We start from the raw sequence: 72089 nt of genomic DNA, 5'->3' as shown, positions 1-72089 counted from the left end.
ATTACCTGTTCCGTCGATCCTCCAGGAGGGGACGGGAGCCATGGGGGCAGCTCCGCCAACACCACACCGCCAACAGAACACCGCCGCGCAGAATCACAGGACGTGATTAGCTCGGCGGTGTTCTGTTGGCGTGGCGGTGGAGGTGGAGCAACCTCCACTTCCCCGCCGCCCACAAGTATGGCTGTTGGCGGCTCTCCGTCGGAAGAACGACAGAGGGCAGCCAACGGTCATAATACGCCGCACGGCAAACCGCAACTACTGGCGGTCTTCCGCACGGCGGTCCCTCGGCGGTCTTCTTAAAAGACCGCCGAGGTTGTAATGACCACCTTAGTGTTTTCTTACACTCCCAGCGACCCTCTACACACTACACTAGGCCTGGGGTGCCTAAGTGGTTCGCATTCCACTTTCTTAGTATATGGTTTGTGTTGCCCCTAGGCCTATTGTCTCCTATTGCATCCTACTGTATTCTACAGTGTTTGCACTACTTTTCTAACTGTTTACTTAACTGATTTTTGTTTGTGTGTATATTTTTTGTATTTTACTTACCTCCTGAGGGAGTATATCCTCTGAGATATTTTTGGCACATTGTCACTAAAATAAAGTACCTTTATTTTTAGTAACTCTGAGTATTATGATTTTTATGATATAGTGCTATATGATATAAGTGGTATAGTAGGAGCTTTGCATGTCTCCTAGTTCAGCCTAAGCTGCTCTGCTATAGCTACCTCTATCAGCCTAAGCTGCTAGAACACTACTAATCTACTAATAAGGGATAACTGGACCTGGCATAAGGTGTAAGTACCATCAGGTACCCACAATAAGCCAGGCCAGCCTCCTCCATTGGTGGTGCAGCTGTGGGATATGTACTTGTAACTGATTTACCACTTTGTCATTGGTGCTTTTCATAAGAAAAACATATACCAAATACTTAAAAATATACACAGTTAACCTAAACAGTTTAACTTTCTTTCTATAAACTTTCTAAAAAGTTTCTGAAAAGTTTAGAAAAGTTTAGAAAAGTTTAGAAAAGTTTGAAAACGTTTTTCTCTTTTCTTTAAAAGTTCTAAACGTTTTTTCTCTCTGTCCTAAACCCTTTCTAAAAACATGTCTGCAGTAGAACCTACTCCCACTGTTGTCCAGGCAACCTATGGTAGTTTAAACTTTAAAAGTTTGAGGGGTCTCTGCATAGAAAGAGGTTTAAGCATTGGTAAGAACCCTTCCAAAGATCTTCTCCTTAGCCTTCTCCTAGAAAGTGACCAGAACCAGTCTGGCCCATCCCAGGATCAGGAGGTAGAGGAGGGGGGTACCCAGCAAGACTCAGAGGAGTCCCCTGAGGATGCTGGAGAGGGTTCATCCAAGGACCTGCCAGCTAACAGGCCACCTAGTGATACTGGTAGTGGGAGGGAGTCCCACACTAGTAGGGTGTCCAACTCTGCCAATTCCCACATTTCCTCTGTGTCTCAGAATTCCCAAGCCTCCCACCCTGAGGATAACACTATGGAAAGGGAACTCAGAAAGCTGAAGTTGAAAGAGGACAGACTGAAGCTAAGACAGCAGCAGCTGGCCTTAGACAGGGAATCTCTAGATGTAGAGAGGGAAAGGCAGAGGTTGGGGTTAGTATCCCATGGTTGCAGCAGCAGTGTTTTTGATAGCAATCCTGTAAGAGAACAAGATTCCAGAAACCTGCATAAGATAGTCCCCCCCCCCTACAAGGAGGGGGATGACATTAACAAGTGGTTTGCTGCACATGAGAGGGCTTGTATGGTACAGTTGGTCCCTCAAAGGCAGTGACCTGCTATATTGTGGCTATCTTTCACTGGTAAGGGTAGGGATAGGTTCCTTACTGTCAGAGAAAGTGATGCTAATAATTACAAAGTTTTGAAGGTTGCACTCTCAGATCTGACCTCTCCCCAGGAATTGGGAAAGAAGGCAGACAAATGGGTCAGAACAAGAGTGAACAGAAAAGTTCATTCAGGGGCTGACAAGGATGGCAAGAAGAAGGATGGTAAGTCTTCTGACAAGGGTGGGGACAAAGATAAAAAACATTCTGAGTCTTCATCAGGCCCACAAAAATCTTCTGGGGGTGGTGGGTCCAAATCCCACAATCAAAAGAAGCCATGGTGTTATTTATGTAAACGTAAAGGCCATTGGGCAACTGATTCCACCTGCCCAAAGAAAAACACCAAGGCTCTCACTACCACAACCCCAACTGCAACCTCTAGTGCCCCTAGTAATAGCAGTGGTGGTGGGAAGTCTACTACAAATAGCCAATCAAAGGGTGTAGCTGGGCTCACCATTGGTAGTGTAGTTGGGGTTGGTCTTGTTAGGGAGACCACATAGGCTGTTTTAGTCTCTGATGGTGGTATTGACTTTTGCCTCTTGGTTGCTTGTCCCCTTAATATGGGTAGGTACAAGCAACTTCCCCTATTAAATGGTGTTGAGGTTGAGGCCTACAGGGTTACAGGAGCCAGTGTCACCATTGTGATTGAGAAACTGGTTTACCCTGATCAACACCTACTTGGTCAGCAGTACCAAGTGACTGATGCTCATAATAATACTCTTAGCCACCCCATGGCTGTTGTGAATCTCAACTGGGGAGGGGTTACTGGTCCAAAGAAAGCTGTGGTAGCCACTGAATTACCTGTAGATTGCTTACTAGGCAATGATTTGGAAACATCAGCTTGGGCTGAAGTGGAGTTGGAGGCTCATGCAGCAATGCTAGGCATTCCAGTGCATATCTTTGCTTTGACAAGGGCTCAGGCGAAGAAGCAGAGAGGACAGGGAAACTTGGATCCTGAAACAATGGACCAAGTGCTCCCAAATGCTAGGGGTAGAAAGGGTAAATCCTTGCCCACTATCCCTCCCTCTCCAGATGATTCCCCTTGTGAGGAAGAGGAATCCTCTCCCTGTACAGAACCTACACCAGAAGAGCTGGCAGCAGACACTGCTGAGCTTTTGGGTGCAGGTGGGCCTGGTAGGGAAGAGCTGAGTGTGGCACAGCAGACCTGTCCATCAATAGAGGGTTTGAGACAGCAAGCTGTCAAACAGTAGAATGGGGATGTCACTGATAGCCATAAGGTGTATTGGGAAGACAACCTCCTGTATACTGAGTCAAGGGACCCTAAATCTGGAGCTGCCAGGAGATTGGTTATCCCTTTGCAGTATAAGGAGTTTCCTCTAACCTTGGCACATGACATTCCTTTGGCTGGGCATTTGGGTCAGAGTAAAACTTGGGACAGGCTTGTTCCATCGTTTCACTGGCCTCATATGTCAGAGGATACCAAAGAGTTTTGTCGCTCTTGTGTGCCCTGCCAAGCCAGTGGCAAGACTGGTGGCACGCCTAAGGCCCCCTTAATTCCACTTCCTGTGGTTGGGGTGCCCTTTGAAAGGGTAGGGGTTGACATATTTGGTCCCCTTGACCCTCCAACAGCTTCAGGCAATAGGTTTATCCTGGTGGTAGTGGACCATACCACCAGGTATCCTGAAGCAATTCCCTTAAGGACCAATGCAGCTCCTGCAGTGGGAAAGGGCCTCCTGGGAATCTTTCCGAGGGTGGGCTTCCCTCAGGAAGTGGTGTCAGACAGAGATAGTAACTTCATGTCTGCATACCTCAAAGCTATGTGGAAGGAGTGTAGGGTAACCTACAAGTTCACTACTCCTTATCATCCACAAACAAATGGTCTGGTTGAGAGGTTTAATAAAACTCTCAAAGGTATGATTATGGGACTCCCTGAAAAACTCAGAAGGAGATGGGATGTCCTGTTGCCATGCCTCCTTTTTGCTTACAGGGAGGTACCCCAAAAAGGAGTAGGCTTTAGCCCCTTTGAACTCCTCTTTGGGCACCCTGTGAGAGGTCCCCTTGCATTTGTGAAGGAGGGTTGGGAACAACCTTTAAAAGCTCCAAAACAAGACATTGTGGACTGTGTACTTGGCCTAAGATCCAGAATGGCTGAGTACATGAAAAAGGACAGTAAAAACCTTCAGGCTGGCCAAGAGCTCCAAATGCAATGGCATAACCAGAAGGCTGTCCTGACTCAGTACCACCCAGGACAGAAGGTGTGGGTATTGGAGCCTGTGGCCCTAAGAACACTCCAGGACAAATGGAGTGGACCCCATCTCATTGTTGAGAAAAAGGGTGAGGGTACCTACTTGGTAGACCTGGGCACTGCCAGGAGTCCCCATAGGGTGCTCCATGTCAATCGCCTAAAACCCTACTATGACAGGGCTGACTTAATCCTGCTCATGGCAGCTGACCAGGGACAGGAAGAAGAGAGTGACCCTCTCCCTGATCTCTTCTCCACCACTGAAACTGATGGCTTAGTGGAGGGAGTGGTGCTTGCAGATTGCATTACTGCTGAGCAGAAGGACAACTGTGTAAATCTTCTAGGCCAATTGTCCGACCTCTTCTCACTGATACCAGGTACCACTACCTGGTGTGAGCACACAATCAACACTGGAGACAGTTGACCTGTCAAAAGTAAGATTTATAGGCAACCTGACCATGTCAGGGATTGCATAAAACAAGAGGTACAGAAAATGCTGGACTTGGGAGTGATTGAGCCTTCAGAAAGCCCATGGGCTAGCCCAGTGGTGCTTGTCCCAAATCCTCACAGTAAGGATGGTAAAAGAGAAATGAGGTGTTGTGTTGACTACAGAGGTCTCAATCAAGTAACCAAAACTGATGCTCACCGTATACCCAGGGCAGATGAGCTAATTGATACACTGGCTTCTGCCAAGTATCTAAGCACTTTTGATTTAACTGCAGGGTATTGGCAGATTAAATTATCAGAAGATGCTAAACCTAAAACTGCATTTTCCACCATTGGAGGGCACTATCAGTTCACTGTGATGCCCTTTGGTTTGAAGAATGCACCTGCCACTTTTCAGAGGTTGGTGAACACAGTCCTGCAAGGTTTGGAAGCTTTTAGTGCAGCATATCTAGATGATATAGCTGTCTTTAGCTCCACCTGGGATGAGCACCTGGTCCACCTATGGAAAGTTTTGGAGGCCCTGCAAAAGGCAGACCTCACTATCAAGGCTTCAAAGTGCCAGATAAGGCAGGGGAAAGTGGTTTATCTGAGCCACCTGGTAGGTGGGGAACAGATTGCACCACTACAGGGGAAGATCCAGACCATTATGGAAGGGGCTCCCCCTACAACTCAAACCCAAGTGAGAGCCTTTTTAGGCCTCACATGGTACTATAGGAGGTTCATTAACCCCTTAGCTGCCAGGCCTTTTCCCCCTCCTGTGCCGAGCCTTTTTTTGGCTATTTGGGGCAGTTCGCGCTTAGGCCCTCATAACTTTTTGTCCACATACGCTAGCCAAGCCAAATTTGCCTCCTTTTTTTCCAACATCCTAGGGATTCTAGAGGTACCCAGACTTTGTGGGTTCCCCAGAAGGAGGCCAAGAAATTAGCCAAAATACAGTGAAAATTTCGTTTTTTTCAAAAAAATGGGAAAAAGGGGCTGTAGAAGAAGGCTTGTGGTTTTTTCCCCTGAAAAGGGCATCAACAAAGGGTTTGCGGTGCTAAAATCACCAGCTTCCCAGCTTTCAGGAACAGGCAGACTTGAATCAGAAAACCCAATTTTTCAAAACAATTTTGGCATTTTACTGGGACATACCCCATTTTTACGATTTTTTGTGCTTTCAGCCTCCTTCCAGTCAGTGACAGAAATGGGCATGAAACCAACGCTGGATCCCAGAAACTGCAACATTTCTGAAACGTAGACAAAATTCTGAATTCAGCAAGCAAGGGGTAATTTGTGTAGATCCTATAAGGGTTTCCTACAGAAAATAACAACTGAAAAAGAAAAATATTGAAATTGAGGTGAAAAAAACATCAATTTTTCTCTAAGTTTTTCCTGCAATGTCGGATTTTCGAAAGCAATATACTGTTATGTCTGCTGGACTCTTCTGGTTGCGGGGATATATAGGGCTTGTAGGTTCATCAAGAACTCTAGGTACCCAGAGCCAATAAATGACCTGCACCCTGCAGTGGGTTTTCATTCTATACCGGGTATACAGCAATTCATTTGCTGAAATGTAAAGAGTAAAAAATAGCTATCAAGAAACCTTTGTATTTCCAAAATGGGCACAAGATAAGGTGTTGAGAAGCAGTGGTTATTTGCACATCTCTGAATTCCGGGGTGCCCATACTAGCATGTGAATTACAGGGCACTTCTCAAATAGACGTCTTTTTTACACACTGTCTTACATTTGGAAGGGAAAAATGTAGAGAAAGACAAGGGGCAATAACACTTGTTTTGCTATTCTATGTTCCCCCAAGTCTCCCAATAAAAATGATACCTCACTTGTGTGGGTAGGCCTAGCGCCCGCGACAGGATATGCCCCAAAACGCAACGTGGACACATCACAGAAAACAGAGCTGTTTTTTGCAAAGTGTCTACCTGTAGATTTTGGCCTCTAGCTCAGCCGGCACTTAGGGAAACCTACCAAACCTGTGCATTTTTGAAAACTAGAGACCTAGGGGAATCCAAGATGGGGTGACTTGTGGGGCTCTGACCAGGTTCTGTTACCCAGAATCCTTTGCAAACCTAAAATTTATCTAAAAAAACATATTTTCCTCACATTTCGGTGAAAGAAAGTTCTGGAATCTGAGAGGAGCCACAAATTTCCTTCCACCCAGCGTTCCCCCAAGTCTCCCGATAAAAAAGATACCTCACTTGTGTGGGTAGGCCTAGCGCCCGCGACAGGATATGCCCCAAAACGCAACGTGGACACATCACAGAAAACAGAGCTGTTTTTTGCAAAGTGCCTACCTGTAGATTTTGGCCTCTAGCTCAGCCGGCACCTAGGGAAACCTACCAAACCTGTGCATTTTTTAAAACTAGAGACCTAGGGGAATCCAAGATGGGGTGACTTGTGGGGCTCTGACCAGGTTCTGTTACCCAGAATCCTTTGCAAACCTCAAACTTTAGCTAAAAAAACATATTTTCCTCACATTTCGGTGACAGAAAGTTCTGGAATCTGAGAGGAGCCACAAATTTCCTTCCACCCAGCGTTCCCCCAAGTCTCCCGATAAAAATGATACCTCACTTGTGTGGGTAGGCCTAGCGGCCGCTACAGAAGACACCCCAAAACACAACATGGACACATCCCATTTTTTGAAAGAAAACAGAGCTGTTTTTTGCAAAGTGCCTACCTGTAGATTTTGGCCTCTAGCTCAGCTGGCACCTAGGGAAACTAACCAAACCTGTGCATTTTTGAAAACTAGAGACCTAGGGGAATCCAAGATGGGGTGACTTGTGGGGCTCTGACCAGGTTCTGTTACCCAGAATACTTTGCAAACCTCAAAATTTGGCTAAAAAAACACGTTTTCCTCACATTTCGGTGACAGAAAGTTCTGGAATCTGAGAGGAGCCACAAATTTCCTTCCACCTAGCGTTCCCCCAAGTCTCCCAATAAAAATGATACCTCACTTGTGTGGGTAGGCCTAGCGCCCGCGACAGGAAATAGCCCAAAACACAATGTGGACACACCAAATTTTTTCATAGAAAACAGTGCCTACCTGTGGATTTTGGCCTCTAGCTCAGCTGGACCCAGGGGGGGCAGAAAAGGCCTAAAATAAATTTGCCCCCCCACCCACCCCCGGATAGCGACCCTTGCCTACAAGGTTGCTCCCCTTGCGTGACGGCGCAAAAAAAAGATCCCTGGTGCCTAGTGGTTTCTGCCCCCCTTGGGGGCAGATTGACCTAAAATCGGCCGATCTGTCCCCAAAGCGGGCAGAAATGGCCTAAATACAATTTGCCCCTCCAGGGGAGCGACCCTTGTCCAAGGGGTCGCTCCCCATCTGTAAGACAAAAAAAACAAAAAATCCCTGGTGCCTAGTGGTTTCTGCCCCCCTTGGGGGCAGATCAGCCTAATCAAAATAGGCTGATCTCCCTCCCAGGGGGCAGAAATGGCCTAAATATAATTTGCCCCCTAGGGGAGCGACCCTTGCCTAAGGGGTTGCTCCCCACGTAAAAAAAAAAGAAAACATAACAAAAAGAAAAAAAATGATCCCTGGTGCCTAGAGGTTTCTGACCCCCCTGGGGGCAGATCGGCCTAATAATAGGCCGATCTGCCCCTGGGGGGGGGCAGAAAAGACCTTCCCCAAAAAATGCCCCCCCTGGGAGCGACCCTTGCCCAAGGGGTCGCTCCCTTTTGTCAGTTTCAGACAAAAAAAAAATCCCTGGTGTCTAGTGGGGTTTCAAAAGCCGGATTGCAAGCAATCCGGCTTTTGAAACCCTGGGAGAGACTTCAAAGGGAAGGAAATACATTTCCTTCCCTTTGAAGCCTCTCCGGGCCTCCCCCATGAGATTGAAAGAGAAATGCTTTGCATTTCTCTTTCAATCGCGCTGGAAGCCAGACCCCGTGACAAATCAGCGCTGACTTGGGGGGGTGGGGGGGAACCCCACGGAGGGAGCGCTAGTGCTCCCTCTGGGCTCGGTGACCAGGACGTAATGGTTACGTCCTGGGCACAGCAGCACTGTGCCTCAGGACGTAACCATTACGTTCTGGGCACAGAACGGGTTAAGAACTATGGCTCCATTGCAGCTCCTCTTAATGACCTCACTAGTAAGAAGATGCCTAAAAAGGTATTGTGGACTGGTAGCTGTCAAAAGGCTTTTGATTAAAATCGTTAACACACAACTGACCCGCCACCTCGAAGACAACAACATCCTCGACCCCTCCCAGTACGGATTCAGACGGGACCACAGCACCGAGACTGCCCTTCTCGCTGCCACAGATGACATCAAAAGCCAACTCGACAATGGCGAAACATCAGCCCTCATCCTCCTAGACCCGTCTGCCGCCTTCGACACGGTCTGCCACCACACTCTGAAAATCTGCCTCCAAGAAGCTGGGATCCAAGGGAAAGCCCTCGACTGGACCACATCCTTCCTCTCTGGCAGAACCCAGAGAGTCCGCCTCCCTCCCTTCCAATCTGAAGCCACCAACATCATCTGCGGCGTACCTCAGGGTTCATCCCTCAGCCTGACGCTGTTCAATATCTACATGGCCCCCCTCGCACAAGTGGCCCGCCAACACAACCTCAACATCATCTCCTACGCCGACGACACCCAACTCATCCTCTCCCTCACCAAGGACCCACACACCACCAAAACCAACCTTCACGAGGGTATGAAGGCCATCGCCAACTGGATGAGAGGCAGCCGTCTAAAACTGAACTTGGAAAAGACGGAGGTCCTCATCCTAGGGCCCACCCCCTCCGCCTGGGATGACTCGTTGTGGCCAACCTCGCTGGGTGCCCCACCAGCACCAACCGACCACGCACGCAACCTTGGCTTTATCCTCAACTCTTCCCTCTTCATGTCAAAACAGGTCAACGCCATCTCCTCCTCCTGCTACAACACCCTCCGCATGCTCCGCAGGATCTACAAGTGGATCCCGACCGAAACAAGAAAAACAGTGACACAGGCCCACGTCAGCAGCAGGCTTGACTACGGCAACGTACTCTACGCAGGCATCCCATCCAAGTACCTGCACCGCCTCCAACGCATCCAAAACGCCTCAGCTCGACTAATCCTCAACATACACCGCCGCAACCACATCACCCCCCACCTCAGAAACCTTCACTGGGTCCCCGTCGACAAGATGATCACCTTCAAGCTCCTCACCCACGCACACAAAGCACTCCACAACACCAGGCCAGCCTACCTGAACAGCATACTCAGCTTCTACACCCTGACCCGACAACTCCGCTCCTCCAACCTCGCCCTCACCGCCATCCCCCGTATCGAGCGAATATCCTCCGGCAGCAGATCCTTCTCCTACCTCGCCGCCAAGACCTGGAACACCCTCCCGACCAACCTAAGAAAGACCCAAGACCTGCTCACCTTCAGAACACACCTCAAGACCTGGGTCTTCGAGCAGTAGCAGCACCCCCCCGCCCCCAGCTCCTTGAGACCCTCGCGGGTATGTAGTGCACTTTACAAGTATTATGATTGATTGATTGATTAATTGATGAGCTCAAACAGGCCATGTGCTCTGCTCCTGTCCTAAAAAGCCATTGCTACTCCAAGAAGTTCATAGTCCAGACTGATGCTTCTGAATTAGGGGTTGGGGCAGTGCTATCACAGCTTAACACTGAGGACCAGGATCAACCTGTTGCTTTCATCAGCAGGAGGTTGACCCCTAGAGAAAAGCATTAGTCTGCTATAGAGAGGGATGCCTTTGCTGTGGTCTGGGCACTGAAAAAGTTGAGAACATACCTGTTTGGTACTCACTTTATTGTTCAGACAGACCACAAACCTCTTTTATGACCTAAACAAATGACAGGTGAAAACCCTAAATTGTTGAGGTGGTCCATACCCCTACAGGGAATGGACTATACAGTGGAATATAGACCTGGGAGTACCCACTCCAATGCAGATGGACTCTCCAGATATTTCCACTTAGACAATGAAGACTCATCTGGGCAAGGTTAGCCTTATTGTCTCTCGTTTTGGGGGGTGGGGGAAGTTGTGTAGGAAAGTACCATCTTGCCTGGCATGTTACCCCCATTTTTACTTGTGTGTCAGGTTTTTTTTTGCCTGTCTCACTGGGATCCTGCTAGCCAGGGCCCCAGTGCTCATAGTTTGTGGCCTGAATGTGTTGCTTGTGTGGCGCCTAACTGTGTCACTGAGGCTCTGCTAACCAGAACCTCAGTGCTTATGCTCTCTCTGTCTTTAAAATTGTCACTGCAGGCTAGTGACCATTTTACCAATTATGATTGGCACACTGGAACACCATTATATTTCCCTAGTATATGGTACCTAGGTACCCAGGGTTTTGGGGTTCCAGGAGATCCCTATGGGCTGCAGCATTTCTTTTGCCACCCATAGGGAGCTCAGACAATTCTTACACAGGACTGCAACTGCAGCCTGAGTGAAATAATGTACACGTTATTTCACAGCCATTTTACACTGCACTTAAGTAACTTAGAAGTCACCTATATGTGTAACCCTCACCTAGTGAGGGTTAGGTGCAAAGTTACTAAGTGTGAGGGCACCCTGGCACTAGCCAAGGGGCCCCCACATTGTCCAGGGCAATTTCCCCTGACTTTGTGAGTGTGAGGACACCATTACACTCGTGCACTACATATAGGTCAATACCTATATGTAGTTTCACAATGGTAACTCCGAATATAGCCATGTGACATGTCTAAGATCATGGAACTGTCCCCCCTTGCCAAAGCTGGTACTGGGGTGCCAAACCCATGCACCCACAGGGCTCCAGCATGGACCCCGGGTACTGCCAAACTAGCTTTCTGGGGTTTTCACTGCAGCTACCGCTGCTGCCAATCCACAGACAGGGTTCTGCCCTCCTGGGGTCTTGGCAGCACAGTCCCAGGAAGGCAGAACAAAGGATTTCCTCTGAGAAAGGGTGTTAGACCCTTTCCCTTTGGAAATAGGTGTTAAGGGCTGGAATGCATCCAAGAGCTGTCTGAGCCTCGGGTTACAGCACGGGGAACACAGGTCCGAATGAAAGTTGGGATGCACTGGAAATAAAGTGCCTGTGTTCAATATTGAGGTCCACTATGTGGGGTGCTTTATGGCCTAGGGCTGTAATTACTAGGTCTGTCAGAGTTCGCAGAGTAATGCTCCGCGGAGCTCCGCGAAGTGCCCCAAAAACTCTGCTGCGCTATGCAGAGTTCCGCAAGCGGCGGAGTGCGTTAGGTCGCTCCGTTCGCGCTGATTTTTAGCACCAGGTGTCCCACACTGAAAAATCAGTGCAAATGGCTTCCTGCGCAGCACAAGAGAGCGCTGCTTCTTTTCTGCTGCTCGGGTTGATTGTCTACTGAAATAGGCGCTGCCGCAATGCAAACTGAAGCTTTGCAACCATCTGCGACTGCTCCCATTGAGAAATCTCACCGGAAGGTGATCTTGAGTAAGATTTTCCTTGCTTGCGCTCGATAACTCACCGTTGACGAGTGCAAGCATGGAAATGCTCCGCTCCACTACGCAGAGTTTTTCGGAACTCCACGTTCTAAGCGGAGTGGGAAAATCTCCGCGAGTGGAGTTCACCGCCCACCTCTAGTAATTACCAGATGATTAAGTCACCAAAGACAATTAACAATTCCAAGAATGCATTAGGTTATTAAATGAAAACTCAGAACCGGACAACTTGGTGTTTGTAGACATGGTCATCTATTATGTTAGGCTATGATGACTAGCATATGGTGAGAGGAGGGTAGATGTAACAGCTTTCACTTGAACACAGGGGCGTACTGGACCCCCTGCTTTAGCAGATACAGCGAGGGGGGACTTCTTGATGGGTCTCTTATGTCTGCATCTCGGAAGACTAAGGCTCATAAATAACGTCAAAGGATGGAGGGTTGGTTGGCTGAGTGAGTAAAACGTCAAACAGGTGGATAGGTGTGTGAGTGAAAGGGTGGATGATTAGATGGATGAAAGAATGAGTGAAAAGATGGATGTAAGGACAGATGAGTGAAAGAATTAATGAATGAGTGAAAGTATGAATGGATGAATGGAAGGGAAGATGAATGGATGAAAGGATGAATAGAGGGATGAGTGAAAGGGTAAATGGATGATGGGAAAGGGTGGATGGGTCAAATGAAAAAGTGGATAGATGGACGGAATGAAAGGGTGGATAGATGGATGAGGGAGAGAATGTATGGATGGATGGAAGGGTGGATGCTGGGGTGTTGTGAACCCCCAAAATTAGAAAGTGGAGTTCTTGATGGGCCTCTTCCGTCTGTAACAGGGCAGAGAAATAGGAGTGAGTGAGTGGATGGATGGATGTGTGAATGAAAGGGGGTGGATGGGTAGGTGGATGGATGAATTAGTAAAAGGATGGATGAGTGCAAGAACGGATGGATGAATGAAAGGGAGGATGGATGGATGAGTGAAAGTATGGATAGATGAGTGAAAGAGAGGGTGGGTGGATGGATGAGTAAAGTGTGGATGGATGATGAGAGAAAGTATGGATAGATAAGTGAGTGAAAGGATGGGTGGCTGAGTGAAAAGGAGGGTGGATTGATGGATCGGATGAGTGAGAGAGAGGATCAGCAAATGGCTGGAGTGAAAGGGTGGATGGAAGGATGGAGTGAAAGGGTGGATGGATGGTTGAATAAAGGGAAGATGAGAGAAACGATTTATGAATGGAAGAATGGATGAGTGAAAGGGAGGGTGGATAGATGATGGTTGAAAGGGTGGATGGAGAGATGGATGTGTGAAAGAATGGAAAAATGAAAGGGAGGGTGAATGGATGAGCGAAAGAAAGGATGGACGAGTGAAAGTGAGGGTGAAAGGATGGATGATTTAAAGCGTAGATGGATAAGTGAGAAGATGGATGAGTGAAAGGTTAAATAGATTGATGGATGAGTAGATGGGTGGAAGTGTGAGTGTATGGATGGGTGGATGAGTGAAAAAGAGGATAGAGTGAAAGGATGGAAGAAGTGAAAGGGTGTATAGATGGGTGAGTGAAAGGGTGGATGATTGAAAGGATGGATGGATAGGTTTGGAGGTGGCTGGATAGGTTTGGATATGGATTGACAGACGGATTGGTAAAAGCCTGAATAATAGATAAAAGAAGTAATGGATGACAGAATGTAAAGGTGAAATCGTGAATATCAGCAGGTGGATGGAAGGATGAAAAGATGAATGGATAGATGCTTGAATGGAAGAGACAAGGGAGCTCTTATGGAGAGGGTTGTGATTACTTTCTTTATTTGCCTAGTTCCATACAAGCTTTGGTTTGAAGTGGGGGTATTTTAATTTTCTGGCTACTACCTTGCTTGTACACATTGTAAATTGCAGTGTCTGGGGTCTAATGAAAATATATTTGTTGATTCTGTGTTCATGCAAGTGTCTGGGTGTAGACGTTGTACCAGCGCTTAATATGTAAATAAAAACATGCCGGTGCTCAAAGCCCGCTTCTTAAACACGTGGCTGCTGCAATTAAACGTGAAGCACAGAATACTAAGGCAGCGTAATCCTGAAGCCATCTTGGGCCTCTTCAATCCATTTACAGCCACTCCCTGCCCCTTCAGGTCACTCTTGTCTTGCAGCTATCTGCTTTCTCCCTTTGTGACGCTTTTTCATTGTTCTCTTCCTTTGTCTTTCCCATATGTGTCTTTTGCTCGCAGTAAATGCTTGAGGAAGAAGAATAAGCGCCGGCCCTCGAAAATAAGTGCCGGTGCTCAGCACCGGAAACAACAAGCACAAATTAAGCACTGCGTTGCACTCGCCACAACAGCAAGCGCTTCTGACACCGCTACCAGGGACTCCTAAACCTCCCCGACGGCATAGTGACTGTCTTTGCACAATAATCATTGGCCCGTGGCAGGCTAGCGCGCTGCTGCTCTGGAGAAGCTGTGTGTGCCTCAGAGGATAACTGTCCGAGCAATGGTGGCCCAGGCGTTAGGCTCTAGCTCTGATGGGCATGACATCACCAGTGAACAACACAAATACGAACAAGGGATTGGGGACATGAAACGTGGGGCGGAGCGAAGAAGAAACCAACGTGGGGAGAGGGGTGGGAGTGGAAATAAGGTCCTTGTGTAGAAGTGGGCCTGGGCACTGTTATTGTCAGTGGCTGGAAAGGCTGCCCTGACTTGGAGAAGCACAGTGGGCAGACACTAAATATGCACACCCAAGGAGTATTGTTTATTGAACACAACTGTTTCCTTTAGTTGTCACTTTTTAAATAAACTACTCGTGCATGAAAACACATTCAAGTGAATTGCTTTTAACTGAGCGAATACATGTTGTCATATCAGCAGGAAATCATTTGTTTTCACTAATATGTGTACCACAAGAGATCTTAGATTGTAATTGTAATTGTAATTGTAACTGTAATAGTATTTCTATAGCGCTTACTACCCCTGACGAGGCGTCAAAGTGCTTTTCGGCGAGTAGCACGCACTCCGGAACCCAACAAGAATTAGTGATGGATTAGTATTGGGAAATATGAGTACAGTTTTAGTATTATTATGAGTTAATTTGAGCCATGGATATGAGAGTTTCTTAGATTGACTGGGGTCATGGGGTGGTGGAGGAGGAAAGAAATCCAGAAGTGTTAATTGGGAGTGTATCCCTCATTTACTCATCCCAAAGGCTTGGGATGAGTAAAGGGGAATGGCGGAGGGAAGAGTCTGTGGAAGTGTTAGGGAGATCATAGTAACAGGGTGAAATAAATGAGGACGAATTTAGTAGGGTTGTTTGGGAGGTCATGGTAGTAGAGTGAGGTTTGGGTGAGTTAGATGTGGAAGCGGAGGGAAGAGCTTAGGCAGAGGTATTTAGGAGATGAAAGTAGTAGAATGAGTTTGGGATGAGTCAGACTGGGAATGGAGGATAGATTGATAGAGACATGACATATGATGATGGGTAGATAAGTGTGATAAGATGAGAGCAGGGATTCATAGATATCTATTATAACAACCCACCCAGGAGCCATGCAATGACCCACGAACATGGCAAGCACAGAACAACATACATATATATATATATATATATATATATATACACACACACACACACACACACACATACATGCACACATGAATACACAAACATATGCACACATATATGTACATACAATACATAATTAGAACCATGGGTAAATATACTTAAATATACTTAGTCAAACAGGTTTAAAGTGTGTGTATTTTATATTTTCTAAAGAACTATACATAACAAGAAATAGACACATAATCAGAAAAAATATTTATCAACATAGGCATATGCAGTCTATAGTTGCCTTTTTACAGAGTGAAAAGCTTTCACTGTTTGTATGCTTCTTTTTGCTTTTATTATTTTTATTTTCAATGTTAATTTTTAATGAATATCAATGCAGTACTATTTCGTTCTGTAACCAGGTGCTTTGGGTTGAAATTAAACTAGTGTCAAGAAAGCAATTATGCATTGAAAGTGCTTCGTTTTACAAGTCACTGTATTTGATCCACGATGAAGCGAGTGAAAACACAAGCACTTGTCTGAAATGCTTAAACACAAAGAGAACCTTAGTTCCTAAAACAGATACAGTGGATGAACACAAGTACTTGGTCCATGCTCTGGGGGAGTGCTAAACACAAGAAGAGGCACGATGCACGCATTCCATGGAAAACGGGGACAAAGGATACGTGAGCAACGATGGAGCGAACAAATGGTGGGCGGCTTGAAGCCTACAGGTTGTAAACAACATGTCTCTTTCAGACAGCCATGCACTGTCTGGCCAAAGCCCAAAAAAAGGGCAGGGGAAATATAAAAGAAGTGTTTAGCTCATTGGAACGTTTTGGCAAAGGCTGGACCAGAAGCTCTCATTCAAACAAATCTTTTTATTTTATTGCAGTGCTCTCAAGTTTCTCAGTTCAACGCAAGAGTTGCGCATCCAGTGTATGTTTTTTCTTTACATTCTATGACCTGTAGTCCTGTTGATTGTGTGGTAAATACACAACTACAGGAACCAGAATGCAAAGTATCTGAGCCAGGTAAGCCACTAAAATGTAAATCTGGGAAACTTGAGAACTCTGTGATTGGCTAGCTGAAACAGCGTTTGTAATTAAAACACACCCCTCTTCAAAGTGTGGAGTTCTCCAATAGTGTAATAGTGTTCTGAAACATTTCCTTACGATATTCTCTATGATGTCTGATTCGCTTTGCGCAAGAGAACAAGGTAACCAAGAGGTGATGGGTATTTTTCAAAAAGGTGCAGCAGAGGAAACCTTTCTTCGCCCTTTGTGTAATTTTTCTGGCTCCAAAGAAACATTTGCTCTGTTATAAATGTCAGAGCAGTGCTTAATTTGAGCTGGTGGTAGCCAGTGGGTCCCATTGGCACTCATGTTTAGGAACCAGCACTTATTTTTTCCCCATTAGACTTTCACTCAGAACAAGAGCACAAAATGCACCGAAGGGAAAGAGGAAGGGAAGGACAGAGCAGGGAGGAGAAAGAACCAGCAAGAGTGTGATCATAGGACAGGGAGTGTCTGGTGGTGAATGAAAGAGGCATGAGGTAGAAACAAGACTATGCAGCCTTGGGATTCAGCTCCTCCAAATTTGTAGCACTGGGCGCGAACTTCTGATTCCACTACCTTGTTCTTGCTGAGTGTTGGAGTTTCAACATTGAGATAATATTCGATCTAAGTCACAATTTCTTCCTGGAGACTAGATGAGAGGTAGATCTTCAGGACACTTATCTCCCAGTTCCAAAATCTCTAGCACTAATTATTGTTCCATGTAAGGATATCTTATTGATTAACACATTCCTTTTAGCATTGGAGTTGTACAACACTGATGTGAGATGTCAGGAAAATGTTATATTATGTGTATTTGAAAAGCACACTATCACCTGCAAGGTGTCATGGCAGTGGACAGGTGTGTGCCTAGCCCTGCCTAGCATACGTTGGTTAATTGAAAAAGCAGATCTTCAGCTTCTTGGGGAGTACAAGAAGAGAGAAGGACACTCTGATGTGAAATTAGGCTGTTCCACTCTTTGGATGCGATGTAAGAAAAGGCCCATCCTCCTGAACTGGTTCTGCGTATGTGTGGGAAGTGCCTGGGTGGTTGGTGGAAGAGAATCTGACTGTTCAGGTAGGTGGGGCCTAAGTTGTGCAATGGCTTGAATGTTCACTTGAGCATTTTTGAAGCAAAGCACAGCATGGATTAGTTATTTAACAAAAGTTTGAGAGGCTAAATTCTTCTTAAGAAGTGTACAGTTTATAATTAATGATCCCACTTTCACTGTTTTTTTTTTTTTTTATAAACGCAGATGTATTATTTTATTTTTAAAATCTGAGAAGTACAGAAGGTCGGTCTTTTTTGAGTAACTATTCATGCTTACAGTCATGAGTAGATGGTTAAACTGTGTAAATTGACAGCATGGTGAGTTTTAAAAAAGGGGCCACTGGAGTACAGGTATAAGGTTAAATGTCTGCCATTGACAGTTGTGTTATGACCTAGTCAAGGGAACTTAGTCACTCATGTTAAAAGGAGTGCTACTTTGAGCCTACACCAACCACCTCACACGATCTAGTGCTCTCCTGGTGAACATGATACAAAATATTATAAAGCACTTGTCAGAGGTCTCATGACACAAGTCTCCTGCCCAAGAAACATATTGGGTTCATCAGAATGCGAAAATGAGTATCAGGTTGTTACATTTACATTGTGCCAGGGAATTTCAGCCTTACGAAAAGTTTGATAACGAAGTGGACCCAGGAATGACATATGGACTGAGGACACCAGAAGATGGACCGCTCGGATGAGACTGTCCCCTGCAAGGTAAACAAACTTTTACCCCTGCCCTTGGTGCCCAATTGTATATGAAACTGGCATCCTGACTGTTTTTTAGCCCCGACATCAGGCTAATTTAGCATGTCCGCAGAGGTCTAGGCTTGTCCCTGGTAATGTGAGGTCCAGAACTAGTTCTCTGACCTGGAAGGGCGCACTAAGTGTGCCCTAATAATGGATATATGCATAATGTTTATGCCTTGTGTAAGTCACACAAAGTGGAGGTGACAGCATAATGAGTTTTTATATATCGGTGGTATGGCCAGGCTTTATATACAGGGTCAAAGGAGAGCGCAGTCTTCCGACCCCTCTTGTGGAAAGTTCCATTTTTATATGAATCCCAGATTCTTGAGCCCACATTCCTTGTGCATGCAGAGTGTATGTATGTGCGGTGAATGTGGTATCAGGACTTTGCACGTGATGAGAGTCTGAGTACTTGGTCCAGCGAGATCCATATTGAATGGCTCCTGGTTAAGCCTGGCACAAGATGGAGGGTGGACCCAGCTCCTCTAGACTCTGGAAATATACTGACTGGAAATATACTGACTGTGTTGCTATGGCTGGAGGGTGGAGACCCAGACAATGAAGTGAGGGAGGATGAAGACACAACTATCCTCAGAAATTAAGTGTAGTCCTTCCTAGCAGAAGACTACGGATAAATTCTTCCTGACCAATGGCATTTGGTAGATGGTAGGTATCAGGTAGGACAGCAATTTCAGTGGTTGATGATGAGGAAGTCTCTTGGCAGGGCCTGCCCTTTTGTATATCCCTGATTACTGCTTCAGAAAGGCTGATAATAGCCAGATGTGCAGATCTGATACTTTATGCCCTTCTTTTGGGTGTACCTTCTTGGAGTCAGCATCACTGCTGCTTGCTATGACAGTCATCCCCTCATTTGAGCACATGATGCTCCCTCACTGCACACTTTGAATAATAGTAGACTGGAAGAAAGGGAAGAATAGCAGTCACTATCCATCAGTGCTTAATTTGTGCTTGTTGTTTCCGGTGCTGAGCACCAGCACTTATTTTTGAGGGCCGGCGCTTACTCTTCTGCTTCAGGCATTTGCTGCGAGCAAAACACACTTTTGGGAAAGACAGAGGAAGAGAAAAACGAAATGGTGTAAAAAAAAAATCAAAGGGAGAAAGCAGAAAGCTGCAAGAGTGAGCTGAAGGGGCAGGGAGTGGCTTTAAATGTATTGAAGAGGCCCGAGATGGCTTCTGGATATACACTGCCTCAGTATTCTGTGCTTGCACATTTAATTGCAGCAGCCGCGTGTTTAAGAGGAGGGCTTTGGGCACCAGCACGTTTTTATTTACAAATTAAGCACTGCTATCCATGATCCACTCTACCCAGCATCCACCTGCCAACCAACACCTCCAATTAAATCATAAACCTAAGCATTATGGCATCGTCCAACACAAGCTGGAAACTATAGCATGCTACTGCCATTTGGCCCAACAGAAGGGCTGCTATGAGAGCTCTTCCTCATACCCAACCACATAATTATTGCTACACATTTTCAACTTCTGACTAGTATCTGAATCAGTCCCCTCTTCCAAAGGATTTGTAGACCTTTGTGGTAGTCTTGATCTCTAAATAATGTACAAGAGCTTCTCCCACTTCACAAGCTGTCATCTAGGCACCGTTCTTCAGTACTACCTTCATATTAGCACCGCAGCGCCCATCTCAGTGATCTCACCATGAAAGTCTGACCTTCATAAATTCCTAACACCCATCCCACCTTCAGGGTCGTTGCTAGCTCCCCGCTTTACCAGCTACAGCTGGGGTGGGGTCCTTGATGAGCCTCTTCTTTCTGCAACTTGACAGACAACGGCTCCTAATAAACGTAGAGCAATAGGAGGATGAATGAGTGGATGGATGTGTGAGTGAACTGGTGGATGGGCGGGTGGGTGAAAGGGTGGATGGACAGATACATGGATGAATGAGTGAAAAGATGATGTAAGCATGGATGACTGAAAGGGAGGATGGATGAATGGCTAGATGAATGAAACGGTGAATGGATGGATGAGTGAAAATGTGGATGGATAGATGAATGAGTGAAAGATTAAATGTAAGGATGGATGAGTAAAAGGGAGGAAGGATCAATAAGTAGATGAGTGAAAAGTTGAGGGGATGGATAATGAGGGAAAGGATGGATGAGTGAGTAAAAGAACAGATGGGTGAGTGAAAGGTAGGGTAGATGAATAACTGAATGAAAGGGTGGATGGCTGAGTGAAAGGGTGAATGGATGGACTGATGAGTGATTGGATGGATGGATGGAGTGGAAGGCTGGATGAATTAATGAAAGAGTGAGTGGAGGATGAGTGAAAAGATTGATGTAAGGATGGATGGGTGAAGGAATGGATGGCTAAGTGAAAGAGTGGTAAGATGGCTAGCTGGATGAAAGGGTGGATGGGTGGATGAGTGAAAGGGTAAATGGGTGGATGAATGAGTGGATGGATGTGTTGAAGGGTGGTTGGATGTTTGAAAGAACAGATGGTTCAGTGAAAGGGTGGATGGATGGAGTGAAAGGGTGGATGGATGGAGTGAAAGGATAAATGGATGAAAGGGGGATGACTGAGTCAAAGGATATGTTTGATGGATAGGTTTGAAGATGGACGAGCGAATGGATGGACAGAATGGTGAACAGAATGGTGACAGACTGAATGTTGGATGAAAGACTGAAAGGAAGACACAATGTATCGGTGAAATGGTGCATATATGAGAGTGGATGGAAGGATGAATAGATAGATTCGTGGATGGAAGAGACACAGAAGAGACAAGCAAGCGCTTTTGGGGAGGGGGTGGTTGTGATGACTTCCTTTGTTTGCTTGGTGCCATAAGAGCTTTGGTTCAAAGTGGGGGGTATTTTCATTTTCTGGCTACTCTCTTGCCCACCTCCTATGTAAATGAAAAGAAAATCACCCTTTTCCACTGTAACAAAAATTAACTTCAAAAACATTCAACCCCATAGTGGCTAAACATCTTGCATTCAGCACACGTACCAGGTGCACCTTAAGCAGTCATCAAGACCACTACTGAAAAATTGGACAAATGAATGAAACACATCACACCTGAATCCCTGGTTCAACAACAAACCAGATTTACTAGGACAGAATCCCAAAAAACACGAAACTACATGATATAGATCATTAAGCCCCATCAACATGCACACACTCGGCACTTGCCACATGTAGCACCCACGCTGCCTCCATGACAGGCACACAGCACACACTCTTCCATTCGTTGCACTCCCAGAGTAGTGTGCTACACATCTGCTGTGTGCTTCAGCACCATATCGGGGGTGATGTACTCTATAAATGCAAATACACTGCAATACAGACCGAACGCCTTCTCTTTCTTCATGACATTACAATGAAATTCACTCGAAACAAAAACCTAAACATTATGTATTTTAACAGGCAACTCGCTGCTCTACGCTTAAACTCCAAATGTGTTATTGTGATAGTTTTACAAATAAATCCTAATGAGGCGCAGCAGCCCACACAACCACTAGATTTCTTTGATCTCCAAAGCTCCAGCCCTTCTATTTCACACCTTGTTTTTCCAACAGAAACATGTAATTCCTGGCCTAACGTTATCACATAGCCAGTGTTTAGTTACTCGTTGGGAACTGTCATGGCAAGGCCACAAAAGCACTGGAAAAGTCAGCGAGAGTTGCTATTTTTCCTCTTTTAAGGATAGAATGCATGCAGAATTCACTCCAAAAATATTTCAGAGCTAGCCAAATAATTTATCAAGAATAGAGACACGTCAGAAACATAACAGATGATTCTAAGCAATTCGTATTCGAGTGTCAGTGCGGAAACGAAACAACCCGAAAACATTTTCTCAATTTTCCTCCGAGTGTTATCCCGTTCCTTGTATTCGAAGGGTCATGCATAATAATGTTATAGAGAAAAGAAAAAGAAGTTAATTTGAAAACGCAATTCGATTTTCCAGAGTCCCCCCCCCCCAAAAAAAAAACTCAACGTCCCTGGGTGGGCTTGAACCACCAACCTTTCGGTTAACAGCCGAACGCGCTAACCGATTGCGCCACAGAGACTTGAGTACTCATGGACGACTTGCTACTGATATGCAACTTCCCCATGTTAGTGGAGTGCTACACTTCCTTGCGCTGCGTGTCGCGTTGGCGGCCATCTTAGAACGATTCCTTTGTCGCGAAGAAAAGCAAGCTCGTAGGTAACAAAACACGAAACAATGCAAAACACAGTACCTATATAATACCACAACGGGTTATTTTTTTCTGAAGAAGATAAAGATATTTTCAAATACTCATAAGCGCTGCACTCTTTTCCTTCTCCGCCTTTCCACTTTTGTTGAAGTGACATACTCTCAAAATGGACACTAACAGGTTTTACATAGATCCTGAATGAAGTTAAGGAAGAGTGGCCCAGCTGCCGCTTGGTGTGTGACAATAGAGAGCGATAGTTGGTGCACGGTCATGATGGCAGTGCACCCGCAGCATTGTTAACAGCTCAGACACTGAAAGGGGGCCCCTTTGCATCCTGAGCTCTTTTTCTCTAGAGCTCTGACACGCATCAGGCTGTGCTGTATTCGGCTATTTAGATGTTGTGACTGTTGCTGCTGTTGTTCCTTTCCCTTGCTGTTTAAGGGCGTTTTTGGCGGTGAAGGATAACCCCTAAATACTGATGGCCATGAAGCACCCACGTGCTGCAGAGACTCAGCAAAGGTTCTCAGGGGAATGTACACGTGTGAAGGGACATGTGGCAGGTGCTTTTGGTACTTAAGATACAGTGACCACAATCCGTGCACTGCCCACCAGCTATATTTGACATAATATATATAGACAGGGCGTCTCTCCTAAGCATTGGTGGTTCAGTGGTAGAATTCTCGCCTGCCACGCGGGAGGCCCGGGTTCGATTCCCGGCCAATGCATCATACATTTTCTAATTTTTTTTTTTTAGGCAACTCCCATTTTCTTTACAATTTCTGGGTTGTAAAAAATGAAATGACCAATTAGCGCGCACTTGAATTACAGAAGCATTATATTTGTTGTATATTTTTGCGTGGAGCGCTCATTGGATATAACGAAATACTTCTCAACTTCCAGTTTTTAAAGGATGCCTCCGCTGCCCTGTGGTGTTCTCATGTAAAATATATCCCTCTGTCAGCCACATCGTGAAATCTGGGGATGGTTGCTGTTGGGTATTTTCTAGGGAATCTCGCTTTTCGGGTCTGCGGCCGAAAAATGGGACCTAAAGTCGGCGGTGGCAGGGTAAATGACAATCCTTCTATGGCCACACACGAAATATGCATTATTTTGATGAACACAAAGTGTGCAGTATGTGTATTTGCCAGGGCCACTGGAATTATGCTGCAGGAGAGGGCAAATACTCCAGCCATGGTTTGGTTTTGTACCAATCTGCACTCAATGCTCCATAACGTGCTTTTGTTTCTCTCAGGTCATGTCATGTTGATGTGTAAAGCACACTCTCACCCAGGAAGGTATCCTGGCACTGAGCGGGTGTGAGAATAGTCAGGCCTAGGGTCTAACGTGGTTACTCAAAAAGTCAGGCCTTCTGCAGCTTGTGGAATTCAAGAAGTGAGGAGGCAGCTAGAATGTGTAACAGCACATCGTTTCACTTTTTTAGGCGCTAGGAGATGGCGATGCATTGGTCTGTGATGTCGAGTTTGTGGTCACTGACAATTTGATGGTTCTTCGCATGGGTTATTTAGTTCTGCAGTAAGTCTAGGTAATTAGCATTAAGGCCACCATTTGTATATCAGGCCATATTTCATAACCCGTGGTAGCCCTTTATTGAACTGAATTATCATCAGACCCATTTCAAGTAGATGCGGTTAGACAAAGAGTATCACTATATCCAGGGCCACTGAATTTATGCGGTAGGGAGGACCAAATTTTGTTGCAGAGTTGATTAAATTATGCAGCAACAATAGGCAAATTATGTGGTGTAATGTGGCAACATTTTGTGATGGTATTACTTCATTATTATTATTTTTTTCTTTTTTTACACTGGTTAAGACTGTCTGGCCCTTGGCTGTAACTCATCAAGTATAGCAATAAACCACTGAAAGGTGACCAGTCAACTTTTAAGCTAGAAGCATTTTTATAAATCTGCACATTTTATTACGAGACCGGAGGCTCATATTATGCCTAAACTTTTCTTACTTTATTGAATAGCAGCCAAGAACTGCGTATCCCAGAAACCCTGGGAAAGAAAACTACAGAAGTACATCATAATGGGGCTAACCAATCACACAACGAGCCCCCTGATAACAATCTTGACTGAGAGCACCAAGTCCTCTTTTCATGTGCAAGTCAGTCAAAAGAATAATCCGAGAAGAACCACAAAATCACATATAGAGTCAAAAAAGCAGAGAGGAAGTCCTTGGAGAAATCCTTAAAGAATGGAGAAGAAACTGCAGGAGAACAGGAGATTCCATGCGAAGATTCCAGACCAGGAGCAGCCGGAAGTCGATCAACCGGAAGCTGTGGTATTGGTTGAAGATGAGGCCACTGCAAAATAGAACAGGGAGGGTTAAAGTGAAAAGACTATCATATTTTATGTGATGTTTGTTGTATGATTTAAACAGCGCCATTTTCAGGGCTCGGTTCGTGCATGGGCTCTAAGAGCCAAGCTACACCCTTAGCTCGCCTCTGGCTCGGCTCTCTCTGTTAATTTGCTGACTCACCCGCTTCTACCCCCAACACATACTGCACAGTTGCAGGTTGCTTCAAACACGCACCAGGGTTCCCACCTGGCCTTTTTTTATTTTACCAACATGACCAGATAGTACAAAAATAGGAAAGAAAATTATCTATAGCTGTTTTTTTCTCCCCTTATCAGTACTTACTTAAAATACTAATCATACAAACACTGTGTTTTAAAAAGTGTTCTAGAGGTTCCTCAATGACCCCTGACTGATAATTAAAGTAAAGACAATGGAAAAAAACATGACAACTTTCTGACGTTGACAAGGAGGAAGCACTTAACAGGCAGCCTCTTCTGCTGTGACTGCCTGTGCCAGAGGCCATGACTGGGTGGGCCTGGCCCACCTGCTAGAACTGGGCCTGTTTGTTATCATCCAGTATTCAATGGCTCAGTATAAACTGAAAAGTGGGGAAATAAGAAAACCTTGAGGTTCCCCTACCTTGCTGTTGTATGATGGGGTCGAGAATGGAGATACACACAATGCTTGAGCTACGTTATAGACCAGTACTAGTAAGATAGTTCAGGTGGTTAATGAGCTTGCTGCATAGATCGATGTGTAAAGTGCTGGTAATGGATTTGACTCTTCATATTGTGACTGCTGTAGAGACCTATAAGCAGGGGCGGCTCCTCCATGAGTTTATTATCCCTTCCTTGTTAAAGGGGCGGGCCACAGGCTGTGACGAGCAGAGGGGAGTGCTCTGTGCACCCCCCTCAGAGAGCATGTGTGTTTGGCCGGCCCCAGAGGGCCGGCCAAACCCACATGTGAACAGGGCTCTCTTCAGCCCAGCAACACAGTTGCAGGGCTGGAGAGAGCATGCACAGGCTCCCAGCCAATCTTGATGCTGCTGTGAGCAGTGGCAGGATTGGCCGCAGGGCAGGCTGGAAGCCTGTGCCTGCAGGAAGAGGTGAGGAGTGGTGCGGTTCTCCAGACGGCAGTGGCGGAGACCCAGGTAAGTTTATTTTTTTTAAAAGTTTTTTTTATTAATATTCACCCCGTGCATGCCGCCCCGCCCCCTCTAACACCATGCGCCGCGACTGGCTATAAGTCATCGGCATGATAGGGATTCTTAGCCTATTAAAGTAAGGATTTAATACATTTATTGCTGAGAGCTTTAAGTCATGAGTTCTATGTAAATTGAAATTTAAACATTTTAATCCTTTCATGTTTTAACTTAAATTTTATGGCAAGACCGGAGGCTCTATTATGCGTTCCTTTCTTACTTTATTTTAAATAGCAGCAGTCAAGAAACTACAGCTCCCAAAAGGCTTAGCAACAGACTAGCCAATGGGAGCAAAACAGGAACTAAGGCTGGACCAATCAGCGGAAGCCATAGACCATAGAGTGTACCCTTGACTGCAAACAGCCCTCTTTTCTTGCTGCTCGCAGTCAAGATAAGTACATTCTTTTGGTCTTCCGTCGATTTATATGTCTATTTAAATGTTTTATTATGTAGTAATACTCTTTAAGCGTTTATACTCTGCATATTGAGCGGCCTTCTACTTTGCAGCTACGCTGCATATTTGTAACCCCTTCCCCCCCCTTCGTGCAGCCGTTGCTTTAGCTCGCGAGCTATTCACTGCGTTCTATCTGGCCTCCTTTCGCCGCGTTCTGTCAGCGCGCTTTAAGACTTCAGCGCGTCTGACAGACGGGGCCGCCCATACATTTTTTGCGCTCCGTGGCTCGTCCCGAAGTGGTTTTTCGGGCCACGGGCCACACGTTGGATCCTCCGGCTCTCTCTTCCTATCCCGACGTGCCTTTCAGCAGCTCCGGCTCTCCCTTTTGTCTCCGCCCTCAGGGAGGAGCTATTCCTACATCGGAGAGCGTGTTGCTCCTATTAACCCCTAGCTATCCAGGAACTTGCTTGGGCTCAGGAGCTATAGCTCAGTGGCGAGGTCCAGTACCTTTATTGCAGCAGGCTTCCTGTGTACAGGGGTTCAAATCCCACCAACGCCCTTAAAATATCTTTCAAGTACTCTTGTTTATATTTTTGGGTCTTTACTCTATTATTACTGCATACAACAAATTTTATTATGGAGCCTTGCAGTTCACCCTTAAGGCCTGATTCTGAGGAGGATGAATAATCCTTCAAACAGGATTTAAACAAATTTATTCAATCCTCAGTAAAAAATGTTCTGAAAGCATCAATGTATAAAATGTCTAAAAACATTGAAAGCTCAGTAATGTCCATGGTGTCCAATTCTATGGCCCATTCTGCGGGGGAAAGCAGAAAACGAAAAATTACTTCTTTTAAATCAAGTAAAGGCGCACTGACTGAGAGTGAGCTTGCCTCACACCAGACTGAGGACTTGATTCCTCCCAGGCCTCCTTCTAAGGAGGGGAATTCCGCCAAAAAACTGGCGTCCCTACTGAAATGTAAATCAAAAACGAAACATATCCCCGCGCCTAAAAAGATTTTTATTTCAGAAATATTGGACACAGATGATGAGGACATGGACAATTTATCTCAGTCAGATAATCCTGATGATACGTTTTCCCCTGCATCTCCTCCCCCCAAACGTATCAAATTTTCTCCAGATGGCCCCTCGACCAGCGTGGTTGATTCTGAGGGCGTTCCCATGTTCGACCCGTCCCTCATTCACCATCCTAACTCAACTGAGTGGCTCCCGTTGGACCACGTGGGTGAATATATTTCTTCCCGCCTACGCCTACCTTTAGACAAACAGACACGTTCCAAACTCAAATCTGAATGTCCTAGACCATCGTTGGATTCCAACATTACTGTAACTCCAGCTATAGATGAGTCTCTCATCACGTTCTTTACCAAATTCGGTAAAGACCCCCGTAAAGGGGTAGACAAAGCCTGGACAAACTTCTGGACGTGGTCGGCCCTCTAGCAAGAATATTTGATTTAGCCGAATCAGCCAGACTAGAGGACTCCCCAATCGATCCCTTAGATCTTTCCCTTTGGACCCAAAGAGCCTTTTGCCTTTTGGGCAATGCAAATTCAGCTATCATTCATGAAAGACGCAAGGGTCTCCTCCTCAGAATGGATCCTAAGCTGGCTAACCTGGCTACTCGGGATCCCGGCATCCAGGCCGATGGTAAACTCTTTGGCGACTCATTCATCAAAGATCTTAGCCGTTTCGTCTCCACCTTTTCGTCTCTAGACAAGCCTCAACAATCACTGAAAAAGGTCTTTAACCAACGTGTTTTTACCCGGGCCGTTAGAGGTAGGAGCTGCTTTACTGGCCACTCATATAGGAATCAAGGCTCAAGAGGATATTCCAACTCCCTCAGTTCCTACCACCAAGAATTTAAACCCCACTTTTACCCACAAAGATCAAGGGGCTTTCGCAATCGTGGTCAGCGCTTCTCCAGATCGTCCAATAACCAAGGTAAGCCAACTTTCTGGCCCTCCCGTGGGAGGGTGTCTTCGCTTCTTCCTTCAAAAATGGAAATCAATTTTTGCAGACCCATGGGTTCTTTCCACTATTCAGGGTTACCGTATCAAACTCCTCTCTCCTCCGTACCAATCCTATCTCCCTCCTCTTCCAAGGTTCTCTCTCCAAATGTCATCTCTAATTTCTTTAGAAATTCAATCCCTTTTAGAAAAAGATGCCATTCAAAATTGCACCCCAGATTCTTCCGGCTTCATCAGCTCTATCTTCTTCGTTCACAAAAACAAAAAACTAAGACCAGTAATCAACCTAAAATCCTTCAACCAATTTGTCGTCTATCGACACTTCAAGATGGAGACTATCATCCATCGCAGGGATATTTTACTCCAAGGCGATTGGCTAGTCAGACTGGATCTGCAGGACGCATATCTGACCATCCTTCTCACAAAAAATACTTACAATTTCATTGGAATTCAAAAACGTATAATTTTTCCTCCCTTCCGTTCGGCCTATCATCGGCACCGTGGTGCTTCACAAAACTATTAAAACCGGTCGTAACCTATCTTCGATCTCTGGGCATCAGACTTATTATCTACCTCGACGATATACTAATTATGCACCAGAGCAATTCTTCCCTTCTGGCTCATCTACAGATAACATCCACTCTTCTTGCAGAGCTCGGTTTCCTCATAAATCATGAAAAATCCGTGATGGTTCCCTCGCAACAAATAGAATTTCTTGGCTTCCAGATAGATTCGGTTTCGGCCTCCCTGCTCCTTCCCCGTTCCAAGCTTTCTGCAATCAAAAAAAGAGTTGGTTCTAACTCTTCAAAAAGATTCTATTTCCCTCAGAGCTCTAGCAAGAGTCGTCTTCTTTCTTCTTCCATCCAGGCTATCTTCCCGGGACCCCTTCATTACCGTGCTCTTCAGCGTCTCAAAATTCTACATCTCCGTCGCGGTTTGGCCTTCTCCGACCTCGTGTCACTAGACCAAGAATCCCAAATGGAAATTCAATGGTGGATATCCCATTTAGAGGCTTGGAACGGCAGATCCATCTTCCCCTCTATGCCCGATCTTGTGTTAGAATTAGATGCAAGTCTCACGGGTTGGGGCGCCCGCTGTGATTCGATATCGACTGGCGGTATATGGTCCGCAGAGGAGTCCATATTGCACATAAAATGTTTAGAGCTTCTTGCAGGCTCCTTTGCGATCAGAAGCTTTACGAAAAACAGAGCATGATGCTCCATTCTTCTCCGCATGGACAATATATCCGCGGTCCGCTACATCAACCACCTGGGAGGCACCAGGTCCAGACCTCTTGCTCTTCTGGCCAAGAGCCTCTGGGAATTTTGTCTGTCCCACAATTTTTCCCTCCTAGCCGAGTATCTCCAGGCTCCTTGAATTCCAATGCAGACTGGCATTCACGCCATATCTCAGACTCCAGCGATTGGAAATTACACCACTCAGTCTTTCATGAAATAGAAAGAAAATTGGGCCCTTTCCAAGTAGATCTCTTTGCGTCCGGACTCAATTCCCAACTTCCTCATTTCTTCAGTTGGCGCCCGGATCCTCCAAGATTGGTGCAGAACCCTCAATTATGCTTTCCCCCCATTTCTTCTAATCAACAGAGTTTTGAATCAGGTCAGACGTCAAAAGGCGTCCCTTGTCCTGTTAGTCCCCTTCTGGCAATCTCAGGTGTGGTTTCCACCCCTCCTCGAATTTACGGTAATCTTTCCAATCTTACTCCCCTCGTTTCCGTCTCTCCTTTTAGACCGTTTCGGGGGTCCCCACAATCTGATTCTCAACAAGTCATTAACCCTGTCAGCCTGGCTCATTTCTGGTCTTCCCAACAGTCCTTCCCTATTTCGTCAGAAGCTTCAGAGTTCATCAATAATGCATGGGCACCTGGCACAAGGCGAGCCTACAGATCAGCTTGGACTGGATTTAAATCTAATTATCAATTTTCTAGCTGCCCAGGCGGGTTTGGGTAAGTCATATCGGACAATAAATCTTTACAGATCTGCTATTTCTATGAACCACTCGAATATTGATGGTAATCCTATCGGGACCCATCCCTTAATTTGTCGCCTTTTAAAAGGCGTGAAACTCTCGAAGCGCCCTACCGCCAAATATTCCTATGTCTGGGACGTTTCCCTAGTTCTGAACCTACTCCTTTCTTGGCCAGATAATCCAGGTCTTTCCTTTAAAATGCTTTCTGCCAAGCTTACTATGTTGCTATGCTTAATTTCCATCAAAAGGGTTTCAGATGTTAAGTCTTTAGACGTGTCTGCTCGTCAGTTCCTACCCAAAAGTGTTTTATTCCACATTTCCAAACGCACCAAAACTAATTTACATTCGGTATTCTATCCGTTCTTCCCTGATAAACCAAAACTATGTGTGGGTCTTTGTTTAAAGGAATATGAAAAAAGAACTGGTAACCTGAGAACGTCCTCTTCCAATCAACTGTTAATTTCCTTTCGCAAACCCCACAAGCCGGTGACTTCTGCAACTCTGGCTCGCTGGGTTAAATGGATTATGTCCCTAGCGGGGATTGACATCTCCGTTTTTGGAGCCCATTCTTCCAGGGGGGGGGCATGGGCTCTAAGTCTTTCACCCTAGGGTCCAGTTTGGAGGACATTCTCAGGTCGGCAGATTGGTCTAATGACAATGTTTTCAAAACCTTCTATTGTAAACTTGTTAGAACTGCTTCTTCAGTAGTTATTGACAAGCTTTAAACTCGCATAATAGAGCCTCCGGTCTTGCCATAAAATGTAGATTTTCATAGTAATTTATGACGGAAAGTCTTAATTTTATTAAAGACACGGAGGCGAATATTATCCCTCCACAGTACCTCTATTAATATGTACTTTCTTTCTCCCTCCCAGCGACTCCTGCATTGCCTCCAGCATCCGGATAACGTCGCTGGCTCCATTCTCTCCTCCTTCGAGACGAAACCTCGGGACCTGTCATCGCAACTTCATCAGGATCATCTCCCTACTTCATCGTACTCTCGGTTTATTGCTGTGGTTTAAGAATTTTGTTCCGTTTCCTTGGCTTTGGCAATTGTTGGATTTATTTACCCATTGTATTACGATTCTATCTGACTTGCTCGTTCAAGAAAAGAGGGCTGTTTGCAGTCAAGGATACACTCTATGGTCTATGGCTTCCGCTGATTGGTCCAGCCTTAGTTCCTGTTTTGCTCCCATTGGCTAGTCTGTTGCTTAGCCTTTTGTAAGCTGTAGTTTCTTGACTGCTGCTATTTAAAATAAAGTAAGAAAAGAACGCATAATATTGGCCTCCGTGTCTTTAATAAAATTAAGACTTTCCGTCATAAATTACTAGGAAAATCTACATTTTCACACTTTTAGGGTTGGTGAAATGGCTACCTGTGAACTGGGGAGTAATGAACACGTATTAAGAAGTGCCAAAAAAACCCAGTTTCCGCTACATGCCACTAAATGGTTAGTATTAAGGTAGTTGTACTCACAGACTTACATAGCTTACATGCATGAAGAATTTGAGAAAATACACTTTCATTTCCCATTTTCTATTTTGACCATTATGTCCAGGGTGTATCGTTTTATTCCTTAATGGCAATATTTGAGGTGAGGCATTTAGAGCCAGGTGCTGGTGGTGAATAAAACAGCCTACAGCCTAGCACATGATGAATGAGCACAGCTCTGTATTGGCCCCAGATGACGCACTGCTGAAGCGCAGAATAGCGTCAGTGGGGGAGAGCCACTTTCCATTTGCATAATTAACGCATTTATGAGCAAAGTGTAATTTACATTTCTAAATAACGTGCATATCAACCATATAATTTGTAGTAGGAGGCTGCATTTAGCCGGTATGAGCAAGACCAATTTCACTGAAGTTAGCACATTTCTGTTGCCACCTTGAATGTCGACTTTTACAAGTTTAAGGCTGAGGCCTGCACATTTCATTTTAATTTGTTTTGCATGTTATATGTTTTTCCATTGAAAATGCTGCTCACCCAGACAACTATTGCTAGCTAGTGAACAGTTTGTTGTTATGTATTAGAAGACTGATAATGAGGTTCTGACTGAGAGAAGAAGAAAATGCCAGTGTGGGAGAGTGACTTGTGAGAAAAGCATTGTACTCGGTAGTCTATTCATTGTAACCATTCAAGGACATAGCCATGCATGGACCATTGTGTTGCCCTGAGAAAGAAGGGGAGTTTACCTGCTTGTAAAGTCTGGAGTAATTTGATTGGCTCCAAAGGGTGAGAACAAGCTGTACTGTTGCAAACCAGTGCTTTCTCAAGTTATACTAGTGTGTGTTCCTTCTCAAGTAATAACAGTGTATGTTCCTTAGACTAGAGAGGAGGTGCTTGCTGACTTTAAACTGAGAAGACTCTTCTCGCCTCTGCTTATCTCCACAGCCCGAGAGAAAATATTTATGCCGAGGCACTCATATTCTATCATCAGAGACCTTTTTTTGGTTTTCTGAAACCAACACGTTAACCTTATTTGCCTAACCACATGCCCTTTTCCAAATTATACCCACTTATTCTAGATTAGGATTTCCTTTATGGAACACATCTTCTGGATATGTTGTATTCTTCGTGCAGTTTTGTTAATGTTTTATTTTACCTTATCTTGAAATATGGACATTTGGACCATTTAAACGTGTAACAGTGATGCTTAAATCTAAATCCTTAATGGATTCAAGCGCCACTGCCCCATTCATCAGTGTGGGACTGAGTGAAAGCAGTAAAGAGGGACTTCACTCTCTCGGAAGGGCTGCAGGTGGAAGAGCTCTCCAATTAGTAGAGTCTCTCCTGTGGTGCGCAGGGGATGAAAGATCCAGAATAGGGGAGATGGGAGGCAGGAGTGCGACAATGTAAGTAAAAAGGGGGTAGAGTCACGGGCAATAAATTGGGGAAAAGTATGTGAAAAGGGGAAGCAAGGAGAAATTATTGACATGAAAAAGGAGGAGGAACAGAGGAAAGAAGAGCAAGGCGAGGAACAAGTTAGCAGCTTGGGTGGTTGCAGGTATAGGGCTTCTGAGAACAGGGTGTTGGGGAACAGGGGTGGACTGGGACACAAGTGAGGGGTGGAGGAAAAAGGGTAAGTGGGTGTGTGTGGAGAGTGGCTCAGAGGAGCAGGTGGTGCAGGGAAAGAGAGTGGACCTGGCAACCAGATGGGTTCCATGCGAGGGAGGGAGAAGGTCAAGATGTCAACAAGTGGGGAGTACAGTACAACTGTTCATGTGGGAGAGTCCATCGTGGCTGCTCTACCTCAGAAAGAAGACAGGGTACAATCCAGTGTGGTTCACCTGGCTGCAGCAAAGAACCACTACTGAGACGGATAGAGAAGGTCTGTAGCGGCCTCCTCGTCGAAGACATCGAAACTGCACACATCTGAAGATTTTGGACCATATATCTCATTATGACAGATTGCGGTTACCTAATTGCGATTCGCTGCGAATCACAATTAGGTCATCACTATTCGAATGTATGAAACCCCATGAGTTTCATTTAGCATTTCCTGATGGCCCGCAAGTCGACCTACCTCGTTAATATTAATGAGGCAGGTCACAATTTGCGACCGATTAAGAAACGCAAAAATCACTGGGATGGACAGTGAATGATTTTCAATAAAGCAGCTTTTTTTTTAAAATGCAGCCCGTTTTCCGAATAGAAAAACAGAATGCATTTAAAAAAGAAAAATGAAAAGTTTGGCAATGGGACCACTGCCTGCTCTCAAAAAATGTTTTTTACTTCCATTCATAAAGGGGAAGGACTCTTTTGGGGACCCCTTTCTGTTTGCGAATGGTTTACCACCTACTTGAAGTAGGTGGTAAAATGCCAATGTTTTAGGACCCATTTTGGTCACAAAATATTCCTACATTTCGCTGCGATTCGGTATTACGAAGGGTCGCCCTTGACACGCCTCTTCCTAATACCAAATCGGTATGTATGCGCAATTCCAAATTGTGATTCAGTAATGTGATAACAAATCGTAAGTTGGAATTCATACATACCAAAATGCATTTTCGCAGTTGCAAACTGCCCGATTTGGCAGTTTGTGACCGCAAATATTCATGATACATATAGCCCTTTGTTTCCAGGGATTATGATGGACAGATTCCAGGCACTAGCGAAGTGGTGTCAGAGAGGCTGAGATTGTGGGTGAATGGAGCAGTCAGATGTGGATTAGGACAATGGAGATGAGATGACAGAAGTGGGAGGGTGTGCAGACTGTGCAGGAGGCAAAGAGAAACACACTGGAGGAGTGGTGTTGGTTGTCTGAGAGCCTGGCAAGGTCCGGGGGCTAATAATAAAAGCTTGGAGGAGTTTGGTGATTTGCAGGCATGGAAGAACCATTTTCATGCACCTGCACAGACAACTGTTGTGGAAAACAGGAAGCCAGGCTTTGATGCGGGCCCTGATCTAAAGGCCAGGAGAGTGGGTTGAAAAAAGATGTGGGAGCAGTGCCAGTGATGGTGCAGTCAATGGGTGTGGATAGCGACAGCCTTAGCATGGAGAAGAAAGGGTGACTGGTGAAAGGGAAGTTTGTGCTGGATCAATGTACAATCTTGGATTTTAAAGAGGGCAACAGACAGAATCGGGAATGGCACTGAGAGTAGCAAGAAGGAGGTTGTAGAAGATGCAGGGGGTGTTAAGAAGAAGGAGGAGACCAAGGAGATTAAACAGAATAAGTTACCTTATATGGGCATCACTAAGCCATAGGGGGGAAATTTGATCGCATCAGCAAAGGACAAGATTTGGAAAGGGGGGTACTTTGAAGTGTTTAACCTGTTTCACGTGGAAGTCAGAGCGAAGGAGGGTTTAAAGGAGCAGGAGCTTGAGCTGTCAGACTGACGGTTCCGGTCACTACTGAAAATTACACAGCGGCCTTTTTAATATATTCCAGTCTACATTGTCAGGAGTACTTCAAATGCTGTGTTGCGTTATTTAGATACTTATATGTAATAAGGAAATCACACATGACTTTTTAGAGGTTATTCCTTGGTTCATTATAAGGAAGAGTTCCATGTGTACCTTGCAAATGATGCTGACGGTAAGTTGAAGCAGTTAGATATGGGTTTATGGCTGCAGTGTGAGGCTGTGGCTGGATTCGCCCAACAGTTTACAGGCTTACCGATGGTGTACAGGCCCTTTCAAGGGTGCCCCACCCCGGGAGAGGTGGGTGACACAAGTAGAGGTCAGGCAGGGCTGCCAAGGGCTTGTTGAGCATACAACAAAGGTTTCTGCAACAGGGAGTATTTCAAATTTTTACATAAGTGCTCAAAATGTGTCAATAAGCACCACAAGCTTACACGTTGTGGTGCCCAGTCTGAACGGGGAACAAGGAGGACCAATCTGTGGTTCTCAGCAGCAATCCCACAGGGAGGAAGCAGTGGCAACCAGAAGACTCTGGGAAGAAGCTCATGTGCCAGCTGAAAAAGAGTGGCTGCATTTTGGTTGGGGACAGAGAATGCACAGCTGTTGATAAGGTGATTTGAGGAGGGATCTTGTTTGTGTTACGAGAGGCCAAGCGAGAGATGACTGACAGAAAACTTGTTATCCGTGAAGCAGCATGTGATGTTACAGAGATTGAGCAGGGAGAATGATGAGGGTAAAATGAGGGCCCGTTGAGTCATGGAGATTAGAGAGACTGAGAATATATCACTCATTGGTGTGGTGCCAAAAAAAAGAGGCCTGAATTTCATCTGATTCAACATCTGTCATGGCCAGAGGAGCAGTCTGTGAATGACCTCATATCTCAGGAGTTGATCTCTGTGAAATATTCTTCAGTGGATGAGGCTATCGAGCTGGTAAAGATGAATGGGTCTGGGGCTTGTACGGCATAGAGCAGCAGTTCTTAATCCTTTGACTTTTGTGGACCCCCACTAATTACTTGAATCCGGAGAGCCCAAATTAGTCATTATTGGAAGTGGGGGACTCCTGCCTAAGCAATGTGTATGATTTGAAACTCAAAACAATACACACAAAAAATACAAAACATGAGCCCGCCAAACAAATGCTACAGCATTGAAATATTTTAATTCACAATCAAACATAGAAAAAGTTGTCACATTTTCAATTTTGCTTTTTTTATTCTATATACTATAATACGTTTAATATATTTATTTTAACATTATTTTGTTTTGTTAAACAGTTGGGCACCCCTGAGTAGGCCTAGCAGACCCCTAGATGTCCCTGACCCACAGGTTAAGAATCACCAGATGATTTTGAGTTGTTGGTCTGCAGTCTGATGGGCAGTGTTTGTAGATAAGGCCCTTCCAACTGACTGTTCTACCACTTGTGTATTATTTGAGAAGCCTAGATCTTTTTTTACAGCAGTTGTTTACCTTTATATCGTGATGACAATGTATTTTCTTAGCCCCCAGGAACTGAAGGTTGGTTGTGAGTGGTTAGCAGTTTTTCAGGACTTGATATTGGATGTGGGCATCTCTTTGGCACTGGAGAAGACCATTGGCTCAAGCAAGGTTTGGGACATTGAGATTGATTCTGTCAGTATGCAGGCCAGGTTGCTATAGGATAGGAAACTGGACATGTTGCTGTTGTTGGGAGACAGATTAAGAAAGAGGAAGGTGAAATTGAAGGGTATTAAGGTGTTGTTGGGCCACTTACATATTGTGTGTTGAATGGTCTGGGCCGGAAGGACCTTTTGTAGGAGGCTTGGGTGGCACTGTCATGGCAGGGCTTGCCACATCACAGGGTGGGATTGTCAGCAAGCAGGAAGCATGAGGGCAGATTTCAGAGTCTGGAGAAAGTTTTGAGACATGATTTCCATTCAGGAGTTTGGTGAGAGGGCATATTGTGCCATTCAGATTTATTCAGATGCAGCAGGAGACTGTTTTTCCACTTTTTATGGCAGGTTTGATGGTGTGCAAAACACTGGATGGAAGGATAGATGAAGGAAAGGTGTTCTAATGCCTTTTTGGAACTTATTTCCATTAGTGATGGCATTGGTGTTATGGGAAGATCAATTCAGTAACAAGAAGGATCTGTTTGATGTTGACAATATGGAGGTGGTACATGTTGTTAAGAGGCAGATGCTCACAGTGTGAAAGTGTTATAATTGTTGCAGGTTTCTGACTTAGATTGTTTGTATTATAACAACTTTAGAACAAAGCATATCCCAAGAGTTGGCAGTGACATTGCGGATGCATTATCTTGTTTGCAGTGGAAGAGATTCAGTGAGTTTGTGCCACAAGCAGATTAGGTGAAGACACTAATGCCAGAAGAACTACAGGGAAGAGGAGGAAGAGGAAGGTTGCATTGATTGAGGATTATCTAAAGGCTTAAAAGAAGAGAGGCTATTCCAAGGCATAGGTTGAGTTTCTGACATCAGGAACGAGGAGGCAGTTGCCGGATGAGGTGTGCAGCATTTGACTGTTATGAGGGGTTGTTGTGGGGCAATGAGTCAATGACTGGGGAGATGAGTGAGCAAAACAATGGGGGAGAGAGTTAGGAGGCCACTGGCATTGCAGTGGTTACAGCAGGTGTTCCTGGTTCAGCTGGAGTTCCGTGATTCTCTCAGGAGTCGTCTTTTCAGTGCGAGGCTTCATCGGAGCTTCCCTCTCTGGAGCGGAATACAGCAGGTTTTTCAAGTGATGACTGACATTTGTATTGATGAAGGAGAAGTGATGCTATTCTCTATGGCAATGGTTTGGTGCTTTTTGGGTTCTTTGGGTGTCAGATATTGGGTGCAGGAAAGGGGGACTATGTGAGACAGGTGGAAGTAGAGGCACAGACAGTGTGTGTGAGCAAGTCAAAAACAGATCAGAAGGCTGGAGGTATGTGGGTGGTGTTGAGGAATTAGCCAGTGTGACGGGAGTGTCTGGTTCACTGGTGGCAGAGGTATGTTGTTTCTGGTTTTTCTTGGAGGCAGTGGATTTTTCTACACTGGAAATGTTCCAAATTGTTATGCCAATTTATTCATAGAGTGCGCCATTACCCAAAGGTGTCTTGGCGCTAAGTAAAGCATTAATCACTGGCAAGTGAAATCAGATTACAAAGACTAAAGATGGGTGTAGGAAAGTACCATCTTGCCTGGCATGTTACCCCCATTTTTCACTGTATATATGTTGTTTTAGTTGTATGTGTCACTGGGACCCTGGTAACCCAGGGCCCCAGTGCTCATAAGTGTGCCTGAATGTGTTACCTGTGTAGTGACTAACTGTCTCACTGAGGCTCTGCTAATCAGAACCTCAGTGGTTATGCTCTCTCATTTCTTTCCAAATTGTCACTAACAGGCTAGTGACCATTTATACCAATTTACATTGGCTTACTGGAACACCCTTATAATTCCCTAGTATATGGTACTGAGGTACCCAGGGTATTGGGGTTCCAGGAGATCCCTATGGGCTGCAGCATTTCTTTTGCCACCCATAGGGAGCTCTGACAATTCTTACACAGGCCTGCCACTGCAGCCTGAGTGAAATAACGTCCACGTTATTTCACAGCCATTTTACACTGCACTTAAGTAACTTATAAGTCACCTATATGTCTAACCTTTACCTGGTAAAGGTTAGGTGCAAAGTTACTTAGTGTGAGGGCACCCTGGCACTAGCCAAGGTGCCCCCACATTGTTCAGAGCCAATTCCCTGAACTTTGTGAGTGCGGGGACACCATTACACGCGTGCACTACATATAGGTCACTACCTATATGTAGCTTCACCATGGTAACTCCGAATGTGGCCATGTAACATGTGTATGATCATGGAATTGCCCCCTCTATACCATCCTGGCATAGTTGGCACAATCCCATGATCCCAGTGGTCTGTAGCACAGACCCTGGTACTGCCAAACTGCCCTTCCTGGGGTTTCACTGCAGCTGCTGCTGCTGCCAACCCCTCAGACAGGCAGCTGCCCTCCTGGGGTCCAGCCAGGCCTGGCCCAGGATGGCAGAACAAAGAACTTCCTCTGAGAGAGGGTGTGACACCCTCTCCCTTTGGAAAATGGTGTGAAGGCAGGGGAGGAGTAGTCTCCCCCAGCCTCTGGAAATGCTTTGTTGGGCACAGATGTGCCCAATTCTGCATAAGCCAGTCTACACCGGTTCAGGGACCCCTTAGCCCCTGCTCTGGCGCGAAACTGGACAAAGGAAAGGGGAGTGACCACTCCCCTGACCTGCACCTCCCCTGGGAGGTGTCCAGAGCTCCTCCAGTGTGCTCCAGACCTCTGCCATCTTGGAAACAGAGGTGCTGCTGGCACACTGGACTGCTCTGAGTGGCCAGTGCCACCAGGTGACGTCAGAGACTCCTGATGATAGGCTCCTTCAGGTGTTAGTAGCCTATCCTCTCTCCTAGGTAGCCAAACCCTCTTTTCTGGCTATTTAGGGTCTCTGTCTCTGGGGAAACTTTAGATAACGAATGCAAGAGCTCATCCGAGTTCCTCTGCATCTCTCTCTTCACCTTCTGATAAGGAAACGACTGCTGACCGCGCTGGAAGCCTGCAAACCTGAAACATAGTAGCAAAGACGACTACTGCAACTCTGTAACGCTGATCCTGCCGCCTTCTTGACTGTTTTCCTGCTTGTGCATGCTGTGGGGGTAGCCTGCCTCCTCTCTGCACCAGAAGCTCCGAAGAAATCTCCCGTGGGTCGACGGAATCTTCCCCCTGCAACCGCAGGCACCAAAAAGCTGCAGTACCGGTCCCTTGGGTCTCCTCTCAGCACGACGAGCGAGGTCCCTCGAATCCAGCGACTCTGTCCAAGTGACCCCCACAGTCCAGTGACTCTTCAGCCCAAGTTTGGTGGAGGTAAGTCCTTGCCTCACCTCGCTGGGCTGCATTGCTGGGAACCGCGACTTTGCAGCTACTCCGGCCCCTGTGTATTTCCGGCAGAAATCCTTCGTGCACAGCCAAGCCTGGGTCCACGGCACTCTAACCTGCATTGCACGACTTTCTAAGTTGGTCTCCGGCGACGTGGGACTCCTTTGTGGAACTTCGGCGACCACCGTTTCACGCATCCTTTTAGTGCCTGTTTCCGGCACTTCTACGGGGGCTACCTGCTTCAGTGAGGGCTCTTTGTCTTGCTCGACGTCTCCTCTCTCTTCAGGTCCAATTTGCGACCTCCTGGTCCCTCCTGGGCCCCAGCAGCGTCCAAAAACGCCAAACGCACGATTTGCGGCTAGCAAGGCTTGTTGGCGTTCTTTCGGCGGGAAAACACTTCTGCACGACTCTCCAAGGCGAGAGGGATCCGTCCACCAAAGGGGAAGTCTCTAGCCCTTTTCGTTCCTGCAGAAACCTCAGCTTCTTCTGTCCAGTCGAAGCTTCTTTGCACCCGCAGCTGGCATTTCCTGGGCATCTGCCCATCTCCGACTTGCTTGTGACTTTTGGACTTGGTCCCCTTGTTCCACAGGTACCCTAGATTGGAAATCCACAGTTGTTGCATTGCTGGTTTGTGTCTTTCCTGCATTATTCCTCTAACACGACTATTTTGTCCTTAGGGGAACTTTAGTGCACTTTGCACTCACTTTTCAGGGTCTTGGGGAGGGTTATTTTTCTAACTCTCACTATTTTCTAATAGTCCCAGCGACCCTCTACAAGGTCACATAGGTTTGGGGTCCATTCGTGGTTCGCATTCCACTTTTGGAGTATATGGTTTGTGTTGCCCCTATCCCTATGTTTCCCCATTGCATCCTATTGTAACTATACATTGTTTGCACTGTTTTCTAAGACTATACTGCATATTTTTGCTATTGTGTATATATATCTTGTGTATATTTCCTATCCTCTCACTGAGGGTACACTCTAAGATACTTTGGCATATTGTCATAAAAATAAAGTACCTTTATTTTTAGTATAACTGTGCATTGTGTTTTCTTATGATATTGTGCATATGACACTAAGTGGTACTGTAGTAGCTTCACACGTCTCCTAGTTCAGCCTAAGCTGCTCTGCTAAGCTACCATTATCTATCAGCCTAAGCTGCTAGACACCCTATACACTAATAAGGGATAACTGGGCCTGGTGCAAGGTGCAAGTACCCCTTGGTACTCACTACAAGCCAGTCCAGCCTCTTACATTGGTTGTGCAGTGGTGGGATAAGTGCTTGAGACTACTTACCACTCTTGTCATTGTACTTTTCATAAGAGAAAAATATACAAAACAAGGTCAGTGTATATACACATAGCCAAAAAGTTTTGCATTTCCTCTTTTCACTCTTTTCTAAGTGCTGAAAAGTACTTCTAAACTTTCAAAAAGTTCTTAAAAGTTTAAAAAGTTTTTTCTGTCTTTCCAAAAAGTTCGGAAAACTTTTTTCTCTTTTTCTATCACTTTAACTCTCTCTAAAAAATGTCTGGCACAGGCCAAAGTGTTGATCTGTCCAAACTTGCATATGACAACCTTAGCTGGAAAAGAGCAAGGAGTCTCTGTATAGAGAGAGGTTTGAGTGTAGGGAAAAATCCTTCCTTGGAACTGTTACTTAACATGCTTAGAGAACAGGATAAGGCCATAGGTGCCCCATCTGTTGAAAAAGTACCTAATAGTTCTCAATCTGATTCAGGGACTCCCCCAGGAAAAGATTCAGGAAAGAAACTTCCTAGCCTGCCCATTACTAGACAGTCTAGCATAGATGGTAATGATGATGAGCCACACCAGAGAAATAGTGTTGTCTCACATCATAGCAAAAGCATATATTCTCACCATACTGGTAGTAATGTTTCTGTAAACCAAGCTGTTAGGGTGGCTCCTGTAAGGGACAGGTCTCCTTCTGTTCATTCCCATCATAGCTCTGTTTCTAGAAATGTCCCTCCCACCAACCCTGATGACAGAATGTTAGAGAGGGAACTCAATAAGTTGAGGGTGGAAAAAACCAGACTGAAGCTTAAAAAGCAACAGCTGGATTTGGATAGACAGTCTTTTGAATTAGAGAAGGAAAGACAGAAGTTGGGTTTAGAAACCCATGGTGGCAGCAGCAGTATTCCCCATAGTCATCCTGCAAAAGAGCATGATTCCAGGAATCTGCACAAGATAGTTCCCCCTTATAAGGAGGGGGATGACATTAACAAGTGGTTTGCTGCACTTGAGAGGGCCTGTGTTGTACAGGATGTCCCTCAAAGGCAGTGGGCTGCTATCCTATGGCTATCATTTAGTGGAAAAGGTAGGGATAGGCTCCTTACTGTGAAAGAAAATGATGCTAATAATTTCCAAGTTCTTAAGAATGCACTCCTGGATGGTTATGGCTTAACCACTGAACAGTACAGGATAAAGTTCAGAGAGACCAAAAAGGAGTCTTCACAAGACTGGGTTGATTTCATTGACCATTCAGTGAAGGCCTTGGAGGGGTGGTTACATGGCAGTAAAGTTACTGATTATGACAGCCTGTATAACTTAATCCTGAGAGAGCATATTCTTAATAATTGTGTGTCTGATTTGTTGCACCAGTACTTGGTGGACTCTGATCTGACCTCTCCCCAAGAATTGGGAAAGAAGGCAGACAAATGGGTCAGAACAAGAGTGAACAGAAAAGTTCATACAGGGGGTGACAAAGATGGCAACAAAAAGAAGGATGGTAAGTCTTCTGACAAGGGTGGGGACAAATCTAAAAATGAGTCTTCATCAGGCCCACAAAAACACTCTGGTGGGGGTGGTGGGTCCAAATCCTCCTTTAATTAGAACAAGGAAAAGAAACCATGGTGCTATTTATGTAAAATAAAAGGCCATTGGACAACAGATCCCAGTTGTCCAAAGAAAGGCACCACAGCTCCTACCACTACAACCCCTACTGCTACACCTAGTGTCCCTACTAATAGCAGTGGTGTTGGGAGCAAACCTACTAATAGCCAATCCAAGGGAGTAGCTGGGCTCACTTTTGGTAATTTAGTTGGGGTTGGTCTAATTAGGGAGACCACAGAGGCTACTTTAGTCTCTGAAGGGGCTATTGATTTAGCCACTTTGGTTGCTTGCCCCCATAACTTGGAGAAGTAGAAGCAACTAACCCTAATAAATGGTGTTGAGGTCCAGGCCTACAGGGACACAGGTGCCAGTGTCACAATGGTGATTGAGAAACTGGTGCACCCTGAACAACACATACTTGGACACCAGTACCAAGTAACCGATGCTCACAACATAACACAAAGCCACCCCATGGCTGTTGTAAATCTCAACTGGGGGGGGGTAACTGGTCCAAAGAAAGTTGTGGTAGCTTCAGATTTACCTGTAGACTGTCTATTAGGGAATGATTTGGAGACATCAGCTTGGTCAGATGTGGAGTTGGAGGCCCATGCAGAAATGCTGGGCATCCCAGGGCATATTTTTGCTTTGACAAGGGCTCAGGCCAAAAAGCAAAAAGGACAGGGAAGCTTGGATCCTGGAACAATGGACCAAGTGCTCCCTAAAGCTAGGGCTAGTAGAAGCAAACCACTTCCTACTATCCCTCCCTCTACAGTGGATTCTACTTCCGAGGAAGAAGAATTCCCTCCCTGTGCAGAACCTACACCAGAGGAGCTGGAAGCAGACACTGCTGAGCTTTTGGGTGAAGGGGGGCCTGCCAGGGAGGAGCTGAGTGTGGCACAGCAAACCTGTCCCACATTAGAGGGTCTCAGACAGCAAGCTGTCAAACAGGCTAATGGGGATGTCAGTGACTCTCACAGAGTTTACTGGGAGGACAACCTCTTGTACACTGAGCATAGGGATCCTAAACCTGGAGCTGCCAGGAGATTAGTGATTCCTCAGGAGTACAGAAAGTTCCTCCTAACACTGGCACATGACATTCCCCTAGCTGGGCACCTGGGTCAAATGAAAACTTGGGACAGATTGGTTCCATTGTTTCATTGGCCTAGGATGTCTGAGGACACAAAGGAATTTTGTAAGTCCTGTGAAACCTGTCAAGCCAGTGGCAAGACAGGTGGCACTCCAAAGGCACCCCTTATCCCACTGCCTGTGGTTGGGGTTCCCTTTGAAAGGGTAGGGGTTGACATAGTTGGCCCCCTTGACCCTCCTACTGCTTCAGGCAATAGGTTTATCTTGGTGGTAGTGGACCATGCCACAAGATACCCTGAAGCAATTCCTTTAAGGACCACTACAGCTCCTGCAGTGGCAAAGGCCCTCCTGGGAATATTTTCCAGGGTGGGCTTCCCAAAGGAAGTAGTATCAGACAGAGGAAGCAATTTCATGTCTGCATACTTAAAGGCCATGTGGAAGGAGTGTGGTGTAACGTACAAGTTCACAACACCCTATCATCCACAAACAAATGGACTGGTGGAGAGATTTAATAAAACTCTCAAAGGCATGATTATGGGACACCCTGAAAAACTCCGCAGGAGATGGGATATCCTTCTACCATGCCTCCTTTTTGCCTACAGGGAGGTACCCCAGAAAGGAGTGGGCTTCAGCCCCTTTGAACTTCTTTTTGGACACCCTGTTAGGGGTCCACTCACACTTGTAAAGGAGGGTTGGGAACAACCTTTAAAAGCTCCTAAGCAGGATATTGTGGATTATGTACTTGGCCTCAGATCAAGGATGGCTGAGTACATGAAAAAGGCCAGTAAAAACCTTCAGGCCAGCCAAGAGCTCCAGAAGCAATGGCATTATCAGAAGGCTGTTTTGGTTCAGTACCAACCAGGGCAGAAAGTGTGGGTCTTGGAGCCTGTGGCCCCAAGAGCACTCCAAGATAAATGGAGTGGACCCCACACAATTGTTGAAAAGAAGGGTGAAGTCACCTACTTGGTTGACTTAGGCACTGCCAGGAGTCCCCTTAGGGTGCTCCATGTCAACCGCCTGAAACCCTACTATGACAGGGCTGATCTCACCCTGCTCATGGCAACTGATGAGGGACAGGAAGAAGACAGTGATCCTCTACCTGATCTCTTCTCTTCCACAGAACAAGATGCTCTTGTGGAAGGTGTAGTTTTGGCTGATTGTCTTACTGCTGAGCAGAAAGATAATTGCATAAATCTCCTAGGACAATTTTCAGAACTCTTCTCTACTGTGCCAGGCACCACTTCTTGGTGTGAGCACACTATAGATACTGGAGACAGTTTACCTGTCAAAAGTAAGATCTATAGGCAGCCTGACCATGTCAGGGACTGCATAAAGCAAGAAGTTCAGAAAATGTTGGAACTAGGAGTGGTTGAGCACTCTGACAGTCCATGGGCTTCTCCTGTGGTACTGGTACCAAAACCCAATTCTAAAGATGGAAAGAAGGAAATGAGGTTTTGTGTAGACTATAGAGGTCTCAACTTGGTAACCAAAACTGATGCTCACCCTATACCCAGGGCAGATGAGCTTATAGATACACTGGCATCTGCCAAGTATCTAAGCACTTTTGATTTGACTGCAGGGTATTGGCAGATCAAATTATCAGAAGATGCTAAACCTAAGACTGCATTTTCTACCATTGGAGGACATTACCAGTTTACTGTAATGCCTTTTGGTTTGAAAAATGCACCTGCCACTTTTCAGAGGTTGGTGAACACAGTCCTGCAAGGGCTGGAAGCTTTCAGTGCAGCATATTTGGACGATATAGCTGTCTTTAGCTCCAGCTGGGATGATCACCTGGTCCACCTATGGAAAGTTTTGGAGGCCCTGCAAAAGGCAGGCCTCACTATCAAGGCTTCAAAGTGCCAGATAGGGCAGGGTAAGGTGGTTTATCTGGGACACCTTGTTGGTGGGGAACAGATTGCACCACTTCAGGGGAAAATCCAAACTATTATTGATTGGGTTCCCCCTACCACTCAGACTCAGGTGAGAGCCTTCCTAGGCCTCACTGGGTATTACAGGAGGTTCATTAAGAACTATGGCTCCATTGCAGCCCCTCTTAATGACCTCACATCCAAGAAAATGCCTAAAAAGGTATTATGGACAGCAAACTGTCAGAAAGCTTTTGAGGAGCTGAAGCAGGCCATGTGCTCTGCACCTGTCCTGAAAAGCCCTTGTTACTCTAAAAAATTCTATGTCCAAACTGATGCATCTGAATTAGGAATTGGGGCAGTCCTATCACAACTTAATTCTGAGGGCCAGGATCAACCTGTTGCTTTTATTAGTAGAAGGTTGACCCCTAGAGAAAAGCGTTGGTCTGCCATTGAGAGGGAGGCCTTTGCTGTGGTCTGGGCTCTGAAGAAGTTGAGGCCATACCTGTTTGGCACTCACTTCATTGTTCAGACAGACCACAAACCTCTACTTTGGCTAAAACAAATGAAAGGTGAAAATCCTAAATTGTTGAGGTGGTCCATATCCCTACAGGGAATGGACTATACAGTGGAACATAGACCTGGGAGTAGCCACTCCAATGCAGATGGACTCTCCAGATATTTCCACTTAGACAATGAAGACTCATCAGGTAATGGCTAGTCTTATTGTCCTTCGTTTGGGGGGGGTTGTGTAGGAAAGTACCATCTTGCCTGGCATGTTACCCCCATTTTTCACTGTATATATGTTGTTTTAGTTGTATGTGTCACTGGGACCCTGGTAACCCAGGGCCCCAGTGCTCATAAGTGTGCCTGAATGTGTTACCTGTGTAGTGACTAACTGTCTCACTGAGGCTCTGCTAATCAGAACCTCAGTGGTTATGCTCTCTCATTTCTTTCCAAATTGTCACTAACAGGCTAGTGACCATTTATACCAATTTACATTGGCTTACTGGAACACCCTTATAATTCCCTAGTATATGGTACTGAGGTACCCAGGGTATTGGGGTTCCAGGAGATCCCTATGGGCTGCAGCATTTCTTTTGCCACCCATAGGGAGCTCTGACAATTCTTACACAGGCCTGCCACTGCAGCCTGAGTGAAATAACGTCCACGTTATTTCACAGCCATTTTACACTGCACTTAAGTAACTTATAAGTCACCTATATGTCTAACCTTTACCTGGTAAAGGTTAGGTGCAAAGTTACTTAGTGTGAGGGCACCCTGGCACTAGCCAAGGTGCCCCCACATTGTTCAGAGCCAATTCCCTGAACTTTGTGAGTGCGGGGACACCATTACACGCGTGCACTACATATAGGTCACTACCTATATGTAGCTTCACCATGGTAACTCCGAATATGGCCATGTAACATGTCTATGATCATGGAATTGCCCCCTCTATACCATCCTGGCATAGTTGGCACAATCCCATGATCCCAGTGGTCTGTAGCACAGACCCTGGTACTGCCAAACTGCCCTTCCTGGGGTTTCACTGCAGCTGCTGCTGCTGCCAACCCCTCAGACAGGCAGCTGCCCTCCTGGGGTCCAGCCAGGCCTGGCCCAGGATGGCAGAACAAAGAACTTCCTCTGAGAGAGGGTGTGACACCCTCTCCCTTTGGAAAATGGTGTGAAGGCAGGGGAGGAGTAGCCTCCCCCAGCCTCTGGAAATGCTTTGTTGGGCACAGATGTGCCCAATTCTGCATAAGCCAGTCTACACCGGTTCAGGGACCCCTTAGCCCCTGCTCTGGCGCGAAACTGGACAAAGGAAAGGGGAGTGACCATTCCCCTGACCTGCACCTCCCCTGGGAGGTGTCCAGAGCTCCTCCAGTGTGCTCCAGACCTCTGCCATCTTGGAAACAGAGGTGCTGCTGGCACACTGGACTGCTCTGAGTGGCCAGTGCCACCAGGTGACGTCAGAGACTCCTGCTGATAGGCTCCTTCAGGTGTTAGTAGCCTATCCTCTCTCCTAGGTAGCCAAACCCTCTTTTCTGGCTATTTAGGGTCTCTGTCTCTGGGGAAACTTTAGATAACGAATGCAAGAGCTCATCCGAGTTCCTCTGCATCTCTCTCTTCACCTTCTGATAAGGAAACGACTGCTGACCGCGCTGGAAGCCTGCAAACCTGCAACATAGTAGCAAAGACGACTACTGCAACTCTGTAACGCTGATCCTGCCGCCTTCTCGACTGTTTTCCTGCTTGTGCATGCTGTGGGGGTAGCCTGCCTCCTCTCTGCACCAGAAGCTCCGAAGAAATCTCCCGTGGGTCGACGGAATCTTCCCCCTGCAACCGCAGGCACCAAAAAGCTGCAGTACCGGTCCCTTGGGTCTCCTCTCAGCACGACGAGCGAGGTCCCTCGAATCCAGCGACTCTGTCCAAGTGACCCCCACAGTCCAGTGACTCTTCAGCCCAAGTTTGGTGGAGGTAAGTCCTTGCCTCACCTCGCTGGGCTGCATTGCTGGGAACCGCGACTTTGCAGCTACTCCGGCCCCTGTGTACTTCCGGCGGAAATCCTTCGTGCACAGCCAAGCCTGGGTCCACGGCACTCTAACCTGCATTGCACGACTTTCTAAGTTGGTCTCCGGCGACGTGGGACTCCTTTGTGCAACTTCGGCGAGCACCGTTTCATGCATCCTCGTAGTGCCTGTTTCCGGCACTTCTCCGGGTGCTACCTGCTTCAGTGAGGGCTCTTTGTCTTGCTCGACGTCCCCTCTCTCTTCAGGTCCAATTTGCGACCTCCTGGTCCCTCCTGGGCCCCAGCAGCGTCCAGAAACGCCAAACGCACGATTTGCGGCTAGCAAGGCTTGTTGGCGTTCTTTCGGCGGGAAAACACTTCTGCACGACTTTCCAAGGCGAGAGGGATCCGTCCACCAAAGGGAAAGTCTCTAGCCCTTTTCGTTCCTGCAGAAACCTCAGCTTCTTCTGTCCAGTCGAAGCTTCTTTGCACCCGCAGCTGGCATTTCCTGGGCATCTGCCCATCTCCGACTTGCTTGTGACTTTTGGACTTGGTCCCCTTGTTCCACAGGTACCCTAGATTGGAAATCCACAGTTGTTGCATTGCTGGTTTGTGTCTTTCCTGCATTATTCCTCTAACACGACTATTTTGTCCTTAGGGGAACTTTAGTGCACTTTGCACTCACTTTTCAGGGTCTTGGGGAGGGTTATTTTTCTAACTCTCACTATTTTCTAATAGTCCCAGCGACCCTCTACAAGGTCACATAGGTTTGGGGTCCATTCGTGGTTCGAATTCCACTTTTGGAGTATATGGTTTGTGTTGCCCCTATCCCTATGTTTCCCCATTGCATCCTATTGTAACTATACATTGTTTGCACTGTTTTCTAAGAATATACTGCATATTTTTGCTATTGTGTATATATATCTTGTGTATATTTCCTATCCTCTCACTGAGGGTACACTCTAAGATACTTTGGCATATTGTCATAAAAATAAAGTACCTTTATTTTTAGTATAACTGTGTATTGTGTTTTCTTATGATATTGTGCATATGACACTAAGTGGTACTGTAGTAGCTTCACACGTCTCCTAGTTCAGCCTAAGCTGCTCTGCTAAGCTACCATTATCTATCAGCCTAAGCTGCTAGACACCCTATACACTAATAAGGGATAACTGGGCCTGGTGCAAGGTGCAAGTACCCCTTGGTACTCACTACAAGCCAGTCCAGCCTCTTACAATGGGCTTCCAAAAGTTTACAAAGTAAAGGTGGACTGGTTTGAGAACATAAATTGAAGGGAAAATGTTTCCACTTGGAGGCAGTGGTTTTAGAAAAAGCTCAACCTACTAGCCGTGATTTTTTTTAAAAATGGGGACGAATACTAAAAAGGAGTTAGATTTAAGAGTGTAGGTGGGTTCATAAACCCCAAACAGTCATCGTGGATTAGGTAGAGAATAGGGCAATATAAGAAATGGAGAAAGGTCCTCAGAGAAGGGTAACCAATGTAAAGACTGAAGCAGTGGCGTTACATGTGTACATTCTGGCACAATATACATCAGACGAGCAGGAACATTTTGTATAAACTGAAGCTTTTTGATCATTTTGCTGGAAAGACCCCTTTAAAGTAATTTACAGTAATCTAGTCTGCTCAGTTTTAAGGACTGAACAAGAACTGACAACACGATGCCATTCAGTTATCAAGGGAGTCCATGAGAATCTCCTTTACATCTAGGAGAAGTCATGTCAGCACAAAGTGTTAGAATGAAATATCAGCAACAATAACAAAGAGAGAACGAAAACACTGATTGCCAAACTGTTGTTAGGTCTAAATCTTCCACATCAGCATCACAACTTTTCGTTAACCAGACACTGCAATAAGAGCAAAAAAATTCCAAAATGGGCCGGCAATCTCAACAGGCACTCAATCGATGGATAATATTCCTCTCTGTGTTTTTCATAAAAAATGACTTCCATCCTTGAGAGCTCGTAGGTAACACAAACGAAACATTGCAAAACACAGTACCTACATAATACCACAGCGGGTTATTTTTTTCTGAAGAAGATAAAGATATTGTTAAATACTCATAACCGCTGCACTCTTAGGACCCTAACAGGTTTTACATAGATCCTAAATGCAGTTAAGGAAGAGTGGCCCATGTGCCGCCTGGTGAGTGATAACAAAGAGCGATAGTTGGTGCACGGTCCTGATGGCAGTGCACCCGCAGCATTAACAGGTCACGGGGCCCGCGTGCTCCCGGAGCTCTTTGTTTTCTCTAGAGCTCTGACACGCATCAGGCTGTGCTGTAGTCGGCTATTTAGATGTTGTGACTGTTGCTGCTGTTGTTCCTTTCCCTTGCTCTATAAGGGCGTTCTTGGCGGTGAAGGATAACCCCTAAATACTGATGGCCATGAAGCACCCTCGTGCTGTAGAGACCCAGCAAAGGTTCTCAGGGGAATGTACAGTGTGAAGGGACATGTGGCAGGTGTTTCTGGTACTTAAAACACAACGCCTACAATGTATAAACTGCTTCCAGCCGTCTGTGCTACACTATATATATATACATACAGTGTGCCACTCTCTAGTAAGCATTGGTGGTTCAGTGGTAGAATTCTCGCCTGCCACGCGGGAGGCCCGGGTTCGATTCCCGGCCAATGCATCATACATTTTCTAATTTTGTTTAGGCAACTCCCATTTTCTTTACAGTTTCAGGGTTGTAAAAAAGGAAATGACCAATTAGCGCGCACTTGAATTACAGAAGCATTATATTTGTTGTATATTTTTGCGTGGAGCGCTCATTGGATACAACGAAATACTTCTCAACTTCCAGTTTTTAAAGGATGCCTCCGCTGCCCCATTATGTTCTTATGTAAAGTATATCCCTCTGTCAGCCACATCGTGAAATCTGGGGATGGTTGGTGTTGAATCGTTTGACCCAGTTGAGAGACACCTAGGATGGGACGAGATAGCTAATCAATATATCAATCAATACATTAATAATGTCATCAATATTTATCACGACAATGCATTTCACTTTAGTCAAAGTCATTAATCAATTCAAAACGCTACCATGACCTTTCAGCCATGAATAACCACACCAGTTTAGTAGAATTTTATGAATTTTATTCCCTATTAATTACAATCTAGCAGCAATTCTGTTAATCTCAACACCAAGAAACATAATAGCATAGTCACGATATGGCAACTTTGATAAGATTTCATTAAAGCGAGAATCGCAAACATTAGAACATAACATAACATAACTTGGTACATAGACCAAGATTGACAGAGTGTCAATATCGTGTCAGTTCAACAAAGCATAGTCTCTGTCGTTTGTCTATTTGCGTCAGTTTTGGTGAACACCTGTCCTAACCACTGATTGGCATTAGCATGGTGGGCTTCATGCAAAACAATTTAGAACACTAATTTGGAAACATCTAGCTAAGGTCTCTGTCAAAAGCAAGCAGTTGGTACCTAGAAAGGAAAAGCAAACGGACAAATTACAAATGCATTGTCATAATTACCCTCCAAAGATTAGGTCAGCGCACAGGTTCAGTCTTCGTCTTCGTCTTCGGGACATCAGTCATATCGCCATCAGTCAAAACTCAGCTTTCGGGGACAAAAGGGCACTTCCCTCATAAGGAGGAAAAGCGTAAATGGGCAGTCTAAGGGCAAGGATGGTTTTAATAAAATCTCAAGTCACCAAACAGAGTGACAGAGTTTCTAGATAAAATCAATAGCATTCCCTAACCCGCCTAAATGACCTTTCTGTGACATGGGTTTTTATCCCTTTTTCGTAGTACATTCCCCCAAGATCCTATTGGACATTTGCTATACCCCCTATCTTTAACCTATCGTATAACACATTAGGTAATCCTAATCTTCACCCCATATTGTTTTACAAGTTTTTGATTGGTCTTCGTAATTGACGTCTTCAGAGGTGACCCGTCCGGTGTGACTTCATCCCTTTGTAATTCTTTGCACATCTTTTGGTCAGGAGTTCCGTTGCCTTCCCCGGTTTGAATGACCTTGTACATTACATTAATCAACACTGTTTCAATTTATTTTAACATTTATTCCATGGGCATAGAAAATATGCTTGTGAACGGATCTAACATGGTTACGTTCATCTTCCACGTTGAAGAAAAAGAACAAACAGGGTCATGGCTCTTTGTGAGTTAGCACACTGAAAAATAGAAAAATGCTTTTAATATGAGAGCCGAGCAGCTAAGCTGCAGCTCATGCTAACTTAAGGCCTATGAGGTTTTCAATACAGATTTTATAACGCAAAGGTTAATATAAGCTGGATTGAATGTAACAAACATTTTGGTCATCATTATTAGCTCGCGTATACATTGGTGGCCACTCTTCGTGGTCACAGTTCAAGCGCACGTCTAAGCAAAATTGCTATTACTATAGTTTCTAAGCGACATCATCACACCTTAAATCATAAACATTTTATGTTAATATAGATTATATAAGCTACGCTCTCTCATGTATTTGCCAGGGCCACTGGAATTATGCTGCAGGAGAGGGCAAATACTCCAGCCATGGTTTGGTTTTGTACCAATCTGCACTCAATGCTCCATAACGTGCTTTTGTTTCTCTCAGGTCATGTCATGTTGATGTGTAAAGCACACTCTCACCCAGGAAGGTATCCTGGCACTGAGCAAGTGTGAGATTAGTCAGGCTTAGAGTCTAACGTGGTTACTCAAAAAGTCAGGCCTTCTGCAGCTTGTGGAATTCAAGAAGTGAGGAGGCAGCTAGAATGTGTAACAGCACATCGTTTCACTTTTTTTAGGCGCTAGGAGATGGCGATGCATTGGTCTGTGATGTCGAGTTTGTGGTCACTGACAATTTGATGGTTCTTCGCATGGGTTATTTAGTTCTGCAGTAAGTCTAGGTAATTAGCATTAAGGCCACCATTTGTATATCAGGCCATATTTTATAACCCGTGGTAGCCCTTTATTGAACTGAATTATCATCAGACCCATTTCAAGTAGATGCGGTTAGACAAAGATTATCACTATATTCAGGGCCACTGAAATTTATGCGGTGGGGAGGACCACATTTTGTGGCAGAGTTGATTAAATTATGCAGCAAGAAAAGGCAATTTATATGGTGTAATGTGGCAACATTTTGTGATGATATTACTTCATTATTATTATTATTATTATTTTTTACACTGGTTAAGACTGTCTGGGCCTTGGCTGTAACTCATTACCTCACGTGTAACTTACAAGTATAGCAATAAACCACTGAAAGGTGACCAGTCAACTTTTAAGCTAGAAGCCTTTTTATAAATCTGCAGATTTTTTTACAAGACCGGAGGCTCATATTATGCCTAAACTTTTCTTACTTTATTGAATAGCAGCCAAGAACTACGTATTCCAGAAACCCTGGGAAAGAAAACTACAGAAGTACATCATAATGGGGCTAACCAATCACACAACGAGCCCCCTGATAACAATCTTGACTGAGAGCACCAAGTCCTCTTTTCATGTGCAAGTCAGTCAAAAGAATAATCTGAGAAGAACCACAAAATCACATATAGAATCAAAAAAGCATAGAGGAAGTCCTTGCAGAAATCCTTAAAGAATGGAGAAGAAACCACAGCAGAACAGGAGATTCCATGCGAATATTCCAGACCAGGAGCAGCCGGAAGTCGATGGTATTGGTTGAAGATGAGGTCACTGCAAAATAGAACAGGGAGGGTTAAAGTGAAAAGACTATCATATTTTATGTGATGTTTGTTGTATGATTTAAACAGCGCCATTTTCAGGGCTCGGTTCGTGCATGGGCTCTAAGAGCCAAGCTACACCCTTAGCTCGCCTCTGGCTCGGCTCTCCCTGTTAATTTGCTGACTCACCCGCTTCTACCCCCAACACATACTGCACAGTTGCAGGTTGCTTCAAACACGCACCAGGGTTCCCACCTGGCCTTTTTTTATTTTACCAACATGACCAGATAGTACAAAAATAGGAAAGAAAATCATCTATAGCTGTTTTTTTCTCCCCTTATCAGTACTTACTTAAAATACTAATCATACAAATACTGTGTTTTAAAAAGTGTTCTAGAGGTTCCTCAATGACCCCTGACTGATAATTAAAGTAAAGACAATGGAAAAAAACATGACAACTTTCTGACGTTGACAAGGAGGAAGCACTTAACAGGCAGCCTCTTCTGCTGTGACTGCCTGTGCCAGAGGCCATGACTGGGTGGGCCTGGCCCACCTGCTAGAACTGGGCCTGTTTGTTATCATCCAGTATTCAATGGCTCAGTATAAACTGAAAAGTGGGGAAATAAGAAAACCTTGAGGTTCCCCTACCTTGCTGTTGTATGATGGGGTCGAGAATGGAGATACACACAATGCTTGAGCTACGTTATAGACCAGTACTAGTAAGATAGTTCAGGTGGTTAATGAGCTTGCTGCATAGATCGATGTGTAAAGTGCTGGTAATGGATTTGACTCTTCATATCGTGACTGCTGTAGAGACCTATAAGCAGGGGCGGCTCCTCCATGAGTTTATTATCCCTTCCTTGTTAAAGGGGCGGGCCACAGGCTGTGACGAGCAGAGGGGAGTGCTCTGTGCACCCCCCTCAGAGAGCATGTGTGTTTGGCCGGCCCCAGAGGGCCGGCCAAACCCACATGTGAACAGGGCTCTCTTTAGCCCAGCAACACAGTTGCAGGGCTGGAGAGAGCATGCACAGGCTCCCAGCCAATCTTGATGCTGCTGTGAGCAGTGGCAGGATTGGCCGCAGGGCAGGCTGGAAGCCTGTGCCTGCAGGAAGAGGTGAGGAGTGGTGCGGTTCTCCAGACGGCAGTGGCGGAGACCCAGGTAAGTTTATTTTTTTAAAACGTTTTTTTTATTAATATTCACCCCGTGCATGCCGCCCCGCCCCCTCTAACACCATGCGCCGCGACTGGCTATAAGTCATCGGCATGATAGGGATTCTTAGCCTAGTAAAGTAAGGATTTAATACATTTATTGCTGAGAGCTTTAAGTCATGAGTTCTATGTAAATTGAAATTTAAACATTTTAATCCTTTCAGGTTTTAACTTAAATTTTATGGCAAGACCGGAGGCTCTATTATGCGTTCCTTTCTTACTTTATTTTAAATAGCAGCAGTCAAGAAACTACAGCTCCCAAAAGGCTTAGCAACAGACTAGCCAATGGGAGCAAAACAGGAACTAAGGCTGGACCAATCAGCGGAAGCCATAGACCATAGAGTGTACCCTTGACTGCAAACAGCCCTCTTTTCTTGCTGCTCGCAGTCAAGATAAGTACATTCTTTTGGTCTTCCGTCGATTTATATGTCTATTTAAATATTTTATTATGTAGTAATACTCTTTAAGCGTTTATACTCTGCATATTGAGCGGCCTTCTACTTTGCAGCTACGCTGCATATTTGTAACCCCTTCCCCCCCCTTCGTGCAGCCGTTGCTTTCGCTCGCGAGCTATTCACTGCGTTCTATCTGGCCTCCTTTCGCCGCGTTCTGTCAGCGCGCTTTAAGACTTCAGCGCGTCTGACAGACGGGGCCGCCCATACATTTTTTGCGCTCCGTGGCTCGTCCCGAAGTGGTTTTTCGGGCCACGGGCCACACGTTGGATCCTCCGGCTCTCTCTTCCTATCCCGACGTGCCTTTCAGCAGCTCCGGCTCTCCCTTTTGTCTCCGCCCTCGGGGAGGAGCTATTCCTACATCGGAGAGCGTGTTGCTCCTATTAACCCCTAGCTATCCAGGAACTTGCTTGGGCTCAGGAGCTATAGCTCAGTGGCGAGGTCCAGTACCTTTATTGCAGCAGGCTTCCTGTGTACAGGGGTTCAAATCCCACCAACGCCCTTAAAATATCTTTCAAGTACTCTTGTTTATATTTTTGGGTCTTTACTCTATTATTACTGCATACAACAAATTTTATTATGGAGCCTTGCAGTTCACCCTTAAGGCCTGATTCTGAGGAGGATGAATAATCCTTCAAACAGGATTTAAACAAATTTATTCAATCCTCAGTAAAAAATGCTCTGAAAGCATCAATGTATAAAATGTCTAAAAACATTGAAAGCTCAGTAATGTCCATGGTGTCCAATTCTATGGCCCATTCTGCGGGGGAAAGCAGAAAACGAAAAATTACTTCTTTTAAATCAAGCAAAGGCGCACTGACTGAGAGTGAGCTTGCCTCACACCAGACTGAGGACTTGATTCCTCCCAGGCCTCCTTCTAAGGAGGGGAATTCCGCCAAAAAACTGGCGTCCCTACTGAAATGTAAATCAAAAACGAAACATATCCCCGCGCCTAAAAAGATTTTTATTTCAGAAATATTGGACACAGATGATGAGGACATGGACAATTTATCTCAGTCAGATAATCCTGATGATACGTTTTCCCCTGCATCTCCTCCCCCCAAACGTATCAAATTTTCTCCAGATGGCCCCTCGACCAGCGTGGTTGATTCTGAGGGTGTTCCCATGTTCGACCCGTCCCTCATTCACCATCCTAACTCAACTGAGTGGCTCCCGTTGGACCACGTGGGTGAATATATTTCTTCCCGCCTACGCCTACCTTTAGACAAACAGACACGTTCCAAACTCAAATCTGAATGTCCTAGACCATCGTTGGATTCCAACATTACTGTAACTCCAGCTATAGATGAGTCTCTCATCACGTTCTTTACCAAATTCGGTAAAGACCCCCGTAAAGGGGTAGACAAAGCCTGGACAAACTTCTGGACGTGGTCGGCCCTCTAGCAAGAATATTTGATTTAGCCGAATCAGCCAGACTAGAGGACTCCCCAATCGATCCCTTAGATCTTTCCCTTTGGACCCAAAGAGCCTTTTGCCTTTTGGGCAATGCAAATTCAGCTATCATTCATGAGAGACGCAAGGGTCTCCTCCTCAGAATGGATCCTAAGCTGGCTAACCTGGCTACTCGGGATCCCGGCATCCAGGCCGATGGTAAACTCTTTGGCGACTCATTCATCAAAGATCTTAGCCGTTTCGTCTCCACCTTTTCGTCTCTAGACAAGCCTCAACAATCACTGAAAAAGGTCTTTAACCAACGTGTTTTTACCCGGGCCGTTAGAGGTAGGAGCTGCTTTACTGGCCACTCATATAGGAATCAAGGCTCAAGAGGATATTCCAACTCCCTCAGTTCCTACCACCAAGAATTTAAACCCCACTTTTACCCACAAAGATCAAGGGGCTTTCGCAATCGTGGTCAGCGCTTCTCCAGATCGTCCAATAACCAAGGTAAGCCAACTTTCTGGCCCTCCCGTGGGAGGGCGTCTTCGCTTCTTCCTTCAAAAATGGAAATCAATTTCTGCAGACCCATGGGTTCTTTCCACTATTCAGGGTTACCGTATCGAACTCCTCTCTCCTCCGTACCAATCCTATCTCCCTCCTCTTCCAAGGTTCTCTCTCCAAAGGTCATCTCTAATTTCTTTAGAAATTCAATCCCTTTTAGAAAAAGATGCCATTCAAAATTGCACCCCAGATTCTTCCGGCTTCATCAGCTCTATCTTCTTCGTTCACAAAAAGAACAAAAAACTAAGACCAGTAATCAACCTAAAATCCTTCAACCAATTTGTCGTCTATCGACACTTCAAGATGGCGACTATCATCCATCGCAGGGATATTTTACTCCAAGGCGATTGGCTAGTCAGACTGGATCTGCAGGACGCATATCTGACCATTCCTATTCATCCTTCTCACAAAAAATACTTACAATTTCATTGGAATTCAAAAACGTATAATTTTTCCTCCCTTCCGTTCGGCCTATCATCGGCACCGTGGTGCTTCACAAAACTATTAAAACCGGTCGTAACCTATCTTCGATCTCTGGGCATCAGACTTATTATCTACCTCGACGATATACTAATTATGCACCAGAGCAATTCTTCCCTTCTGGCTCATCTACAGATAACATCCACTCTTCTTGCAGAGCTCGGTTTCCTCATAAATCATGAAAAATCCGTGATGGTTCCCTCGCAACAAATAGAATTTCTTGGCTTCCAGATAAATTCGGTTTCGGCCTCCCTGCTCCTTCCCCGTTCCAAGCTTTCTGCAATCAAAAAAAAGAGTTGGTTCTAACTCTTCAAAAAGATTCTATTTCCCTCAGAGCTCTAGCAAGAGTCGTCTTCTTTCTTCTTCCATCCAGGCTATCTTCCCGGGACCCCTTCATTACCGTGCTCTTCAGCGTCTCAAAATTCTACATCTCCGTCGCGGTTTGGCCTTCTCCGACCTCGTGTCACTAGACCAAGAATCCCAAATGGAAATTCAATGGTGGATATCCCATTTAGAGGCTTGGAACGGCAGATCCATCTTCCCCTCTATGCCCGATCTTGTGTTAGAATTAGATGCAAGTCTCACGGGTTGGGGCGCCCGCTGTGATTCGATATCGACTGGCGGTATATGGTCCGCAGAGGAGTCCATATTGCACATAAAATGTTTAGAGCTTCTTGCAGGCTCCTTTGCGATCAGAAGCTTTACGAAAAACAGAGCATGATGCTCCATTCTTCTCCGCATGGACAATATATCCGCGGTCCGCTACATCAACCACCTGGGAGGCACCAGGTCCAGACCTCTTGCTCTTCTGGCCAAGAGCCTCTGGGAATTTTGTCTGTCCCACAATTTTTCCCTCCTAGCCGAGTATCTCCAGGCTCCTTGAATTCCAATGCAGACTGGCATTCACGCCATATCTCGGACTCCAGCGATTGGAAATTACACCACTCAGTCTTTCATGAAATAGAAAGAAAATTGGGCCCTTTCCAAGTAGATCTCTTTGCGTCCGGACTCAATTCCCAACTTCCTCATTTCTTCAGTTGGCGCCCGGATCCTCTGGCCCTAGCTACAGACGCCTTTCTCCAAGATTGGTGCAGAACCCTCAATTATGCTTTCCCCCCATTTCTTCTAATCAACAGAGTTTTGAATCAGGTCAGACGTCAAAAGGCGTCCCTTGTCCTGTTAGTCCCCTTCTGGCAATCTCAGGTGTGGTTTCCACCCCTCCTCGAATTTACGGTAATCTTTCCAATCTTACTCCCCTCGTTTCCGTCTCTCCTTTTAGACCGTTTCGGGGGTCCCCACAATCTGATTCTCAACAAGTCATTAACCCTGTCAGCCTGGCTCATTTCTGGTCTTCCCAACAGTCCTTCCCTATTTCGTCAGAAGCTTCAGAGTTCATCAATAATGCATGGGCACCTGGCACAAGGCGAGCCTACAGATCAGCTTGGACTGGATTTAAATCTAATTATCAATTTTCTAGCTGCCCAGGCGGGTTTGGGTAAGTCATATCGGACAATAAATCTTTACAGATCTGCTATTTCTATGAACCACTCGAATATTGATGGTAATCCTATCGGGACCCATCCCTTAATTTGTCGCCTTTTAAAAGGCGTGAAACTCTCGAAGCGCCCTACCGCCAAATATTCCTATGTCTGGGACGTTTCCCTAGTTCTGAACCTACTCCTTTCTTGGCCAGATAATCCAGGTCTTTCCTTTAAAATGCTTTCTGCCAAGCTTACTATGTTGCTATGCTTAATTTCCATCAAAAGGGTTTCAGATGTTAAGTCTTTAGACGTGTCTGCTCGTCAGTTCCTACCCAAAAGTGTTTTATTCCACATTTCCAAACGCACCAAAACTAATTTACATTCGGTATTCTATCCGTTCTTCCCTGATAAACCAAAACTATGTGTGGGTCTTTGTTTAAAGGAATATGAAAAAAGAACTGGTAACCTGAGAACGTCCTCTTCCAATCAACTGTTAATTTCCTTTCGCAAACCCCACAAGCCGGTGACTTCTGCAACTCTGGCTCGCTGGGTTAAATGGATTATGTCCCTAGCGGGGATTGACATCTCCGTTTTTGGAGCCCATTCTTCCAGGGGGGGGGGCATGGGCTCTAAGTCTTTCACCCTAGGGTCCAGTTTGGAGGACATTCTCAGGTCGGCAGATTGGTCTAATGACAATGTTTTCAAAACCTTCTATTGTAAACTTGTTAGAACTGCTTCTTCAGTAGTTATTGACAAGCTTTAAACTCGCATAATAGAGCCTCCGGTCTTGCCATAAAATGTAGATTTTCCTAGTAATTTATGACGGAAAGTCTTAATTTTATTAAAGACACGGAGGCGAATATTATCCCTCCACAGTACCTCTATTAATATGTACTTTCTTTCTCCCTCCCAGCGACTCCTGCATTGCCTCCAGCATCCGGATAACGTCGCTGGCTCCATTCTCTCCTCCTTCGAGACGAAACCTCGGGACCTGTCATCGCAACTTCATCAGGATCATCTCCCTACTTCATCGTACTCTCGGTTTATTGCTGTGGTTTAAGAATTTTGTTCTGTTTCCTTGGCTTTGGCAATTGTTGGATTTATTTACCCATTGTATTACGATTCTATCTGACTTGCTCGTTCAAGAAAAGAGGGCTGTTTGCAGTCAAGGATACACTCTATGGTCTATGGCTTCCGCTGATTGGTCCAGCCTTAGTTCCTGTTTTGCTCCCATTGGCTAGTCTGTTGCTTAGCCTTTTGTAAGCTGTAGTTTCTTGACTGCTGCTATTTAAAATAAAGTAAGAAAAGAACGCATAATATTGGCCTCCGTGTCTTTAATAAAATTAAGACTTTCCGTCATAAATTACTAGGAAAATCTACATTTTCACACTTTTAGGGTTGGTGAAATGGCTACCTGTGAACTGGGGAGTAATGAACACGTATTAAGAAGTGCCAAAAAAAACCAGTTTCCGCTACATGCCACTAAGTGGTTAGTATTAAGGTAGTTGTACTCACAGACTTACATAGCTTACATGCATGAAGAATTTGAGAAAATACACTTTCATTTCCCATTTTCTATTTTGACCATTATGTCCAGGGTGTATCGTTTTATTCCTTAATGGCAATATTTGAGGTGAGGCATTTAGAGCCAGGTGCTGGTGGTGAATAAAACAGCCTACAGCCTAGCACATGATGAATGAGCACAGCTCTGTATTGGCCCCAGATGACGCACTGCTGAAGCGCTGAGTAGCGTCAGTGGGGGAGAGCCACTTTCCATTTGCATAATTAACGCATTTATGAGCAAAGTGTAATTTACATTTCTAAATAACGTGCATATCAACCATATAATTTGTAGTAGGAGGCTGCATTTAACTAGTATGAGCAAGACCAATTTCACTGAAGTTATCACATTTCTGTTGCCACCTTGAATGTCGACTTTTACAAGTTTAAGGCTGAGGCCTGCACATTTCATTTTAATTTGTTTTGCATGTTATATGTTTTTCCATTGAAAATGCTGCTCACCCAGACAACTATTGCTAGCTAGTGAACAGTTTGTTGTTATGTATTAGAAGACTGATAGTGAGGTTCTCACTGAGAGAAGAAGAAAATGCCAGTGTGGGAGAGTGACTTGTGAGAAAAGCTGTGTACTCGGTAGTCTGTTCATTGTAACCATTCAAGGACATAGCCATGCATGGACCATTGTGTTGCCCTGAGAAAGAAGGGGAGATTACCTGCTTGTAAAGTCTGGAGTAATTTGATTGGCTCCAAAGGGTGAGAACAAGCTGTACTGTTGCAAACCAGTGCTTTCTCAAGTAATACTAGTGTGTGTTCCTTCTCAGGTAATACTAGTGTGTGTTCCTTCTCAAGTAATAATAGTGTGTGTTCCTTAGACTAGAGAGGAGGTGCTTGCTGACTTTAAACTGAGAAGACTCTTCTCGCCTCTGCTTATCTCCACAGCCCGAGAGAAAATATGCCGAGGCACTCATATTCTCTCATCAGAGACCTTTTTTTGGTTTTCTGAAGCCAACACTTTAACCTTATTTGCCTAACCACATGCCCTTTTCCAAATTATACCCACTTACTCTAGATTAGGATTTCCTTTATGGGTCACAGCTTCTGGATATGTTGTATTCTTCGTGCAGTTTTGTTAATGTTTTATTTTACCTTATCTTGAAATATGGACATTTGGACCATTTAAACTTGTAACAGTGATGCTTAAATCTAAATCCTTAATGGATTAATGTCCTTGCTTTAACTTCATTTGTTATTAAATCCATTTAAACTCGCTACAATTCTCCTTGTCGTTTCCTGTGGAGCGCCAATGGTTTCACTGTTTTTGGAAATGTATTTAAATGCTGGCTCTTAAGTAACTCTCCACGTTGACTAACACAGGTTCATAAAACCAGTGGCTGGGTTTGTGTGACGATTACTCCCGTAGATTAAGATTCAAGTACCCCTGCTCCATCATCAGTGTGGGACTGAGTGAAAGCAGTAAAGAGGGACTTCACTCTCTCGGAAGGGCTGCAGGTGGAAGAGCTCTCCAATTAGTAGAGTCTCTCCTGTGGTGCGTAGGGGATGAAAGATCCAGCACAGGGGAGATGGGAGGCAGGAGTGCGACAATGTAAGTAAAAAGGGGGTAGAGTCACGGGCAATAAATTGGGGAAAAGTCTGTGAAAAGGGGAAGCAAGGAGAAATTATTGACATGAAAAAGGAGGAGGAACAGAGGAAAGAAGAGCAAGGCGAGGAACAAGTTAGCAGCTTGGGTGGTTGCAGGTATAGGGCTTCTGAGAACAGGGTGTTGGGGAACAGGGGTGGACTGGGACACAAGTGAGGGGTGGAGGAAAAAGGGTAAGTGGGTGTGTGTGGAGAGTGGCTCAGAGAAGGAGGTGGTGCAGGGAAAGAGAGTGGACCTGGCAACCAGATGGGTTCCATGCGAGGGAGGGAGAAGGTCAAGATGTCAACAAGTGGGGAGTACAGTACAACTGTTCATGTGGGAGAGTCCATCGTGGCTGCTCTACCTCAGAAAGAAGACAGGGTACAATCCAGTGTGGTTCACCTGGCTGCAGCAAAGAACCACTACTGAGACGGATAGAGAAGGTCTGTAGCGGCCTCCTCGTCGAAGACATCGAAACTGCACACTTCTGAAGATTTTGGACCATATATCTCATTATGACAGATTGCGGTTACCTAATTGCGATTCGCTGCGAATCACAATTAGGTCATCACTATTCGAATGTATGAAACCCCATGAGTTTCATTTAGCATTTCCTGATGGCCCGCAAGTCGACCTACCTCGTTAATATTAATGAGGCAGGTCACAATTTGCGACCGATTAAGAAACGCAAAAATCACTGGGATGGACAGTGAATGATTTTCAATAAAGCAGCTTTTTTTTTTAAATGCAGCCCGTTTTCCAAATAGAAAAACAGAATGCATTTAAAAAAGAAAAATGAAAAGTTTGGCAATGGGACCACTGCCTGCTCTCAAAAAATGTTTTTTACTTCCATTCATAAAGGGGAAGGACTCTTTTGGGGACCCCTTTCTGTTTGCGAATGGTTACCACCTACTTGAAGTAGGTGGTAAAATGCCAATGTTTTAGGACCCATTTTGGTCACAAAACATTCCTACATTTCGCTGCGATTCGGTATTACGAAGGGTCGCCCTTGACACGCCTCTTCCTAATACCAAATCGGTATGTATGCGCAATTCCAAATTGTGATTCAGTAATGTGTTACCAAATCGTAAGTTGGAATTCATACATACCAAAATGCATTTTCGCAGTTGCAAACGGCCCGATTTGGAAGTTTGTGACCGCAAATATTCATGATACATATAGCCCTTTGTTTCCAGGGATTATGATGGACAGATTCCAGGCACTAGCGAAGTGGTTTCAGAGAGGCTGAGATTGTGGGTGAATGGAGTAGTCAGATGTGGATTACAGCAATAGAGATGAGATGACAGAAGTGGGAGGGTGTGCAGACTGTGCAGGAGGCAAAGAGAAACACACTGGAGGAGTGGTGTTGGTTGTCTGAGAGCCTGGCAAGGTCCGGGGGCTAATAATAAAAGCTTGGAGGAGTTTGGTGATTTGCAGGCATGGAAGAACCATTTTCATGCACCTGCACAGAGAACTGTTGTGGAAAACAGGAAGCCAGGCTTTGATGCGGGCCCTGATCTAAAGGCCAGGAGAGTGGGTTGAAAAAAGATGTGGGAGCAGTGCCAGTGATGGTGCAGTCAATGGGTGTGGATAGCGACAGCCTTAGCATGGAGAAGAAAGGGTGACTGGTGAAAGGGAAGTTTGTGCTGGATCAATGTACAATCTTGGATTTTAAAGAGGGCAACAGACAGAATCGGGAATGGCACTGAGAGTAGCAAGAAGGAGGTTGTAGAAGATGCAGGGGGTGTTAAGAAGAAGGAGGAGACCAAGGAGAAAACAGAATAAGTTACCTTATATGGGCATCACTAAGCCATAGGGGGGAAATTTGATCGCATCAGCAAAGGACAAGATTTGGAAAGGGGGGTACTTTGAAGTGTTTAACCTGTTTCACGTGGAAGTCAGAGCGAAGGAGGGTTTAAAGGAGCAGGAGCTTGAGCTGTCAGACTGACGGTTCCGGTCACTACTGAAAATTACACAGCGGCCTTTTTAATATATTCCAGTCTACATTGTCAGGAGTACTTCAAATGCTGTGTTGCGTTATTTAGATACTTATATGTAATAAGGAAATCACACATGACTTTTTAGAGGTTATTTCTTGGTTCATTATAAGGAAGAATTCCATGTGTACCTTGCAAATGATGCTGACGGTAAGTTGAAGCAGTTAGATATGGGTTTATGGCTGCAGTGTGTGGCTGTGACTGGGCTCGCCCAACAGTTTACAGGCTTACCGATGGTGTACAGGCCCTTTCAAGGGTGCCCCACCCCGGGAGAGGTGGGTGACACAAGTAGAGGTCAGGCAGGGCTGCCAAGGGCTTGTTGAGCATACAACAAAGGTTTCTGCAACAGGGAGTATTTCAAATTTTTACATAAGTGCTCAAAATGTGTCAATAAGCACCACAAGCTTACACGTTGTGGTGCCCAGTCTGAACGGGGAACAAGGAGGACCAATCTGTGGTTCTCAGCAGCAATCCCACAGGGAGGAAGCAGTGGCAACCAGAAGACTCTGGGAAGAAGCTCATGTGCCAGCTGAAAAAGAGTGGCTGCATTTTGGTTGGGGACAGAGAATGCACAGCTGTTGATAAGGTGATTTGAGGAGGGATCTTGTTTGTGTTACGAGAGGCCAAGCGAGAGATGACTGACAGAAAACTTGTTATCCGTGAAGCAGCATGTGATGTTACAGAGATTGAGCAGGGAGAATGATGAGGGTAAAATGAGGGCCCGTTGAGTCATGGAGATTAGAGAGACTGAGAATATATCACTCATTGGTGTGGTGCCAAAAAAAAGAGGCCTGAATTTCATCTGATTCAACATCTGTCATGGCCAGAGGAGCAGTCTGTGAATGACCTCATATCTCAGGAGTTGATCTCTGTGAAATATTCTTCAGTGGATGAGGCTATCGAGCTGGTAAAGATGAATGGGTCTGGGGCTTGTACGGCATAGAGCAGCAGTTCTTAATCCTTTGACTTTTGTGGACCCCCACTAATTACTTGAATCCGGAGAGCCCAAATTAGTCATTATTGGAAGTGGGGGACTCCTGCCTAAGCAATGTGTATGATTTGAAACTCAAAACAATACACACAAAAAATACAAAACATGAGCCCGCCAAACAAATGCTACAGCATTGAAATATTTTAATTCACAATCAAACATAGAAAAAGTTGTCACATTTTCAATTTTGCTTCTTTTTATTCTATATACTATAATACGTTTAATATATTTATTTTAACATTATTTTGTTTTGTTAAACAGTTGGGCACCCCTGAGTAGGCCTAGCAGACCCTAGATGTCCCTGACCCACAGGTTAAGAATCACCACATGATTTTGAGTTGTTGGTCTGCAGTCTGATGGGCAGTGTTTGTAGATAAGGCCCTTCCAACTGACTGTTCTACCACTTGTGTATTATTTGAGAAGCCTAGATCTTTTTTTACAGCAGTTGTTTACCTTTATATCGTGATGACAATGTATTTTCTTAGCCCCCAGGAACTGAAGGTTGGTTGTGAGTGGTTAGCAGTTTTTCAGGACTTGATATTGGATGTGGGCATCTCTTTGGCACTGGAGAAGACCATTGGCTCAAGCAAGGTTTGGGACATTGAGATTGATTCTGTCAGTATGCAGGCCAGGTTGCTATAGGATAGGAAACTGGACATGTTGCTGTTGTTGGGAGACAGATTAAGAAAGAGGAAGGTGAAATTGAAGGGTATTAAGGTGTTGTTGGGCCACTTACATATTGTGTGTTGAATGGTCTGGGCCGGAAGGACCTTTTGTAGGAGGCTTGGGTGGCACTGTCATGGCAGGGCTTGCCACATCACAGGGTGGGATTGTCAGCAAGCAGGAAGCATGAGGGCAGATTTCAGAGTCTGGAGAAAGTTTTGAGACATGATTTCCATTCAGGAGTTTGGTGAGAGGGCATATTGTGCCATTCAGATTTATTCAGATGCAGCAGGAGACTGTTTTTCCACTTTTTATGGCAGGTTTGGTGGTGTGCATAACACTGGATGGAAGGATAGATGAAGGAAAGGTGTTCTAATGCCTTTTTGGAACTTATTTCCATTAGTGATGGCATTGGTGTTATGGGAAGATCAATTCAGTAACAAGAAGGATCTGTTTGATGTTGACAATATGGAGGTGGTACATGTTGTTAAGAGGCAGATGCTCACAGTGTGAAAGTGTTATAATTGTTGCAGGTTTCTGACTTAGATTGTTTGTATTATAACAACTTTAGAACAAAGCATGTCCCAAGAGTTGGCAGTGACATTGCGGATGCATTATCTTGTTTGCAGTGGAAGAGATTCAGTGAGTTTGTGCCACAAGCAGATTAGGTGAAGACACTAATGCCAGAAGAACTACAGGGAAGAGGAGGAAGAGGAAGGTTGCATTGATTGAGGATTATCTAAAGGCTTAAAAGAAGAGAGGCTATTCCAAGGCATAGGTTGAGTTTCTGACATCAGGAGCGAGGAGGCAGTTGCCGGATGAGGTGTGCAGCATTTGACTGTTATGAGGGGTTGTTGTGGGGCAATGAGTCAATGACTGGGGAGATGAGTGAGCAAAACAATGGGGGAGAGAGTTAGGAGGCCACTGGCATTGCAGTGGTTACAGCAGGTGTTCCTGGTTCAGCTGGAGTTCCGTGATTCTCTCAGGAGTCGTCTTTTCAGTGCGAGGCTTCATCGGAGCTTCCCTCTCTGGAGCGGAATACAGCAGGTTTTTCAAGTGATGACTGACATTTGTATTGATGAAGGAGAAGTGATGCTATTCTCTATGGCAATGGTTTGGTGCTTTTTGGGTTCTTTGGGTGTCAGATATTGGGTGCAGGAAAGGGGGACTATGTGAGACAGGTGGAAGTAGAGGCACAGACAGTGTGTGTGAGCAAGTCGAAAACAGATCAGAAGGCTGGAGGTATGTGGGTGGTGTTGAGGAATTAGCCAGTGTGACGGGAGTGTCTGGTTCACTGGTGGCAGAGGTATGTTGTTTCTGGTTTTTCTTGGAGGCAGTGGATTTTTCTACACTGGAAATGTTCCAAATTGTTATGCCAATTTATTCATAGAGTGCGCCATTACCCAAAGGTGTCTTGGCGCTAAGTAAAGCATTAATCACTGGGAAGTGAAATCAGATTACAAAGACTAAAGATGGGTGTAGGAAAGTACCATCTTGCCTGGCATGTTACCCCCATTTTTCACTGTATATATGTTGTTTTAGTTGTATGTGTCACTGGGACCCTGGTAACCCAGGGCCCCAGTGCTCATAAGTGTGCCTGAATGTGTTACCTGTGTAGTGACTAACTGTCTCACTGAGGCTCTGCTAATCAGAACCTCAGTGGTTATGCTCTCTCATTTCTTTCCAAATTGTCACTAACAGGCTAGTGACCATTTATACCAATTTACATTGGCTTACTGGAACACCCTTATAATTCCCTAGTATATGGTACTGAGGTACCCAGGGTATTGGGGTTCCAGGAGATCCCTATGGGCTGCAGCATTTCTTTTGCCACCCATAGGGAGCTCTGACAATTCTTACACAGGCCTGCCACTGCAGCCTGAGTGAAATAACGTCCTCGTTATTTCACAGCCATTTTACACTGCACTTAAGTAACTTATAAGTCACCTATATGTCTAACCTTTACCTGGTAAAGGTTAGGTGCAAAGTTACTTAGTGTGAGGGCACCCTGGCACTAGCCAAGGTGCCCCCACATTGTTCAGAGCCAATTCCCTGAACTTTGTGAGTGCGGGGACACCATTACACGCGTGCACTACATATAGGTCACTACCTATATGTAGCTTCACCATGGTAACTCCGAATGTGGCCATGTAACATGTCTATGATCATGGAATTGCCCCCTCTATACCATCCTGGCATAGTTGGCACAATCCCATGATCCCAGTGGTCTGTAGCACAGACCCTGGTACTGCCAAACTGCCCTTCCTGGGGTTTCACTGCAGCTGCTGCTGCTGCCAACCCCTCAGACAGGCAGCTGCCCTCCTGGGGTCCAGCCAGGTCTGGCCCAGGATGGCGGAACAAAGAACTTCCTCTGAGAGAGGGTGTGACACCCTCTCCCTTTGGAAAATGGTGTGAAGGCAGGGGAGGAGTAGCCTCCCCCAGCCTCTGGAAATGCTTTGTTGAGCACAGATGTGCCCAATTCTGCATAAGCCAGTCTACACCGGTTCAGGGACCCCTTAGCCCCTGCTCTGGCGCGAAACTGGACAAAGGAAAGGGGAGTGACCACTCCCCTGTGCTCCAGACCTCTGCCATCTTGGAAACAGAGGTGCTGCTGGCACACTGGACTGCTCTGAGTGGCCAGTGCCACCAGGTGACGTCAGAGACTCCTGCTGATAGGCTCCTTCAGGTGTTAGTAGCCTATCCTATCTCCTAGGTAGCCAAACCCTCTTTTCTGGCTATTTAGGGTCTCTGTCTCTGGGGAAACTTTAGATAACGAATGCAAGAGCTCATCCGAGTTCCTCTGCATCTCTCTCTTCACCTTCTGATAAGGAAACGACTGCTGACCGCGCTGGAAGCCTGCAAACCTGAAACATAGTAGCAAAGACGACTACTGCAACTCTGTAACGCTGATCCTGCCGCCTTCTTGACTGTTTTCCTGCTTGTGCATGCTGTGGGGGTAGCCTGCCTCCTCTCTGCATCAGAAGCTCCGAAGAAATCTCCCGTGGGTCAACGGAATCTTCCCCCTGCAACCGCAGGCACCAAAAAGCTGCAGTACCGGTCCCTTGGGTCTCCTCTCAGCACGACGAGCGAGGTCCCTCGAATCCAGCGACTCTGTCCAAGTGACCCCCACAGTCCAGTGACTCTTCAGCCCAAGTTTGGTGGAGGTAAGTCCTTGCCTCACCTCGCTGGGCTGCATTGCTGGGAACCGCGACTTTGCAGCTACTCCGGCCCCTGTGTATTTCTGGCAGAAATCCTTCGTGCACAGCCAAGCCTGGGTCCACGGCACTCTAACCTGCATTGCACGACTTTCTAAGTTGGTCTCCGGCGACGTGGGACTCCTTTGTGCAACTTCGGCGAGCACCATTTCACGCATCCTTGTAGTGCCTGTTTCCAGCACTTCTCCGGGTGCTACCTGCTTCAGTGAGGGCTCTTTGTCTTGCTTGACGTCCCCTCTCTGTTCAGGTCCAATTTGCGACCTCCTGGTCCCTCCTGGGCCCCAGCAGCGTCCAAAAACGCCAAACGCACGATTTGCGGCTAGCAAGGCTTGTTGGCGTTCTTTCGGCGGGAAAACATGTCTGCACGACTCTCCAAGGCGAGAGGGATTCGTCCACCAAAGGGAAAGTCTCTAGCCCTTTTCGTTCTTGCAGAAACCTCAGCTTCTTCTGTCCAGTCGAAGCTTCTTTGCACCCGCAGCTGGCATTTCCTGGGCATCTGCCCATCTCCGACTTGCTTGTGACTTTTGGACTTGGTCCCCTTGTTCCACAGGTACCCTAGATTGGAAATCCACAGTTGTTGCATTGCTGGTTTGTGTCTTTCCTGCATTATTCCTCTAACACGACTATTTTGTCCTTAGGGGAACTTTAGTGCACTTTGCACTCACTTTTCAGGGTCTTGGGGAGGGTTATTTTTCTAACTCTCACTATTTTCTAATAGTCCCAGCGACCCTCTACAAGGTCACATAGGTTTGGGGTCCATTCGTGGTTCGCATTCCACTTTTGGAGTATATGGTTTGTGTTGCCCCTATCCCTATGTTTCCCCATTGCATCCTATTGTAACTATACATTGTTTGCACTGTTTTCTAAGACTATACTGCATATTTTTGCTATTGTGTATATATATCTTGTGTATATTTCCTATCCTCTCACTGAGGGTACACTCTAAGATACTTTGGCATATTGTCATAAAAATAAAGTACCTTTATTTTTAGTATAACTGTGCATTGTGTTTTCTTATGATATTGTGCATATGACACTAAGTGGTACTGTAGTAGCTTCACACGTCTCCTAGTTCAGCCTAAGCTGCTCTGCTAAGCTACCATTATCTATCAGCCTAAGCTGCTAGACACCCTATACACTAATAAGGGATAACTGGGCCTGGTGCAAGGTGCAAGTACCCCTTGGTACTCACTACAAGCCAGTCCAGCCTCTTACATTGGTTGTGCAGTGGTGGGATAAGTGCTTGAGACTACTTACCACTCTTGTCATTGTACTTTTCATAAGAGAAAAATATACAAAACAAGGTCAGTGTATATACACATAGCCAAAAAGTTTTGCATTTCCTCTTTTCACTCTTTTCTAAGTGCTGAAAAGTACTTCTAAACTTTCAAAAAGTTCTTAAAAGTTTAAAAAGTTTTTTCTGTCTTTCCAAAAAGTTCGGAAAACTTTTTTCTCTTTTTCTATCACTTTAACTCTCTCTAAAAAATGTCTGGCACAGGCCAAAGTGTTGATCTGTCCAAACTTGCATATGACAACCTTAGCTGGAAAAGAGCAAGGAGTCTCTGTATAGAGAGAGGTTTGAGTGTAGGGAAAAATCCTTCCTTGGAACTGTTACTTAACATGCTTAGAGAACAGGATAAGGCCATAGGTGCCCCATCTGTTGAAAAAGTACCTAATAGTTCTCAATCTGATTCAGGGACTCCCCCAGGAAAAGATTCAGGAAAGAAACTTCCTAGCCTGCCCATTACTAGACAGTCTAGCATAGATGGTAATGATGATGAGCCACACCAGAGAAATAGTGTTGTCTCACATCATAGCAAAAGCATATATTCTCACCATACTGGTAGTAATGTTTCTGTAAACCAAGCTGTTAGGGTGGCTCCTGTAAGGGACAGGTCTCCTTCTGTTCATTCCCATCATAGCTCTGTTTCTAGAAATGTCCCTCCCACCAACCCTGATGACAGAATGTTAGAGAGGGAACTCAATAAGTTGAGGGTGGAAAAAACCAGACTGAAGCTTAAAAAGCAACAGCTGGATTTGGATAGACAGTCTTTTGAATTAGAGAAGGAAAGACAGAAGTTGGGTTTAGAAACCCATGGTGGCAGCAGCAGTATTCCCCATAGTCATCCTGCAAAAGAGCATGATTCCAGGAATCTGCACAAGATAGTTCCCCCTTATAAGGAGGGGGATGACATTAACAAGTGGTTTGCTGCACTTGAGAGGGCCTGTGTTGTACAGGATGTCCCTCAAAGGCAGTGGGCTGCTATCCTATGGCTATCATTTAGTGGAAAAGGTAGGGATAGGCTCCTTACTGTGAAAGAAAATGATGCTAATAATTTCCAAGTTCTTAAGAATGCACTCCTGGATGGTTATGGCTTAACCACTGAACAGTACAGGATAAAG

The 72089-nt window shown here is 45.4% G+C and overlaps 3 non-coding genes across 3 annotated transcripts; 2 read left to right on the top strand and 1 right to left on the bottom strand.

The window, feature by feature from the left end:
* Nucleotides 1–22247: 22247 nt before the first annotated feature.
* On the bottom strand, nucleotides 22248–22321 carry TRNAN-GUU (transfer RNA asparagine (anticodon GUU)). Its single transcript has one exon. It is a non-coding gene; the product is annotated as a tRNA-Asn (tRNA).
* Nucleotides 22322–23104: 783 nt separating this feature from the next.
* TRNAG-GCC (transfer RNA glycine (anticodon GCC)) lies at nucleotides 23105–23175 on the top strand. The gene has a single exon. It is a non-coding gene; the product is annotated as a tRNA-Gly (tRNA).
* Nucleotides 23176–50993: 27818 nt separating this feature from the next.
* On the top strand, nucleotides 50994–51064 carry TRNAG-GCC (transfer RNA glycine (anticodon GCC)). The gene has a single exon. It is a non-coding gene; the product is annotated as a tRNA-Gly (tRNA).
* Nucleotides 51065–72089: the final 21025 nt, after the last annotated feature.

This window comes from Pleurodeles waltl, chromosome 12 (assembly GCF_031143425.1).
Source record: "Pleurodeles waltl isolate 20211129_DDA chromosome 12, aPleWal1.hap1.20221129, whole genome shotgun sequence".
Lineage (NCBI taxonomy): Eukaryota > Metazoa > Chordata > Amphibia > Caudata > Salamandridae > Pleurodeles > Pleurodeles waltl.
This window is presented reverse-complemented; position numbering and strand designations above follow the sequence as displayed.